The sequence below is a fragment of the Urtica dioica genome, chromosome 5 (assembly GCF_054948205.1).
Source record: "Urtica dioica subsp. dioica isolate 48M chromosome 5, U.dioica_male_clone48M_v1_H2, whole genome shotgun sequence".
Classification (NCBI taxonomy): domain Eukaryota; kingdom Viridiplantae; phylum Streptophyta; class Magnoliopsida; order Rosales; family Urticaceae; genus Urtica; species Urtica dioica.
The window spans coordinates 15395497-15467069 of NC_142760.1; the positions used below are offsets into that span (position 1 = coordinate 15395497).

Genomic DNA, 71573 nt, shown 5'->3' on the forward strand with positions numbered 1-71573 from the left:
TGAGTCAAGTCCCTACCACTTCTGCAGGCACTCGGGCGACGGGCTCGAAGTACAGCCTCATGAACCTCGCACACCACCTAGGAGGGCATTCTCGTAACAACAAGAGCCACCCCAGGCTCCGGCAGCCGACCCCGAAGCCGTTCTCCGCGAGGACACGGCTCGGAGGCTCGCCGAGCTCCTAGACCGCCCCGGCGTGGATAGCGCACTTATTACTGGCCTTCTCGGCTATGATGTCGGGGGTGGTCCCGATCATGGCAACTCTGACCCCGACTACAAGGGGGAGTTTAGGACTGACGAGGTGACCCCTAGCCTCGTACGCTCCCGGTCCGAAAGGACGAGGGATGCCACAGTCGGGCCAACCCCGCCGGCGCGCCTGTGCTTGCGCTCCTATTCTCGGGGGTTCGCCCCCTCGGGCTCAAGAGGTGGCCGGACACAGCCCCCCGCCGTGGAAAGAACTACCCACAGAGATGATGGGGCCGACAGTCGAGACGCCCGCCGAGCGACCCGACCTACGGTTGCCTCGCCCCGTCAAGCGCAGTGCGTGGAACTGAGGGAACGTTTGACGGCTCAGAGGAACTCCCGAGGCGAGGACATCCATCAAAGGCTCAACTCCCGGAGGGACGCGCTCCTTGCCACCACTCTGGGCAAACCTCAGGCCAACGTCGGGGACCAAGCGTCCAATGAACGTAAACAGGCGACTCTCGCGGCCCTGGTGGTCAACCCAGCCAATGCGCTTGACATGGTGACGATGATACAAAGCCTACAAAACCAGATCATCGAGATGAGGGAATCGGGAAGAAAGAGGCCGTACGGCGGGATCGAGGAATCTCCCTTCGCCGCTCAAATCCTTGCGTAGCCATGCGTGGGTAATTTTTGGCTACCGTCCATCCCTCCTTACGACGGACGGACGGACTCGAACTTCCACATCCAGCATTACGAGATATGGATGACAATGCAGGGACAATCAAACGCCACATTGTGCCAAGCTTTCAGCCTGACCCTCACCGGGTCGGGATTTGAGTGGTTCTGAAGCCTAAGGTCGGGGACCATCTCGTCCTTCCGGGCCTTGCGAGAGGCCTTCCTTGCTCGGTTTGCCACTCTGGTGGCGCACAAGAAATCAAAGACGTACCTCATGTCCATCCGAAAGGGGAGAGATGAGACCTTGAGGCAATACCTAGCTCGCTTCACCGAAGAGTCCCACAAGGTCAAAGGATTCGATGACAAGGGCGCCATCACGGCGATCACGGAGGGAGCTCACACAAGCGACTTCCTCAAGTCTATTGTTGGAAAGGTCCCGCGGGACATGGCGGAACTGATGGCGAGAGCCCGTACTTACATGGGGATCGAGGACTACCTCGATGGCCGAGACAGCCGAAAAGCTGGGGGACAGGGCGGTCGCCGTCACGACGATCAGGATGGGGATCGCCCCGACGATCACGACGATCACGATCAGGAATAAGGGAGACCAGGCCCCTAACGGTCACTCCCTCCCTGGGTCGAGACCCTCGCATGTTGACAGCTTCCGAAAATTTTTGGCATTCACCCTTTTCAACACTCCGCAAGAGCGGATCCTGGCTCTGCACCGCGACAAGCTAGGAAACCCCGCTCCTCTCACGAAGGATCCCGCGAAGCGGGATCGAAGTAAATTTTATGAATACCACCAAGACCACGAGCACCTGACGTCCGAATGCTATAAGCTCAAACGTCAGATTAAAGCCCTTATCCAAGATGGGAAGTTGAACGCCAGCGGTAAGAAAGAAAGGGTCAGACGACGGTACCCGTCACTGATCGGACGGCGAACGATGAACCAGAGAGCTCGCAAATGCACGTTGTGGGCTCGATCATGGGAGGGCCAGTGTTCGGGGACTCAAGCACGCAGAGAAAGAAGTACGTGCGGGAAGTCTCCCAAGGGAAAATAGCACACCATATCAACCACACATACGAGGCTCCACCTCCGACCCCATTCGAGTCCATGCTCTTCACCAACCAGGAGGCGGTGCGAGTGCTCCACCCGCGCAATGACGTGATAGTCGTCTCGGCCCCAGTCGCCAACAACCTTGTCCGAAGAATTCTGATTCAAATCAGCTCTGGACAGGATGAAGCTGACCGGGCTGAGACCGACCCCGATCTTAACCCCACTATTCATCTTCTCCGGGGAGAGGGTCATGACGGAGGGCACCATCGACCTCCCGGTTACCTTTGAAACGCCCGGGGGGATCGAGGTCACCCACATTATGTCCTTCCTGGCTGTGGATCAGCCGTCCGCGTACAACGTCATCATAGGTCGCCCGACTCTCAATTGGCTGAAGGCCATAACTTCCACCTACCATCTGATGATGAAATTGCCAACTGAGAAGGGAATCGCCATAATGTCGGGAGACCAATAAATGGCGAGAATGTGCTACATCCAAGGGGTGGATGGAAAGATGAAGGGAAAGATGGTGAGCACCGTCTTCCAACTCGCAGACAAATTCCCGTGCAAAATGGAGGAAGGAGACACCTTCGAGGAACTGGACCAAACGGAAGATGTCGAACGTCGGAAGGTGGAGACACCGGATGACCTCGTTCCCATTGTGCTGGACGATGCCACGCCTGACCAAGTAGTCAAGGTAGGCACCCAGCTCCCAACCGAGATCCAACTCTAACTTCCGCCTTCCTCCGCGAGTTCAAAGATGTCTTCACGTGGACACACGCCGACATGCCGGGGATCGACCCCGAGATAATGGTCCACCGCCTCAATGACGACAAAAGAGTGACCGAACGCGTCCAACAAAGACGAGCGTTCAGTGGGGAGAGATACCAAGCCATTGGTGAACAAGTTGACTAGCTTTTCGCCGCCAACTTCATCAGGGAGGCAGAACACCCCAAGTGGGTGTCCAATGTCGTCATGTCCAATGTCGTCATGGATCTGCATCGATTAGAAAGATCTCAACAAGGCCTGCCCGAAGGACAGCTTTCCTCTCCCAAGAATTGAGCAACTCGTGGATGCCACAACGGGCCATGAACTACTAAGCTTCATGGACGCCTACTCGGGGTACAATCAGATCCGCATGCATGAGAGGATCAAATCAAGACCACCTTCGTTACGAACCGCGGGCTCTAGTGCTACAAGGTCATGCCTTTTGGCCTTAAAAACAAGGGTGCGACGTACCAAAGGTTGGTAAATCGAATGTTCGCCAACCAGATTGGCATGACAATGGAGGTCAACGCGGATGACATGTTAGTCAAACGCCTCAAAGCCCACGACCATGTCAAAGACCTCAGGGAGATGTTAACAATCCTGCGGCGCTACAAAATGAAGCTCAATCCCAACAAGTGCGCTCTCGGGGTTGAGTCCGGAAAATTCCTTGGCTACATGGTATGCCGCTGCGGGATCGAAGCTAATCCCGAAAAAATCAAGGCGATATTGGAAATAAGGTCGCCGCAAAAGGTTAAAGAAGTGCAAAGTGTTGTCAATGGTGCCAACAAGAAGAGTTGTGATCTTTATTATGTACATTTGATGTAATAAAGTCTCACGAAGACTCTTGCTTGTAATTGATTATTCATTAATAAAAAGTTGAAACGTTCATTCATTCTTCCTTGTCTGTTTGAAGCTTTATGATAAAACATTAGACATTAGTCCATAAACAAACTTAACAACTTACGAAGAGACAAATGTAGATTTGCATGAACAAACTCTTCGTAGTTTGCTTAAAATAATATATTCGCAATCTAAGGGTCAAAGGACTATTGACCTGAGTACGATTGTTAGGAGAATCTATGACGTCTGGTTATGGGGCATTGAGAGTTGGAGACTCTACAGTTCTTCTAGGTATCTTCCGAAGGTTCTGAATTGACCAGTGCACTTCTAGAGACAAGATAAGAACAAACAATTTAACCTCTTATGTCTCGAAGTCACTACATATGAATTGCATCATGCTTACCTTAATCCTGAAATGAGACATGCCATTTCACAGCTTACGTATTCTCATTTGAGAAAGTCAGAGTTCAGACTCACTATGTGATTCTGAACAGGACCTATTGGTGAATTACTAATTTGTGAAGATGTTGTGAAGATATCGTGAGTAACTTTGTGAAGTTCTCATAGATATGGAATTCATGTACAAGATTGCTAAAATGCAATGTATATCACCTCATGCTTTTTTCCTTGGAGTGTGAATAAATGAACTGGCCAGTGTCCAAATTGTTAGAATCGATCTAGGGTTTAAGAAAAAGTTTAACGCATCGGTAAGCGGCGGAATTTTAAAAATTTTCTTTTTCAAGTAAAACGTTTTTACTAACCTAGACAAAGAGGAAGCACCTGTAAATAAAAGCAATATGAGCATAATAAATTTACTAACCTCTTTAGAAGCTTGAACGTTGATGAACCTTCGGAAGGTTGAAAATGTTCGTCTCCCTCGTTGCACGTCTCTCTTCCTTTCCTCACTAACTCGAGTAACCACGAATGTTTCTATCACTAAATCACTCAAGATAAAAAGGAATTAGTGTGTGGGCACTTTTAAACACTACGACTTAAGAACGAGTCCTGAAGTCGAAGAGCTAAACACTCGGTCAAATGAGGGCCTAGGTTCCAAAACAATAAAACGAAATTGAATAGAGAGAGAGAGAAGAGGATCGGCCTAGTTCTAGAGAGAGAGTCTCTCAAATCTCTTAAACTTGGATGAATGAAATGTGTGGAATGAGGCTCCTATTTATAGGAGAGGTCTTACCTTCAATAAGGTAGTTTCCTCTTCTATAGAATATCACATATTCATGAGCAAATATTGCCTCCTTCCCACTTAAGTCACACGGCCAAGGCAGCCTTCTAGAAGGCTTGGATTTGTTTCCTTTTTTGTTCCTTGCCTTGCCTTGACTCTACTTGGCCGAAATTCCTATTGCCTTGTATAGGAAAATTGTTTCCTCTTTTTCTTTTGGAAAGTATCTTGATACATTCATGCACAAAAATAATCTCCCTTTCTTTCTTAGGGTTGGGCGCCCAAGGCCTTCTAGAAAAAGCTTCTAGAAGCTTTTCCATTTGTTCATGACAACATGAAAAAGGTCCATTAAGAATTTTCAATAAAATTCTTATGAAATGAAATTAATCCACAAGGCCCAATAAAACTAATATTGGCCGAGTGATATTAAGACATCAAATGACCTTGTCAAAAAATTTATTGATATTCATTTCATCGTATGTCTCAAAAGACAAAAATACCCTTTTGACAATTTTCGTTCTTGTTTTGACTTAGCTTCTAGTTTAACTATTCCTACTCGATGTGATTCGTGACAGTGACCTCATGGATCCAAATGAACAAAGCTTGAGCTAAACACTTGGACTCAAAAGTTCACAAACCTTTTCCAAGTTTAGCTTAATGCCAACTGACTCCACTAAAGAGTTGACACTGAAAATCTCTCGGTTCAAATGAATTTATTTTCTACTCAAGAATTCAACCAAATTTTGATGAGCGGATCCACTGAATATTATCTATGTTTACCCTTCATGAATATCATCAGCTAGTCGGGATTTACGAAATTACCATTTTACCCTTCTAGCTGTTATTTCCTCAACTCCTTTGTTGCTTGTGAATAAGTTAGAAACAATGTATTGACGAGGAGCTAACAAGTCACATTGTTTCATCCAAAAGAGTCAGGACTCAATTTGGACACTGGCCAGTTCATTTATTCACAGTCCAAGGAACAAAGCATGAGGTGATATACATTGCATTTCAGCAATCTTGTACATGAATTCCATATCTATGAGAACTTCACAAAGTTACTCATGACATTCTCACAACTTAGTACTTCACCAATAGGCCCTGTTCGGAATCACATAGTGAGTCCGAACTCTGACTTTCTCAAATGAGAATACGTAAGCTGTGAAATGGCATGTCTCATTTCAGGATTAAGGTAAGCACGATGCAATTCATACGTAGTGACTTCGAGACATAAGAGGTTAAATGGTTTGTTCTTATCTTGTCTCTAGAAGTGCACTGGTCAATTCAGTACCTTCGGAAGATACCTAGAAGAACTATAGAGTCTCCAACTCTCAATGCCCTATAACCAGACATCATAGATTCTTCTAACAATCATACTGAGGTCAATAGTCATTTGACCCTTAGATTGCGAATGTATCGTTTTAAGCAAACTACGAAGAGTTTGTTCATGCAAATCTACATTTGTCTCTTCGTAAGTTGTTAAGTTTTATTATGGACTAAAGACTAATGTTTTATCATAAAGCTTCAAACAGACAAGGAAGAATGAATGAGCGTTTCAACTTTTTATTAATGAATAAGCAATTACAAGCAAGAGTCTTCGTGAGACTTTATTACATCAAATGTATAAAATAGAGACTACAACTCTTCTTGTGGGCACCATTGACAACAAACTCCCACTTGACTCAAAGAAGATGTGTGTAGTCCTTCATGCCTAATCCCTCTCGATGTTGGTCGAAGACCTTGTTTGCTAGGGCCTTTGTAAATGGATCTGCCAGGTTGTCCACCGTTGAGATCTTCTTCACTTCCACGTCTCCGCGCTGCACGATCTCTCGAATCAAATGGTATTTCCTCTCAATATGCTTAGAGCGCTTATGACTTTGAGGTTCCTTTGAGTTAGCGACAACCCCACTATTATCACAATAAAGGGTCATGGGTTCGTCGACGTTTGGAACAACTTCCAAATACTTAAGGAATTTTCTAAGCCATACAGCCTCTTTGGATGCTTCAAAAGCCGCCACATATTCTGCTTCCATTGTGGAGTCAGCAATGCAAGATTGCTTAATACTCCTCCACACAACAGCTCCACCATTAAGGATGAACACAGATCCCGAAGTGGATTTCCTGGAATCCTTATCAGCTTGAAAATCGGAGTCGGTATATCCCGTCATAGTCAGGTCAGTACCTGAGTATGTAAGCATCAAGTTCCTAGTTCTTCGAAGATACTTGAGAACATGCTTAACAGGGTTGGATTGGAAACGGCTAACTACGCCAACGGCGAAGCATATATCAGGTCTAGTGCAAAGCATAGCATACATGAGGCTTCCAACGGCAGAGGCGTAAGGAATTTTCCTCATGTCTTCAATCTCTTGTGCAGTCTTGGGAGACTGGTCCTTGGAGAGTGAGACTCCATGTCTAAAGGGTGTTTGGCCCTTCTTGGAGTCTTGCATCGAGAAGCGATCCATCACCTTATCAATATAAGATGCTTGAGAGCGCGACAGAGTCCGGTTCTTCCTATCTCGAAAGATTTGGATCCCCAGAATGTACGCGGCTTCTCCTAGATCCTTCATATCGAATTGCTTTGCTAACCAGACCTTAACCTCAGATAATTTACCCTCATCGTTACCTATGAGTAATATATCGTCGATATATAGTACCAGAAACACAACTTTACCTTTGTGCATTAACTTGTAAACGCACGGCCCATCTATTGACAGCTCAAATGGACTTAAGCAACTCACAAACCTTAGTCTCTTGACCTTCTTCCACGAAACCGTCTGGTTGAGCCATGTAAATGCCCTCGTCAAGATTGCCATTCAGGAAGGCTGTCTTGACATCCATTTGCCAGATCTCATAGTCGAGAGCTGCATCTATGGATAGAAGTATGCGGATGGATTTAAGCATCGCGACTGGCGAGAAGGTTTCTTCATAGTCAATCCCTTCTTGTTCGGTATAACCCTTCGCCACAAGTCGTGCTTTGAACGTCTCGACGTTCCCATCCTGACCCTTTTTCTTCTTGTATATCCACTTACACCCTACGGGTTTCACCCTTTCGGGAAGGTCTACAAGTTTCCAGACTTTGTTCACATACATCGAGTGCATTTCAACTTTCATGGCGTCAAGCCAAAGGTTTGATTCAGAACAAGCGATCGCTTGGCTATAGGAAACGGGATCATCCATGTCAGAGACGGCTACGAGAGAGTCTCCATAGGACATGTTCCTGTCAGGCTTTTGAGTAGCCCTCCCACTACGTCGAAGTATTATTTGACGAGATTCTGAAGAGTTCGGTTGTGTTTCAGTTGGGGTAAGAACAGTTCTTACAGATGAGGTAGAAGCTTCCTCACCCAACTTTTCTTCAAGCACAATTTTGCTTTTAAGTTTTGCATCCTTCATAAAGTCCTCCTCAAGGAAACGAGCATTCGTGCTAACGAAAGTCTTATCGTTCTCGGGACTATAGAATGTGAAACCTTTGGTTTCCTTTGGATATCCAACGAACAGACACAATTCTGACCTACTAGCCAACTTGCTAGTCTTTTGCCTTAGCACGTGTGCAGGGCAACCCCAAATTTTGATGCGGCCAAGATTTACTTTACGGCCAGTCCATCGCAGGAACTGTTTTGGACGGAAGTTGGTTCAGAATGTAAGCGGCTATTTCGAGGGCATATCCCCAAAAGGAAAGAGGAAGTGATGAGTAACTCATCATTGATCTAACCATTTCCATAAGAGTTCGGTTCCTTCCCTCTGACACTCCGTTTTGTTGAGGTGTGCCAGGTGCGGTAAGCTGAGAAGCGATACCTTCTTCTTTAAGAAAGTCATCAAACTCTCCAGACATATACTCACCACCTCGATCGGATCGAAGGGTTTTGATCACTTTGCCAGTTTGCTTTTCCACTAAAGCCCTAAAGACCTTAAATACGTTAAAGGTCTCGGATTTGTGTTTGAGAAAATAGACAAAACCATATCGCGAGTAATCATCGGTGAAGGTAACGAAGTATTCGTATCCCCCACGTGCCTGTTGGCTGAGTGGACCACATACATCAGAATGTATTAGTTCCAGCAACTCAGTGGCTCTTCGACCCTTATCGGAGAAAGGTCGCTTAGTAATTTTTCCTTCTACGTAGGATTCACAAGTAGGTAGTGAACCTATTGCAGAGGCTTGGAGTGGACCATCCCTCACAAGTCTCTTAATCCTATCTAGACTGAAATGACCAAGTCTTAAGTGCCATAGGTATGTTGATTTTGTTAGATCGGAGGATTCAGAAAGTTTGATCCTCTTCGGCTCCCTAATTAGATCATTATCTATTTCGGTGTCTAAGACGGAAGGTTGAGTGGGATAAATGTAAAAAAGAGCATTCTTCATACATGCATCAGTGACAAAAGAATTATCAGGAAATGAAATACGAATTCCATTCTTAATGAACTTTAAACAATAATCTTGCTCAAGAAGACGAGCAACGGATATTAAGTTCTTCCGAAAGGTAGGAACAAAATAAACATTATTCAAGTTTAAAGTGCGGTCTTCAAAAGACAGCGTCACGGATCCCATAGCCTTCGCAAACACCAGGCTCCCATCACCCCATTTGAAACAGAACTCGCCTTCCTCTAAGCTTTTGGTTTTCTTAAAACTAGTCAAGGAACATCAAATATGGTTAGTAGCAGTGGAGTCAATAATCCACGATGATACATTATCAGCTACTAAGTATGCTTCGGTAATTAGTACAATACTATGTTCCTTTGCTTTGAGATAGGTAGGACAATTCTTTTTCTCGGCCTTGTGAGGTCTCTTCTTAGTTCCAGAGGCGGAGGCTTTTTGCTCAGTAGCATGTGCCTCTCCTTGATTCCTCTTTCTCTTAGTGAGACATACAGCAGTGTGAAGTTCCTTCATAAGCTTGGTAACAGTGTACTCTAGCTTGTTCATGGAGTAATTCAGCTTGAAGGTATCAAAGGTTTCGGGGAGAGTTTCCAAGATCATGTCTATTTTAGTCTCCCCATCAATCTCAGATACAAGGATCTCCATTTCGTTTAGATAGCTAATGATCAACATCATATGATCTCTAACGGGAGTCCCAGCATTCATGTGACAGTTCATAAACTGTCGGACCACTTGTTGCCTAGCTTGACGTCCTTGCCCTCCAAACATCTCATGGAGATTGTAGAGCATATCGGTGGCAGTTTCGTAATCATGATGTTGTTGTTGCAACACATTGTTCATAGATGCCAAAATATAGCACCTCGCAATTTCATCGGATCGAAGCCAGGCCGCCAGGGCGTCTTTTTCCTCTTGTGTCGAATCTTCATTCGTTTGAGGACATGGGGTGGTGAGAACTCATTTGTGCTTGTCGACAGTAAGGACTATGTCGAGGTTACATTTCCAGTCGACGTAATTGTCGCCTTCGAGTTTATTCGAGGAAAGAATTGTTGAGAGAGGGTTGAGAGACATATTGCCTATAAAAGTTGAAACAAGTTTATGATTAGTCTTTGGTTTAGGATTTAAGTTTATTTAAGACTTGATAAAATTCAAAGGTGTTATAAACCAAACGATAATTTACTCCCTCAAGAGAAGGCCGCAAAAAATCTCCATTTATAAGTAAATGACACATCACTAATGCTTAGTCAAGATGTCAACACACCAATTTTGACTAGCCACCTTTTGAATTGGTTTGATCACTCACATCCTTTCGCAGAGCCTCAAGGGAGGATTACTAGGGATTGAGCCTAAGTGTGTAACCAACCACTTAGTCCAAAACGTCAACTTTGAAAAACAATCCCCCAAGGGGAGTCCTTGCCTTCATCGTATCACTCTCGGACGTAGCTCATTTAGCAATGATCGAAGCAAAAACGCCTTGGAGTACTCCCATTTAAGACAGGGTCGCAAGAGCAGCTCTTAGTCCCACGTTAATTGCTTCTTTCATTAGTGTTGAGGATCGTGGGTTACAAACAACAAATATAACCCTCCCACTTAATTTTTGGAGTTGGTACATCGACTCTTATATGTTCGGAAACGGATTTCCTAGTTAGAGAGCGACAGGGCAGACAACTAGAAGAAAATCCTAGATTTTCATGTTCAGAGCAGTGTTAGTGCATAAAGGCACCAGAGACATGCTCGGATCTTTTCTTATTTTCTATTTCGGGAAAGTGCATGAGGGAAGTGTGAACTTGAACTCACTCGAACAGTTTAAAGTTTGAGATTACACATCTTTTTATTTTTCGGCTTGTCTACAAGGAGACCTCCGACTCAAATTTTCAAGAGCATATAGATTTTGAACATATGTGATATAGATATAGTTTTGAAAAATTTTTGAAAACTTATTAGATTTGGATGACAAAATATTTTCATGTTTAAAAATGAAAACGGTTTTTCAAAATTCAAACTAGTTTTGTAAAAATTCAAATTCAATTAGACTTTCAAAAATCAAAACATTTTAATCTTACACATCATGTTTATAATCTTATGAAAAACATTTTTTCTCAAGAAAATTTTCTCATTAGAGTTCTATAACTCATGGTAGTGGGGCTGAAAATTCGGAATTCAAAAGAACTGGACTTTCGGAACAGCCGCGCACCTTGGAGTAAAATCGCCATAACTGGCGACTCCAATGTCTTTTCGACCCAAAACCGGTGGCATTGGAAAGAGCACAGAAAGACCTTTAATTTGATTCAAGAATCATTAAATTTTGATTTCGGAGCAAAGAGTTATGCCACTTTTACTGTGGGTTTTACCCTAGCTCAAACAAAAAGAAATAGTAAAAGTTCGATCTTTTACTGATTCTAATGTGTTATAATATCATCCCAAACTCATAGAAAATCAACATGATTTTTAATTTAAAGGCAAGAGCAATAAATTAAAGAAAAATCTAAGATAACAATTCTAACAATCAATAAATTAGTAAACTTTCGAAAACGATTTTCAAGCTCATAATTTTAAATACATGTACATGTTGTTACCGGTCGTTTTCGGGACATCGGAAATTCAAAAAACGATTCAAGGACGGCCGGGCTCCGCCGGCCTGAAGCCCAGCGGCTCCCGGCCCAATGGGCCCCAGCGCGCCCTAGCTTGCGCGCTCCAGCACACCCTAGCTCGCGCGCACCCTGCGCCCTGGCCGCCCCGGCCTGCGCGCGCTCTCGCGCCCCGGCCTCCCGGCCCGCGCGCGCTCCCGCGCCCCGGCCTCCTGGCCCGCGCGCATTCCCACGCCCCGGCCTCCTGGCCCGCGCGCATTCCCACGCCCCGGCCTCCCGGCCCGCACGCGCTCCCGCGCCCCAGCCTCCTGGCCCGCGCGCAGCGCCCTGGCCTCCCGGCCCGCGCGCGCACTCCCATGCGCCCCGGCATCCAGGCCCGCGCGCACTTCGACCGAGCATCCTAGCCACCTCGGCCGCCTCGGCCGAACACCTTTGCCACCTCGGCCGTATCGGCCGAGCCTCTTCGCCACCGCGGCCTCCTCGGCCGAGCATCATTGCCACCTCGGCAGGGCACGCCTACTGCCGGGCACGCCGCGCCCGACCATGTCCCACGCCCGGCGCGCCCCATGCCCGTCCGGGCGACATGTCCTGCGCGCCCCGCACCCTCCTGGGCATGAAGCCTCGCGCGCCCCGCTCCCGGCCACCCGGTGGGCCTCAAGGGGTCGGCCCAAGGCCTCCCTCCAACGCTATAAATACCCCCCCTTTTTGGGGAGAAAGAGAGATCGACAATCCGAATTTTACATAATTCCTTCTTGGAACATTTCTCTTCTCTTGAGAATTCTTTCGTGCTCTTGTGACATTCCAAGAGCGCGCAATCCTCCTCCCTCGGCTTAGAAAGTCAAGGACCCCCCTCCACGAGAGGGAGCGCGCTCCTCTTCTACGACCCGAGCCTCTGCAGTACATACTGCTCTCTTGCTTCTTGGCCCTTGAGCTAGAACTCCGAGCTACGAGGCAAGCGACCCCTCTAAAGCCTTCACTAGAAGCTATGAGCCCGGTCCCCCTCTAAAGCCTTGGATTCACAAAGCCTCTGAGCCCAAGATAGCCTCCCAATACACAAATTGAACTACCTTCTGACCTGATCCAGACTAAAGGGTACGTAGGCAGCCAACCTTTGGCATGGTCACACCACCCCAAAACACACCTCAGGGTTTGGAGGGTGCAGCTCGGTCTACGAGCTCCCGTTTTTGGCCCAGGCGTGATCACTTGGTCCGGCGTTGGATCGAACCGCCCGAGGTATTTAATCGTTGTTCATTTTCGTGCGACAACATTTTGGCGCTAGAAGGAGGGGACTTCCCGACTTACACAGCCCGAAATCCCTTCTACAGCTCGACCCCTTTCTTCTCGACTCGAGAAAGATATGAGTGGTCAACCACCTGATCGTTCTGAGGGCGTGAATAACCCCGAAAACACAACCGCGGTGAAGAAATACTTCCTGCGCTCCCGAGCGCAAGGCGACGAGGAGTCTCTCAACGACGAGAGCCACACTCCCTCGCCCCCTCCTCTTCAGGACAGTCGGGACGACCGCATCCTTGAAATGGAGGAGAAAATCCGCCAACTGAAGATAGCCAATGCAAGGTACCACCGCCAACTGGCGGGCAAGGCACCTGCACACGGCGCCCCCCACGGGGAATCTGAGGACCTCGTGGACGAGGGACATGATTATACCCCGACTATGAAGGCTTGGAAATTTCGGCGGATGTCGAGACTTCTCTCACCAAAGACGGGGAACTCCCTGTTGAGATCGAAGCCGGTCCGACGAAAACAAAAGCAATACCGGTCTCCTCTCAAGAAGAAACCTCCCGACGTTCAGCCCATGACCGACTCGGTCAAAGAGGCAATGTTAGGGAAGGTACTACGACTCGGCGAGTAAGGCGTGTGGCTCGAAGCTCACGCCCCCATACCGCCGGGCCGGATCTTAGAGATCGACTTACCGCCCAACGGAACAACCGTGGCGAAGACCTCCGAGAGAGGCTGAGCGCTCGTAAGGGTCACAACCCTACGGCCCCAATCAATGGGGACCCTCGCACGGCTCAAGGGTCGAACGAAAGGCGACATGTGACTCCTCCTGAACAAGGAGTGACCCCCAACACTGGCCTCGACGTCGCCACCATGATTCACAACCTTTGTAATGAGGTGCGTGACCTGCGTGAAGGCGGCTTGGCCGGTGATGCATACGGGGTCGTGGAAGAACATTCCTCTCCCTTCGCCGCCCAAATCCTTGCTGAGGTGTGCACGGGAAACTTCAAACTCCTGAATCTCCCTCCATACAATGGGAAATCTGATCCCACGTATCACATCCAACATTACGAAACTTGGATGACGATGCAAGGCGTCTCACCTGGGGCTCTATGCCAAGCTTTTAGTCTTACCCTCACCGGACCCGGTTTTGAGTGGTTTAAGAATTTAAGACCAAGAAGCATCCAATCATTCAAAGACCTGAAGGACATGTTCCTAGCATGATTTGCTACATCCATGGTCCAAAAGAAGACCAAGATGTACTTATGGTCGATCAGGCAAGAGAATAACGAGTCCTTGAGACAGTATCTCACCTGATTCACCGCAGAATCAAATAAGGTTGACCCGATAGGCCGGTCTGGGACTTGCACGTAGACGGCGCATCGAATGCCCGGGGGGCTGGCGCCGGTGTCGTACTCACAAACCCCGATAGGGAAAAATTGAGGTACGCTTTGCGATTCGAGTTCAAGGCCTCCAACAACGAGGCAGAGTACGAGGCTCTGATAGTTGGATTGGAGTTGGCGAACAAGCTAGAAATCCAGAACCTGCACATCCATTGCGACTCATAATTAATTGTGAACTAGGTGAAGGGCGACAACGCAGCCATGGAGCCGAGCATGATCGCGTATCTGTCCCAGACTCAGAAGAACCTGGAAGCGCTTTCTGTTGTCAATGGTGCCCACAAGAAGAGTTGTAGCCTTTATTTTGTACATTTGATGTAATAAAGTCTCACGAAGACTCTTACTTGTAATTGCTTATTCATTAATAAAAAGTTGAAACGTTCATTCATTCTTCCTTGTCTTTTTGAAGCTTTATGATAAAACATTAGTCTTTAGTCCATAAACAAACTTAACAACTTACGAAGAGACAAATGTAGATTTGCATGAATAAACTCTTCGTAGTTTGCTTAAAACGATATATTCACAATCTAAGGGTCAAAGGACTATTGACCTCAGTACGATTGTCAGGAGAATCTATGATGTCTGGTTACGGGGCATTAAGAGTTGTAGACTCTATAGCTCTTCTAGGTATCTTCCGAAGGTACTGAATTGACCAGTGCACTTCTAGAGACAAAATAATAACAAACCAATTAACCTCTTATTTCTCGAAGTCACTACGTACGAATTGCATCATGCTTACCTTAATCCTGAAATGAGACATGCCATTGCACAGCTTACGTATTATCATTTGAGAAAGTCAGAGTTCGGACTCACTATGTGATTCTGAACAGGGCCTATTGGTGAAGTACTAAGTTGTGAGAATGTCATGAGTAACTTTGTGAAGTTCTCATAGATATGGAATTCATGTACAAGATTGCTGAAATGCAATGTATATCACCTCATGCTTTATTCCTTGGAATGTGAATAAATGAACTGGCCAGTGTCCAAATTGAGTCCTGACTCTTTTGGATGAAACAATGTGACTTGTTAGCTCCTCGTCAATACATTGTTTCTAACTTATTCACAAGCGACAAAGGAGTTGAGGAAATAACAGCTAGAAGGGTAAAATGGTAATTTCGTAAATCCCGACTAGCTGATGATATTCATGAATGGTAAACATAGATAAGATTCAGTGGATCCACTTATCATAATTTGGTTGAATTCTTGAGTAGAAAATAAATTCATTTGAACCGAGAGATTTTCAGTGTCAACTCTTTAGTGGAGTTAGTTGACATTAAGCTAAACTTGGAAAAGGTTTGTGAACTTTTGAGTCCAAGTATATAGCTCTAGCTTTGTTCATTTGGATATATGAGGTCACTGTCACGAATCACATCGAGTAGGAATAGTAAAACTAGAAGCTAAGTCAAAACAAGAACGAGACAAATTTTACGAAAATTGTCAAAAGGGTATTTTTGTCTTTTGAGACATAGGATGAAATGAATGTCAATAAATTTTTTGACATGGTCATTTGATGACATGCATCACTCGGCCAATATTAATTTTATTGGGCCTTGTGGATTAATTTCATTTAATAAGAATTTTATTGAAAATTCTTAATGGGCCTTTTCATATTGTCATGAACAAATGAAGGAGCTTCTAGAAGCCCCTTCTAGAGGAATATGTGCGCCTACTACCCAAGGGAAAAGAGAGAATATTTTGTGCATAAATGTATCAAGATACTTGCCAAAAGAAAAAGAGGAAACAAATTTGCATAAGGATGCTTTAGGGTAATCGGCCAAGTGAGAGACAAGGCAAGGCCTTGAACAAAATTGGAAACAAATCAAGGCTTCTAGAAGCCTTGTTTGGCCGAGTTTCTCAAGTGGGAAAGAGGCAATATTTGCTCATGAATATGTGATATTCTATAGAAGAGGAAACTACCTTATTGAAGGTAAAGCCTCTCCTATAAATAGGAGCCTCATTTCCTCACAATTCATTCATCCAAGTTTAAGAGATTTGAGAGACTCTCTCTCTAGAACTTAGCCGAAGTCCTCTTCTCTCTCTCTCTAGTTTATTTTCGATTTTTTTCTTGTCTTGGCACCTAGGTCCTCACTCGACCTAGCGTTTAGCTCTGCGACTTCAAGACTTGTTCTTAAGTCGTAGTGTTTAAAAGTGCCCACTCACTGATTCCTTCTTTTCGAGTGATTTAGTGATAGAAACTATCGTGGTTGCTCGAGTTCCCGAGGAAAGAAAAGAGAGACGTGCTGCGAGGGGAGACGAACGTTGCCAACCTTCCAAAGGCTCATCAACGTTCAAGCATCAAAAGGTTAGTAACTTTTATAGCTCATATTAGTTTTTATTTACATGCATATGCTCTTGTCTAGGTTAGTAAAAACTAGTTTTACTTTAAAAGAAAATTTTTAAAATTCCGCCGCTTAACGAAGCGTTAAACTTTTTCTCAAACCCTAGATCGATTCCAACACATAATAGTTTTTATTTACATGTGCTTGCTCTTTGTCTAGGTTAGTAAAAACTGTTTTACTTGTAAAAGAAATTTTTTAAAATTCCGCCGCTTACCGAAGCGTTAAACTTTTTCTTAAACCCTAGATCAATTCCAACACTTTCATGGTTTGAGATAGTCCAAGTTCCCCGCGAGGCGAGCATTGAGGCCGATGCCCTGGCGCGCTTTGCGTCAGTGATAGACGGAGACGGAGAAGGCAATGTCCCGATAGAAGTATTGACCCGACCCTACGTCTCGAGAAGCGATGTAGGGGTGATTGGCGAAATGCCACCGCCCCTCATGGATTACGCCACTCGTGGAGTACCTTAAGCGAGGAGTCGTCCTTGAAAACAAGGAGGAAGCAAGAAAGCTGAAAAGCTTGGCGCCGAAGTACACGATGAGGGGGGACACCCTATTCAAGATAGGGTACTCGATGCCCCTCCTCTGATGCTTAACCGAGGTCGAAGCGAAAAAAGCGCTCCGTGAGGTGCACAAGGGGCTGTGTGGGAACCACGCCGCCAGACAGTCTCCGGCTCTGAAGTTGCTAAGGCTTGGATACTTTTGGGCAACCTTGAAAAAGGACTCCCACGAGTGGGCCAAAAGGTGTGACAAATGCTAAAAATTCGCCCACGTCCCGCACCAAGCACCGGCACCACTATGCCCGATCGTAGTGCCTCGACCCTTCGCGAAGTGGGGTATCGACCTCATCGGCGAGCTGCATACGGCCCCGCGACAATACAAGCACGCAATCGTAGCTATCGATTATTTCATGAAATGGGTGGAGGCAGAACCATTGGCAAAGATCACGGAGGCGAACACGACTAGTTTCATCTGGAAGAACATCGTCTGCCACTTTGGAATCCCAGCATCGATCGTGACTGACAATGGAAAGAATTCGACAACGCGCGTGTCCGCGACATATGCGAACAGTTGGGCATCAGCAAGACCTTCTCCTCCCCCCATCATCCTCAGGCCAACAGCCAAGTTGAAGCGGTCAACAAAAAGATCAAGGAGAACCTAAAGTAAAAGCTAGAAGAAAGAAAAGGGGCATGGGCCGAGGAGCTCCCCATGGTCTTGTGGGCATATCGGAAAATTGCACGGAACGCGACCGATGAAACCCCGTTCACGCTCGCATTCGGCATCAAGGCCGTGGCACCCGTCGAGACCAAACTCCCGACTTTCTACATCGAAGAGTTCGAAGAAACCGCCAACAACGTAGCAATGAGGCTCGAACTGGACCTCATAGACGAGAAGAGGGCAGACGCACTTACCCGCCTCGCCGCACAAAAGAGGAAGGTCGTAAAATATTACAACTCCAAGGTCAAGCTTCGAAAGTTCGCCGACGGATTACATTTCGCCTCAAAAGCTTTGTCATGCATTGTTATAATTTCTAGTATCCTCTACGAGTACACAAGAAACTCGGGGGGCTAACAGGTACACATCTTTCGTGCGACGCTCTCGCACGATTCCACGCCTCGCACACCGAAAGGTAGCGAGACGTCAACGAGTCGCATCCGCGCACCGGACCGCTGATCCTAAGGCAGCAGTCAAAACCCAAAACGCGACCAGTGTACCGATAGGTACCACGCTCGCTGGGAACTGCGCTTGCTTCGAGCCCGTCCCAGCATGTAACACCACGCCAACAGGTAGCGTACACGCTAGGAAAGAGGCACGCTAGCCATCCAGCTCGTGTGTCGAGAGGCAGCGAGTCACTAATGGATGTCAAAGGCTCGCACTCGTCTGACAAAACTGGTCTAGCCAGCGTCCACGGGAAACCTCGCCACTAAGTATGGCACTAAGCCGTGCAGACTGGTTACGCTAGACATAGTAAACCGAGGGTCGTAAGACACGCACTAGCCGGATTGTGCGAATCGATTATGCTAAGCATAGTAAATCGAGAAAATAAGACGCATAATAAACCGGAAAAGCTTTAATAAAAACAATCAATGTTGCGTAAACAACCCAACAAAAGGAAAAAGAATGTGACAAATATCCGAAAAGAAAGCAACAAAGAAGACAAGCGCTAAACAAGTGCGCGGAAAACCAAAACAAGACCAACTACTCATAACCAAATTCGACCTGCTCCTCATAAATCTCGGGCGGAGGGACGCCCGACCCGACGGTGGGCTCTCTGTCAGGCGGGCAGTTTATAGACTGAGCAGCCTCCGTGGGAACCTGGGGACAAGGGTCATCCGCTTGTGGCACGTCGTCCAAGGGGGGAAACATGCCTTCAAAGAAAGAGAAGATGGTTGCGTGAGATGCGTTCTCCTTTGCGGTCGCGTCACGAACCCGTACGGCCACCGCGTAACGAGCCTCCTCTAGGGCGATGTCCCAGTCATCCTCCAAATCCGCTTAGCTCGCACGGTGTCATCCTTCTCTTCATTAAAGGCTTGCATCTCCACCAGCAGGGAGTCCCATTCCCTCTTCAATAACGCTTGGAGTTTCGTCGTCTCCCCCAGAAAGGTGTCGGCCGACTATTCCGCCTTTTCCCGAGACGCATGCTCAACCGCTCGCAATGACCTCTCGGTGACCAGCTCCACGCCTAGACTAGACACCTCCTCGCGGGCCCGCTTCGACTCCTCCTCGAGTGCTTGAAACTCCTAGGCAGTTCAGACTCCCACCAAGGCGGCGGCATGGTCGGCCGCTGCGCTCTCCATGTCTGTCTTCATGATTTGCATCCACCGCAACAAGTCCCGAAGAATGCGGTCGCCTTGTCTTGACGTGCAAGCATCTGCAAAAGTGGGTGGCACATGCGCAATCGTGATAACTACGACGGCTATATACAAATCAAATAACCAATCGTACCTTCCGAGCGTCGCTGATCCCGTTCTGGAAGTATTCGATGTCGCTCGTCGTCAGGAGACCCTTGAAGTCTCTCAGAGGGGCTTCGAGGATTCCTTGGGAGCATTGGCCCCTCAGCTCTGCCGCTTCTGCTAGAAGCATCGAGTCCATGCCATCTTGTGTCGCCGATGTGTGAGCGCGCTTCTGACAGGAGGGCGAGCTGAGAGACACCGACGACGACGGTCGCTTATTCGAAGAGTTCGCCTCATTCCTCGTCCGCACAGGCGACCCCCCACGGTGAGCCTCAACTCGAGAATGGACCGCGGCCACGGCTTCGGCAGTGGGTTGCGCCCTGGGCACTCACGCACGCGAACAATCTCGAGCCATGGTACCTGTCATAAAAGGGCGTCAATCGGTTAGAACAAGATAATAAACGTAAGCGACAAAGTACTGCAATAGCACAAAAAATATATATAGTTAGTACCCCCCACATCGGGGAGAGGGGCAGGAGAACCCCCTGCCTTAGACTCGGGGCCCGCCACGGCCTCCGCGTTTGGGGTAGGGCATCAGGGAACGTCATCGCCGGGCACGAACGACCAGGTCGTCGCCATTAAGTCCGTGGACTCGAAGAGCAACCCTTGCCCCGTCGGATCTGGGACCGCCCTAATCACGGTTGCAAGCTCGCAGTGCTCAACATCACCAACGGCCGAGAAGTCGGCCACAAGACCAAACACGAGAGGCGCCGCCCCCAAGGCGGATTCAGACACCCATACCAAGGGTATCGGTGCTTTGAAGTCGGGAGCACTCCTCAAGCAAGACGAGTCCCCCTGGCGGTCGCTCAATCGAACCGCCGGCTCCCCGTGCACGCGCCCGACCCAGCAAGGTCTATCTCCCCCACGTCGGGATCGGTAGAGTCTCCCACGCGTCGGCCCGACACGTGGTCGCCCGGGCTCCCGTCTCCATGTAGGCCCAGCCCTTGGTCGCCCGGGCTCCCGTATCTCCCTATGCCCGCGTCCGGCCCAGAGGCGTGGCCCGGTCCCAGGGTGATCGGGTCTACCCCACTTAAGCCCGGCCCGAATGGCCCCTCGCCCTCCACGCGTCCGTCCATCCCTGGGTCGGCCGGGCACCCTTCCACGCGCGCGTCCAGCCCAAGGGCCCGGGCCAATTCTCGGCCGGCTGGGTTCCCTTCGTGCGGGCTCGGCCCACTCAGGCCTAGGGTTGGCTCGGGGGTCATGCAGGCTGCCGCCCCCTGGTCGGCGCTGCTTGCCCGGCCCGCCTCCTGCCCGGTGCCGGCGCCTCCCCACCGGCGCGGTCACGCCTAGGCCGCCTGCCTCGCTGGTGCGACCGGCAGGTGGCCAAACAGCCCCACCCGGTTGGGTAGGGTCCTCCCCGATGCCAGGATCGACCCAAACGGTGTCACCCTCATCCAACGCGCCTCCCCCAGCGTCGGTCTCGCCGGGTGCGGTCTCCTCCGGTGCGCGCGCTCCGCCCAGGCCGCCCGCCTCGCTAGCGAGACCGGCAGGTAGCCAAACAGCCCCACTCGGTCGGGTGGGGTCCTACCCGGCACCGGGATCAGCCCAGACCGCATCGCCCATGGCCGGCGCGTCCCCCCGGGCGCGGCCCCGCTCGAGCGGCGCGTCTCGCCCAGGTCTTCCCCGATGCCGGCGACGGCCCAGGCAGCGCCGCCCAGGGTTGGCGCACCTCCCCTGGCACCGATCTCGCCGGAGACGGCCTCACCCAGGCTGTGCGACCCGCAAGCGTCCCCCTGGTCGGTCCCACTTTTGCGCATGACGTCCCCGGCGTGTCTATAACCCAGGCTGGTCCCGCACCGGTCGATCCAGCCCTCCCCGGCGCTCGATGGGCCGGTGTCCTCCTGGTGGCGCGACCCGTCTCCCGAGCGCAGCCCCTTCCTCACCGGCCAACCATGCGTCAATCGAGGAGAAATCATCCCCGGCCATTCCTATCATACTTGTGTTCAAGGAGATAAAAACCGGGCCCAAAAATCTTCCAAGTCCACATGTTGATCCCGAGTAGAGGGAAGAGATCATCCTCAACGGCCCCACACGCCGACAGGTGGTTGGTGGGGTCCATGAGCGCATGCAACGAGACGAGAAGGTATGGAAAATAGAGCGACCAAAGAAAAAAATAGTAATTAAAAGCGATCGGGACATACCTCTTGACGACGGGTTACTCCGGTGGGCCGACGGTAGCGGAAAATCCTTGAGTTTACCATACGAGTTACACTCGGTGATAAACTCGGGGAGCTAATGTTACCGGTCCATCCCGACCCGGTAAGACGACAACGACTGCAATAGTGGCCTACCTTGGACCTCCCCTCGGCGCACGGCCGATGGCCGGCCCTGGGCCGTCACTTGGCCAATGGCCGGCCCAGGACCGTCACTCGGACGATGGCCGGCCCTAGGTCGTCACTCGGTCGGCCCTGGGCCGTCATTCGGTCGGCCCTGGGCCGTCATTCGGCTATTGGCAGGCCCAGGGCCGTCACTCGGCCAATGGCCAGCCCAGGGCCGTCACTCGACCGATGGTCGGCCCTGGGTCGTCACCCGGCCGGCCTTGGGCCGTCACTCTGCCATTGGCCAACCCAGGGCCGTCACTCGGCCAATGGCCGGCCCAAGGCCGTCACTCGGCCAATGGCCGACCCAGAGCCGTCACTCGGCCAAGGGGCCTTCAAAACGTCCCTTGGTTGCCTATAAATACAAGGGTCGACCCCTCGAGTCAGGTAATCCGAAATTGAGTACTGAAACGCTGCTGAACTCGTACCTCACTCGTTTCTCTCAAGTTCTGCCCTCTAGACACCTAATCCTCTACATCCCACCTCAATCCTCCTAATGTTGAGCGTCGGAGAGGGAAACAGAGGCATCCCCTATGTTTCCCCTTTGTAGTTCACGTGTTCTTTATCTCGTTTCAGGTGTTTGGACGAGGCAAGCGTCACCGACAGCTAAGGGATGACTTGGGATACCAAGTCCGACACGCTCGAACCCGAACGCGACCACTAGGTCCGGCCTTGGGTCGAACCGTTTGGGGCTCTAAATAGTTGTCCGAAAACGAGCGACAACAGTTTATACTATCATAAATAGTTATATGTAGCTTTTGTAAAATTCAATTTAAAATATCAAAATTAATATGTTATTAACATGTGGTTTTTATTTTATGTATTTTTTTTATGTGTGTATGATTTAATAAATTATCAAATTTGTAAAATAATATCACATCTATCTAATTTATAAGATTATATGTGTTTGCAAAATATTTAAAAGTTCGCGACATAATTAATTTACGGTTCCTTAAATCCCAAGAAAAAAAATTATTTTGTATACCTATAATATAATATTGCACGTATTCTAATATCTCTAAGAAAAAAAAACATAACAATTAAATAATAACAACTAAGTTAAGATTTCAAATTTTGTAACTATGTTTACAAAATTTATTTATGATATATACGGGGCATTGTCTATCATATAGTAATACACACATGGAATTTGAATAACAAAAAAATCAACATAGATACTCATATTTTTTAAAAAGTCTAACATGTTGAAATGACAATTTTATCATATTATTCTGTAGATATATTAATTAATTTTATTGTTTTCTTTTAAATAGTCATATAACAAAACATATATTTCGTCGTATTTAAAGTTAATAGACCTAATAATAATAGTAAGAAATTAGATTATCAATTTTGAGTTAAGCTTTACGTATTAATAAATAAATTAATAAAATCTTATTTCGTTTTTCTATTCTCTTCTTTTAAACCACATCAATAGAATTATTTCAATTAATATCTTTGTTTTATATATATGAATTAGATTAATAAATAAATAAATAAAATCTTATTTCGTTTTTCTATTCTCTTCTTTTAAACCACATCAATAGAATTATTTCAATTAATATCTTTGTTTTATATATATGAATTAGGGAGAATGAGCATAGTAGCCCAATCAGTACACCAATATTAGTAGAATAGCCCAAGTTTGAATAAATTAAAGGAATAGCCCAATTAATAATTGACTACCCAAATTACCCTCGCACTAAATTTACCCAACCCTAAACCTAAATTCGTTCGGTCCTTGTCCCTATCCATTTCACGCCACCACGTGACCAATCTCCGCCGATCCATTCCACGCCGCCGCGTCGTCGCCGATCGTCGTCTATCCAACCAGCGCATCTCTCTCGGCAACACGTAGAGCCCTTACGGTGGTACTCCAATTGCTGAAACTCTTCGCGAAGGTCAGATCGACAACAAGGTCAGATCGCGAAGGTCAATCTCATTTGCAAATTCATCGAGGTCAGTCTCACTTGAGTTTTGAAAAATATTACAATATAATCGGGGGATCGAGAGTCTCTCTGTTACGAGAAAGTTTCTCCGCTCGTATAGTCTCAATGCTTATTCTGTAATTAACTGTATATGTTAATAATAAACTGAATGCTTTGCTTAATGTAGGTTAATGAATACACTGAATAGGTTAATGAGTTATGAAATCGCTTTGCTTCTGTTGAGTTACGAAATTGCTTTGCTTCGGTTGAGTTATGGAATTGTTCGCATTAGGTTAATCAATTAACTGAATAGGTTAATGAATACACTGAATAGGTTAATGAGTTATGGAATTGCTTTGCTTCGGTTGAGTTATGGAATTGTTCGCATTAGGTTAATCAATTAACTGAATAGGTTAATGAATACACTGAATAGGTTAATGAGTTATGGAATTGCTTTGCTTCGGTTGAGTTATGGAATTGTTCGCATTAGGTTAATCAATTAACTGAATTGGTTAATGAATACACTTAATAGGTTAATGAGTTATGGAATTGCTTTGCTTCGGTTGAGTTATGGAATTGTTCGCATTAGGTTAATCAATTATCTGAATAGGTTAATGAATACACTGAATAGGTTAATGAGTTATGGAATTGCTTTGTTTAATGTAATGCTTGCATTAAGTTCATTAATTAACTGGATGAGTTAATCAATTAACGGAGTCATTGTGTTATGGATTTGATTTGCTTAATGTAGTGAACTGAATGCATGCATTAAGTTAATTAATTTAGTGAATGCTTATTAATTTATGAACTGATTTATTATTCATTAGGTATTCAACTGATGAATCTGGCTATAGCGTTTATGAATCTGCCTGCATAAATCTGAAGGAAAATGGGGGTAAGCAACTGATGTAGTAACCCAAAGAGTGTATTTTTTTATACATGAATATAGTGTACTCATGTATTTTATTATCATTTTGCAGTCCAAATATAAATGCAATTCAAGTAAATGGCTCGTTAATGCAATAATAAATACACACACAAAGTTGGAGCACTTTGATCAGATCATCTCGAAGCTTAATGAACTGCAGCGACAACTGTTTAGCAGGTCAGCCTTTGGCTCGTTGTTACCGCTCTATCATGCTGAAGCATTGCCAAGTAAAGTCACGAGATTCCCTTCAAGAATCATCAATCATCTAGTCCTGAGGCTATGTCAAGGCAGCAACGAAAATGAGCCCACCTTCAAAATCAATAGAAAAATGAGACGTTTTGGCATCAAAGATTATGCTCTCATGACAGGCTTAAACTGTCAAAAACCCACACAAGAGGAACTTGATTATCTTAAATCACGAAAGGTAATTAACCTAACTACATAACTCAATTTACAAGACATTAAGTTATGCATTGTATCTAGATAAATATTCTAATGTAGTATTTGTAATTGAAACAGGTGGTTGAGAATTCCGTCTTTTACAAGACATTCTTCGCCAACACACGACGAGTTACAAAGGCAGACCTTCTCCAAAAGTATAAAGAAGTTAAATCTGATGAGACCCCTGACGAATTGCTGATTATGCTTGCAAATGCTTGCATTATTGAGTTGATCCTATTTCCGAAACAGCCAAACATAGGAATCGACATGAGTCGTGTATGCATAGCAAGTGATGAGAAGCAAGTGAATGAGTTTCCGTGGGGATGGCTGAGTTACGAAGACCTTTGCAATTCAATTAATAGTGCATCAAACTCAATCCGAAACAATGTTAATGCGTACGGTTTGGAAGGGTTTTCGCACGCCTTGGTTGCATGGGCATACGATATTCTTCCATCACTTTTAGATCACGACTATGGACAAATCAGAAATGTTGATCACTTGCCACGAATACTGCGATGGAATTACGTCTACTATTCGAACAAAAATGTTGCCACACAGATGTACAATAATGTCTTTAACAACAAAGAGGTAATTCTTAATTTACTGATTTAGTTAATTAAATAACTTTCCATGCTTGATTAAATATATCAATCATCTATAAAAGTGACATTCATAACCTATACTGAACGTATTGAATGCTTGAATTAGGTATTTGCTCAAGTTATGTCTGTTATGTTAATTTATTTACAGATTGAAAATAGATTTAGGTTAATTAATTAACTGAATGTTGAATGTTGAATGTTGAATGTTGGGATTAGGAATTATGAATGGTTGACATTATTATGATGTTGGGCTGGCAGGTACATGTAGGTGTAATTAAATTGAGCGAAGAAGAGACAAACGCTTATTACATTATTGATCTTCTTAAAGAAAACGATAAAGATCAGTCTGATGCTGAAGAGGAGGAGGAGTCAGAGGAAATGGAAGCAGAGGAGGATGAGGAAGACGAGGCAGAGGCAGAGGAGGAAGAGGAAGATGAGGAGGAGGAAGAGGAGGCGAGGGAGGATAAGGAAGATTCAGATAAAGAAAAAGATGCCGGGGAAGCATGGGACAGTTCATCGCTGTTTCAAATTGTGAGCAAGATTGCGAAACAGCAAGCAGTGATGAAGAAAGAACAGTAAAAGATGAAGAAAGAGATGCAGGAAAATCACGAAATAGTGACTATGAAACTTGATGGAATCATTAAAGTAATGAAGATAGTTTACGGAAAAGGTGGAGTTGACCTACAAAACAACAGCGTCAACAGAACTGTAACAAATGAATCAAATCCCGAAGAGGTGAGAATCTTTGTTAAGTTCAAGTTATTGGTAAATTTATGAACTAAATACCTAAAAAATGATGTTTCTTACCAGGACGATGAAGAACGATCACAAGGTTATGAAGGACAAGGCACAGAGACGCATGCGGAAGAGGAAGGAAATGAGGTAGCTATACAAGTCAAAAATAGTTAATTTAACATAGAAATCAGTTAATTGAATATCTGCATCAATGTTTCTTTGAATAACAGAATAATCGTGAGACTTCTAATGAGAGACGCAGTGAAGAATCATCTGCTTTGAAGGAACAAGTTTCTCCGTCATCGAAGAGCAGAAGGGCTGCTGAGAATTACTCAAATGTGGTAAGAAATATAATGTAAATTAAATATTATTTACGTACTAAGTTAATTGATTCATGGCCTAAGTTAATTAAATTTACTAAAACATGTTAACTCGCCTTCTTTTACAGCAAGCTGAAATTGAGATGGATGATATTAACAATATCCCCGAAATTCAAATTGAAATTGCACCAGTCCCGGCGAATGAAAATGTAAGTAACAATAGTTTTACTTACATCTCAATGTAAGTTTATAAAGTTAATTAATTAACTGAAACATATTCTGACCTATGTTAATTAACTGTACATCTCAATGTCTAGTCGGCTGTCGATGCCAATTTGAATGATGTTGTCGATGTGTTTGGAAGTGATGATAGCACAAGTACAAAAAGTGAGGAACTTGGAGCAGCTTCAATGAAGCGGAAATTATGTGAGGTAAATATAGAATATAGGCATATTTTACATTATAAAAACACATGTTGTTGAGTTAGTTTAGCTTGATTTTTGAAGGACAATCAAGAGGGTGATAAAGAGAAAACCCCGACAAAAGCAGCGGAAGCAAACGACCAGCCAAAACCACAGCCACGTAGGTCTCCACGCCTATTGAGCTTGAATGAAGCCTTTGAAGAAAATGTACTAGGACAGAGAGGTCCTAGAAGACCCAAGCAACCAGCAGTGATGATACGAAGTCCTTACCGATGGATTTTGGATCAGCATTAGAGAAAAGTAAGGCTACAATTGAAGACATTGATTCACCGTCATTTAGTCTTAATCTTTCGCAGTTCGATGACAAAAGAGCGAAGAAGCCCAAGAATTCCAAAAAAAGTCTGGTGTATCAAAGAACGAAGAACAAAAAATAGACAGGTTGTATGGTTAATTAGAGTATTTTGGGATTTAGGTGTAAAAATTAGAAGGAAGGGCAGGTTTAGATAATGGTTGTAGTTGGATTTCATTTTGAAATTCCTTTTGTGGTGAAAAACAGATTAGTTTCATCAACTATATAGAGTAAATTAGTTATGATACATAATCAAATCTGATACTTTTAGTGTTACTTTGTCAATTGTTATAATCGATGTGATGAGCTAAATATGTGCGAAAGGGACGAACAAACACCAATCACTTTTTGCAACAAAAACACACAAGGGCTTATCAAAGTAAAAAGACTCCCAATAAGTCTGTTAATTAATTAACTTAACATAAGCAAACTGTAACACCAATCACTTTTTGCAACAAAAACACACAAGTGCTTATCAAAGTATAAAGACTCCCAATAAGTCTGTTAATTAATTAACTTAACATAAGCAAACTGTTAATTGATTGCACAATTCAAAAAGATAATTCAACAATCAATTAGCCTATAAAATCAAGCCATTGTCGTATAGAAAAGGTAACAAAAATATGTGAAAATTTCTAACATGAAAAATAGTTCAATAAAAGAATTAAGACAAAATTCCAAAATCTTGAAACTAAAACTCTAATGCTTCTTAAGACAGGATCTCTTGTTGTGTCCCATTGCTCCACAATTCGAGCAATTCATCTGCTCCGCAACAATCGAAGATGATGCATACCTCTTCATCTTTGGCCTTCCCGCCTTTGCTACCACAATGGGGGCTTTAATTTCCTTAAGCAACTCCGATGGAATATCCCAACTCGACATATCATCAATCGGGTACAAACTAGCAGAATAGGTGGCAATATAAAAATCTTTTGTATAATACTGTGAAATGAACGGCATCACTTGTAGCCTGTTTTTCCACATCTTAGCCATCGCGTGTGAGCACGGAAAATCGTTCATTTGCCAATTATTACACGTGCACGTTCGTTTGTTGATGTTGACAACTTCGTTCACTCCATTATCTTGAACTTGGAATTCATCAACATTAATAGGATTGACCTGCAATCAGACAGTAAATTTAATTAACTTAGTAAGTTAATTAAATTAACTCCTTCAGGAAAATACATTTCACGTATCAACTACAAATATTTTAGTAAAGACATAATAAAAGTCAACATCAATTATGTAAATAGTACATAATTAAATTAATCCATTGATAAGTAAATTAAAAGTATTTAGAGTTACTCACCAACATTGATCGTGCTTTTTCCTCATTTTCATGAGACATATTCAACGAGAGCCAAGTTGTCAATGACGAATTCATCGATTGGCCCGAGAGTAACCGATCAAAAAACCATCCCTGAAGAATGTTTCGATACTCAATTACTAACTGCAAAACCGGCAATCCCCTTGCCTCAAGCAACCGTGCATTCATCGATTCCGATATATTCGTTGTCATGATGTTGTAACGCTTTCCCGGGAAAAGTGCACACGACCATCGTAAGGGGTCAGCATCTTCTAGGTACTTTTTGATGCCGGGATCAATTCTTTCCAACAAAGTCATAAACTTTTCAAACTCTTGAGTTTTGTAAGCCTTTGCACATGTTTTGAAGAATGGCTCAATGGCGCCGTGATGGAACCTAGTCTTCAAATTGTTGCATAAATGCTGCATGCATATGGCATGTTTGGCTAATGGAAAGACATTTGAAACTGCCTTAGGAATGCTAATGTGACGATCGGATATGATTACCAAGTCGTCACGATCACCCATACACTCTTTGAGCTTAGAAAGAAACCACTCCCATGATTAATCGTTCTCCGAATTAACGATACCTAATCCAAGTGGGAATATGTGATTATCGCCATCCAAGGCAGAAGCAAGAAGCATTTGACCTCCAAATTTACTTTTAAGAAATGAGCCATCTATGGAAAAAACGGGAAGACAATACTTCCAGCCAGCTATGGATGCACCAAAAGAAATGAAGAAGTACAAAAACTCTCCGCTTGGTTTGATCTGTAAATCAGTAAATGTTCCTGTGTTGACAAAAAGTAAGTAAAATAATTACAATATCTCTGTAAAAGAGAAAACAGTTTCTGTTTAGCATTGTTGTTTCAGTTAATTAATTAACAAATGAAGAACAGTAGGTTAATTAATTTACTGAGCCAGAATGATGTCAAATGGTTTACCTGGATTCCTTTCCTTCATCATCTTTGCAACAAGAGGAAGCAAAGAATATGACTCCTCGGGACAACCTCTTATTTCTTTAAGAGCAAGTTGTCGAGATTTCCATGCCTTGTAATAAGAAATTTCGACTTTTCCCTTAACCAACATGGTTGAAATCACATCTTTCGGTGTAACATGACTAGCACTCCTATTCAACAACTCTGTTTTGATGCATTGACTGACCAAGGAAGAGGTAGCTTGAACATGACGATTAGAAAAGACTTCCATCCTATGATCCATAGAGTGCAGACTAGTGTACTTGCGTACAGTCCAAAAATGACAATTCTTGGAAGACACCGCGTTCATCATCCATGGGCAAGAAGGTGCACATCATATCAAATTGAAACGAGTACTTGAAGATCTAAGGACTTTGTACTCGAAATGATGTGTAATAGCATATAATTGCATGACCTTAATCATATACTCCTTAGACAAGAAAATATCATTTTCTTTGATATCAAATGACATAGAGAAGTTGTCAAAGTCGATATCATCAATGATCGAAACCTGTTTTCCGATATCAACGGTATTGTTGTCGCTGCTTTTCGGACAACGATTTAGGAGTCAAAGGCGGTTAGACCCAAGGCCGGACCAAGTGGCCTCGCCTTGACTCGAGCGTGTCGGACTTGGTATCCCAAGTCTTCCCTTAGCTGTCAATTAATGGTGTTTGAGCTCGCCGGCATACCTGAAAAAGATAGGAGAACCGTGAGCTAAGAAGGGAAAACATAGGGGGTGCCTCTGTTTACCTCTCCAACGCTAAACATTAGTGGGATTGAGGTGGATTATAGAGGTTTAGAGGTGGTGAGAGGCCAAAGATGAGCGAAACGAGTGAAGTACGAGTTCGACAACGTTTCGAGCCTCAAAATTGGATTACCTGGACCAGGGGAGGGGCCCTGGTATTTATAGGCGACCAAGGGGTGCTTTGGGCGTCCCCTTCGCCGAGGGCCGGCTCTGAGGCGGCCTTGGAGAGGAAGGACGGCTCTGAGGCGGCCTTGGAGAGGAAGGACGGCTCTGAGGCGGCCTTGGAGAGGAGGGACGGCTCTGAGGCGGCCTTGGAGGGGAGGGACGGCTCTGAGGCGGCCTTGGAGAGGGAGGACGGCTCTGAGGCGGCCTTGGAGAGGAAGGACGGCTCTGAGGCGGCCTTGGAGAGGAAGGACGACTCTGAGGCGGCCTTGGACGAGCGCCGGCTCTGAGGCGGCCTTGGACGAGCGCCGGCTCTGAGGCGACCTTGGACGAGCGCCGGCTCTGAGCCGGCCTTTGGACGAGCGCCGGCTCTGAGGCGGCCTTGGACGAGCGCCGGCTCTGAGCCGGCCTTGGACGAGCGCCGGCTCTGAGGCGGCCTTGGACGAGCGCCGGCTCTGAGGCGGCCTTGGACGAGCGCCGGCTCTGAGCCGGCCTTGGACGAGCGCCGGCTCTGAGGCGGCCTTGGACGAGCGCCGGCTCTGAGGCGGCCTTGGACGAGCGCCGGCTCTGAGCCGGCCTTGGACGAGCGCCGGCTCTGAGGCGGCCTTGGACGAGCGCCGGCTCTGAGGCGGCCTTGGATGAGCGCCGGCTCTGAGCCGGCCTTGGACGAGCGCCGGCTCTGAGTCGGCCTTGGACGAGCGCCGGTTCTGAGTCGGCCTTGGACGGGCGCCGGCTCTGAGCCGGCCTTGGACGGGCGCCGGCTCTGAGTCGGCCGCGGGCGGGTGAGTCTCAGGACGGCCGCCAGCGTGGCTACCGTCGATCTACCGGGCCGAGACGGACCGGTAACATTAGCCCCCTGAGTTTCGTGTCGAGCGTAGGTCGAGTGGAAACTCAAAAATCACGTCGACATGCGGACTTCAGACAACCACTCTCGATTTTCTGAGTACATCGTAGAGCGGCCTCGGCGCATTGCGAGGGGCGACTTTATTGTGTCGCGCTTGGTGTGAGCGGGTTTTCTGCGGACGCTGGCTAGACCAGTTACGTCCGGCGGACGCAGGCCTTTGAAACCCACTTGCAACTCGTTGCCTGTCGGCTCACGAGCTGGGCGGCGAGCGCAGTGCCACATTCGTGTGGCCAGGTTTCCCGTGGACGCTGGCTAGACCAGATACGCCCTGCGGACGCAAGCCTTTGAAACCCATTTGTAAATCGCTGCCTGTCGGCGCACGAGCTGGGCCACGAGCGTGATGCCACATCCGTGTGGCCAAGTTTCCCATGGACGTTGGCTAGACCAGATACGTCCTGCGGACGCAAGCCTTTGAAACCCATTTGTAACTCGCTGCCTGTCGGCTCACGAGCTGGACGGCGAGCGCGATGCCACATTTGTGTGGCCGGGTTTCCCGTGGACGCTGGCTAGACCAGGTACGTCCGGCGGACGCAAGCCTTTGAAACCCATTTGAAACTCGCTGCCTTTCGGCTCACGAGCTGGGCGGCGAGCGCGGTGCCACATTTGCGTGGCGATTTTCCCGTGGGCGCTGGCTAGACCAGGTACACCCGGCGGACGCAAGCCTTTGAAACCCATTTGAAACTCGCTGCCTTTCGGCTCACGAGCTGGGCGGCGAGCGCGGAGCCACATTTGCGTGGCGATTTTCCCGTGGACGCTGGCTAGACCAGATACGCCCGGCGGACGCAAGCCTTTGAAACCCATTTGAAACTTGCTGCCTTTTGGCTCACGAGCTGGGCGGCGAGCGCGGACTCGGGACTCAACTCGAGGACTCATGTAGAGCCTGCACGAGGAGTACCTGTCGTCTTGTGGACTCGGGACTCAACTCGAGGACTCATGTAGAGCCTGCACGATGAGTTACGTGAAGAATCGGCACGAGGAGTATCAGTCGACTCGTGGACTCGGGACTCAACTCGAGGACTCATGTAGAGCCTGCACGAGGAGTATCTGTCAACTTGTGGACTCGGGACTCAACTCGAAGACTCATGTAGAGCCTGCACGAGGAGTTACGTGAAGAGTCGGCACGAGGAGTTCTGTCGACTCGTAGACTCGAACTCGACTCGAGGAATGAACTCATCTCGAGGAGACACGTAGAGTCGGCACGAGGAGTGTCAGTCGACTTATGGACTCGGGACCCAACTCGAGGACTCATGTAGAGCCTGCACGAGGAGTTACTTGAAGAGTCGGCACGAGGAGTATCAGTCGACTCGTGGACTCGAACTCGACTCGAGGAATGAACTCATCTCGAGGAGACACGTAGAGTCGGCACGAGGAGTGTCAGTCGACTCGTGGACTCGGGACTCAACTCGAGGACTCATGTAGAGCCTGCACGAGGAGTTACGTGAAGAGTCGGCACAAGGAGTATCAGTCGACTCGTGGACTCGAACTTGACTCGGGGAATGAACTCATCTCGAGGAGATATGTAGAGTCGGCACGAGGAGTATCAGTCGACTCGTGGACTCGGGACTCAACTCGAGGACTCATGTAGAGCCTGCACGAGGAGTTATGTGAAGAGTCGGCACGAGGAGTATCAGTTGACTCGTGGACTCGAACTCGACTCGAGGAATGAACTCATCTCGAGGAGAGATGTAGAGTCGGCACGAGGAGTATCAGTCGACTCGTGGACTCGGGACTCAACTCGAGGACTCATGTGGAGCCTGCACGAGGAGTTACGTGAAGAGTCGGCACAAGGAGTTCCGTCGACTCGTGGACTCGAACTCGACTCGAGGAATGAACCATCTCGAGGAGACACGTAGAGTCGGCACGAGGAGTGTCACTCAACTCGTGGACTCGGGACTCAACTCGAGGACTCATGTAGAGCCTGCACGAGGAGTTACGTGAAGAGTCTCTCTTTGGGACCTTCGGCCTGACCATCGACCCCTTGAGACTTTACTATTATTATTATGGGTAATTTAGCAAAATAGCCAACTTAAACGTTGAGAATTGCTAAATAGCCAAGGTTTTGTAAATAGTAGGTAAATAGCCATTTTTATATATTTACAAACGTAAATATCAAGTAAATAGCCACTGCCATATTAAGCCACGTCATCATTTATGCCTATTTACTTAATATTTACCAAACCTTGGCTATTTAGCAATATCAAACGTTTAAGTTGGCTATTTTTCTAATTTTTTGTATTATTATTTGTTTTCTGTTTCAAGAGAGTTAGCCCAACACGTTTGGGCGATTTGACGAACCGAATCCAAAGACGTTTGGACGAAGTGATGAGGTCGCTCCAGCTCGACTAGACGAAGCGGCGAGCTCGACTAGACGAAATGGCGAGCTCAACTAGACGAAGTGACGAGCTCGACTGGACGACGTGGCGAGCTCGACTGGACGAAGTGACAAGCTCGACTGGACGAAGTGACGAGCTCGACTGGACGACGTGGCGAGCTCGAAAGTGACGAGCTCGACCAGGCGAGGTGACGAGCTCGACCAGGCTAGGTGACGAGCTCGACCAGGCGAGGTGACGAACTCGACCAGGCGAGGTGACGAGCTCGACTTGGCGAACTGACGAGCTCGACTAGGCGAAGTGACGAGCTCGACTAGGCGAAGTGACGAGCTCGACTTGGTAAAGTGACGAGCTCGACTAGGCGAAGTGACGAGCTCGACTAGGCGAAGTGACGAGCTCGACTTGGCGAAGTGACGAGCTCGACTAGGCGAAGTGACGAGCTCGACTAGGCGAAGTGACGAGCTCGACTTGGCAAACTGACGAGCTCGACTAGGTGAAGTGACGAGCTCGACTTGGCAAACTGACGAGCTCGACTAGGCGAAGTGACGAGCTCGATTTGGCGAACTGATGAGCTCGATTTGGCGAGCTGACGAGCTCGACTAGGCGAAGTGATGAGCTCGACTTGGCGAACTGACGAGCTCTATTTGGCGAGCTGATGAGCTTGACTAGGCGAAGTGACGAGCTCGACTTGGCGAAGTGACGAGCTCGACTAGGCGAAGTGAGGAGGTCGACCAGGCGAGGTGACGAGCTCGACTTGGCGAAGTGACGAGCTCGACTAGGCGAAGTGACGAGCTCGACTAGGCGAAGTGACGAGCTCGACTTGGCGAAGTGACGAGCTCGACTAGGCGAAGTGACGAGCTCGACTAGGCGAAGTGACGAGCTCGACTTGGCAAACTGACGAGCTCGACTAGGTGAAGTGACGAGCTCGACTTGGCAAACTGACGAGCTCGACTAGGCGAAGTGACGAGCTCGATTTGGCGAACTGATGAGCTCGATTTGGCGAGCTGACGAGCTCGACTAGGCGAAGTGATGAGCTCGACTTGGCGAACTGACGAGCTCGATTTGGCGAGCTGATGAGCTTGACTAGGCGAAGTGACGAGCTCGACTTGGCGAAGTGACGAGCTCGACTAGGCGAAGTGAGGAGGTCGACCAGGCGAGGTGACGAGCTCGACTTGGCGAAGTGACGAGCTCGACTAGGCGAAGTGACGAGCTCGACTAGGCGAAGTGACGAGCTCGACTTGGCGAAGTGACGAGCTCGACTAGGCGAAGTGACGAGCTCGACTAGGCGAAGTGACGAGCTCGACTTGGCAAACTGACGAGCTCGACTAGGTGAAGTGACGAGCTCGACTTGGCAAAGTGACGAGCTCGACTAGGCGAAGTGATGAGCTCGACTTGGCGAACTGACGAGCTCGATTTGGCGAGCTGATGAGCTTGACTAGGCGAAGTGACGAGCTCGACTTGGCGAAGTGACGAGCTCGACTAGGCGAAGTGACGAGCTCGACCAGGCGAGGTGACGAGCTCGACTTGGCGAACTGACGAGCTCGACTAGGCGAATTGACGAGCTCGACTAGGCGAACTGACGTGCTCGACTTGGCGAACTGACGAGCTTGAAATCCCAACAATCCGTTACTCAACTCGAGGACTCATGTAGAGCCTGCACGAGGAGTTACGTGAAAAGTCTTTCTTTGGGACCTCTGGCCTAACCACCAGCCCCTCGAGACTTTATTATCATTATTTTTTTTTTCTGAGTTGTTGTTGAGTTGTTTTTGATTGAGCATTGATCCCTGTTAGCCCCCCGAGTTTCTTGCGTTTGTGAGACGAAGGCCAAGAAACTCTCGTGTTGGAGGTATACAATAGTGTGCGTTACATTTTGTCACGTGTGGAATAACTCTTTATTGCAATAAGGGGGTCGTTACACTTTGTCATGGCACTTGGCCTTCTTTGAAAAAAGGAAATTACATTTTCAAAATAAAGTGGTCACGCAGCCGATCGAGTTCGGGCGTGAGTTTAATGGCGGAAGCCGTGATAGCCGTCACGGCGAATGGTGGGAGCTTGTCTCTCTTTGGGACCTCCGTCCTAACCATCGGCCCCTTGAGATGCCTCATTCCCCCTGACGAGTCGGGCGCTCGGTCGGGGTTGTCACCTTGCTGACAGATGCGATGAATTCCTTGAGATCCCCACCTCGAATCAGGAAATCAATTTGCTTCCTAAGTTGGTAGCATTCAGTTGTTGCGTGTCCGTGATCTTGGTGATAGTCGCACTCTTGCTTCTATCCCGCGTCGCGGGGTCCGTCTTCAGCGGGGCCGGGCATCCTAGCTTTTCCTTGTGTAAGCTCAGGATCCGGTCGGGCGTTGTGTTGAGAGGGACGAAGGATTGCTTCGGGGTCGGAAAGGGAAGGTCATTAGGGACTCGACCCCTTCTACGTCTCTTCCTTCGCGAGTCGGGACCGACGGCTGATGCGGCGAGTGTGGTGGCGCGTTTCTTGTTGGGTGCACAGCTAGCAGTGTCAGGTGGTTGGCGTCCCAAGATGACCTCGCTCGCGATCTCGCGTCGGGCGTCGAGTTTATCTCTCAAGTTGAACTCGTGAACCTCTCTTTGAGAACTGAGGTGGTCCCTCAAGTCTCCGGAGGCCGTCCCTATCACCCTTGTTAAGGGTGTGTCATTCTCGACGTTGTCAACTTCACGAGGGTTTTGGACGCAGATGGTGAGCTTGGAGCGTCCCTTTCGGGACCTCGAGACTGAGCGTCCTCGGGTATTGCGCGAGCTTTGACGCCTTGACGTGGTCGCCCGAGGGTGTCCCCTCGAGGGCGCGTGCGCGTGCCCATCAGAAAGTTGACGTCTCGACGCGGTCGCCCGAGGGTGTCCCCTTGAAAGCGTGCGCGTGCGTCCACTTTCGTGAACAGCGTGGTCGAGGTTGGTCTCGTGGTTGACGCCGTCGACGTTGTTGGAGTCGAGGAGGTCGGCGATGAGCGCGCCGGTGACGCCGGGGCGGTCTAGGAGTTCGGCGAGCCTTCGAGCCGTGTCCTCTCGGACTGCGGCCTCGGGGTCATTCGCCGGGTCTCGGGGCTGGCTCTCGTTATCACGAGGTTGCCCTCCAAGACGACGCGCGGGGCTTCGGGGGCCGTACCTCGAGCTAGTCGCTCGGGCGCCCATGGAGGTGGCGGGGACATGACCCATCTCTCGAGAGTCGTAGAAGTGAGAAGAGGAGTGGTAGAGGGGATGTGTCGCCAAGGTCGAGATCCCCTCCTTCTAGCGCCAAAATGTTGTCGCTGTTTTTCGGACAACGATTTAGGAGTCAAAGGCGGTTAGACCCAAGGCCGGACCAAGTGGCCTCGCCTTGACTCGAGCGTGTCGGACTTGGTATCCCAAGTCTTCCCTTAGCTGTGAATGGTGTTTGAGCTCGCCGGCATACCTGAAAATGATAGGAGAACCGTGAGATAAGAAGGGAAAACAGAGGGGGTGCCTCTGTTTACCTCTCCGACGCTCAACATTAGTGGGATTGAGGTGGATTATAGAGGTTTAGAGGTGGTGAGAGGCCAAAGATGAGCGAAACGAGTGAAGTACGAGTTCGACAGCGTTTCGGGCCTCAAAATTGGATTACCTGGACCAGGGGAGGGGCCCTGGTATTTATAGGCGACCAAGGGGTGCTTTGGGCATCCCCTTGGCCGAGGGCCGGCTCTGAGGCGGCCTTGGAGAGGAAGGACGGCTCTGAGGCGGCCTTGGACGAGCGCCGGCTCTGAGCCGGCCTTGGACGAGCGCCGACTCTGAGCCGGCCTTGGACGAGCGCCGGCTCTGAGCCTACCTTGGACGAGCACCGGCTCTGAGGCGGCCTTGGACGAGCGGCGGCTCCGAGTCGGCCTTGGACTGGCGCCGGCTCTGAGCCGGCCTTGGACGGGCGCCGTCTTTGAGTCGGCCGTGGGCGGGGGAGTCTCTGGACGGCCGCCAGCGTGGCTGCCGTCGATCTACCGGGCCAAGACGGACAGGTAACAGGTATCAATTGAAGATCCACTGCTGGAAGAATCGTAAAGAATTAACCCAGCCGCGTTTTCTAAGCAAAAATTGGAACAAAAACAGTTATACAACTACAAAGAAACCTATATGGTTTTAGTTAATCAAATTTACTCAAACGATTAATTAAATTAAATGAAAACCTTGTAATTCATCGGATGCACTTCGAGAATGAGATTGTGATGCCATTAACGTTAGTGTACTGAAAAATATGAACACTGAAGATTTAATAATCATAAATATACAAACAAATACTAAACGAACAAAAGACACAAATAAGAAATCAGTAAATTAAATTAACTCATCCGGTTAATTAATAAACGTATCGTCCCTAAAATAAAATAAAAGCTTGATTTGTCTAAGAACGATGATAAATCAACAATAGGATTGACAGAACACACCGAAATTGAATAAACGAAACATCAATAGAGAATTTTTTGTAATTGATGAATCAAATACAAAACCACAAAAAAAAAAAACAGCAACTTACCAGAAAATTCAAAGAAGATCGTTCGTTATGCAATGACGATGATGATGATGATCGCAAAAGCTTGTTTGATTGTGAAAATCTCGGAGACAAAAGCCTGTTTGATCGCAAACCACAAAAAGCAAAAAACAAAAATTCAGAGAACACCAAGCTTGTTTGAGCGTGAACGATCTTGCGATGATGATAAGAATTAGGAAATTCAGAGAAGATCGTTCGTTACCAGGACAAACGATCTTGCGATGATGATGATGATCGTAAAAGCTGGTTTGATGGTTGGATTCTGGACAGAGAACGCCCAGCTTGTTTGTTTGAGCGTGAATTTGTTTGTTTGAGCTTGTTTGAGCGAATGTATATAGTGAAGGGTATAATTGTCAGCTGAGAAAAAATGGGCTATTTCCTTAATTAAATAAAACTTTGGCTATTCCCCTAATAAGAAGTGTAAGGTGGGCTAGTGACAACAAAATTCACTATGAATTTTATCATCCATTATACAATTTTTAATAAATCTATTTCAATAATCAATATTGTACTCATATCTTCTAATCCCTACTCCAGTTCAAGTATCATATATGTTTAGATAATTTCTATGGCTGCAAAGGATAACAAAAATATTATTAACAATTGCTTACAATTCCCTCGTTAAAACTGACGCAAGCAACTTGTGTGACACTTTAACTTTCAAATGGTTATATTTGGCGTCACAGCTCAAAAGTACCACTCTCTAGTCTCTAGAACTTTCACATAACAAATAATAATAATAATAATAATAAGGGGAAATTGTGGCAACAATACTCACTGTTTGATCAAAATATTATTTATATACTCAAAGTTTTTTTTCTTTGGCAAAAATACCACATGTTACGTTATAGTGGGTCTGTTACTATTCGGACCGTTAAGTTCAAACAGAAATTTTAACAGCAAAGTATTTACGTGTAACTGAATTTGAAACTTTGAGTATTTTTGCTAAAGAAAAAAAAGAATGAGTATATAGATATTGTTTTGTCCAAGTATTTTTGCTACCATTTTCCCTAATAATAATAAAAGAAAACGGAAAAAAAAGCCCACTTGGCAAGCGTAGAACCACCATCTAAGTTCTACCCAACCTCTTCCCGATGTGCATTCTAGTGGCTTAGCTTCTTCCTCATTCAAAGTTCAAAGCCACACAACAAAAGTGTCATAAATACACAAATTGAGTAAAACTCAAGATATATATACTTCTCTTCACCACTTCACTCCTCATCTTCCTCTCACCAAATCACAATTATTTCTCTTTTCTGGGCTTTTGAGCTATTTTCAAGATTTCTTTTTTTGTAATTCATAATTTTAAAAATGGCTGGGACAGGAGTTTTTGAAGAAATTTTGGATGGAGATGTGTACAAGTATTATGTGAATGGAGAGTGGAGGAAATGTGCTTCAGGCAAAAGTGTCTCCATAATCAACCCAACCACTAGAAAGACTCAGTACAAGGTTCAAGGTAATTTTTTGCTTAGTTGAACCATGCATTGCTGTTACAAAGTAAGTATTTAATTGTTATTTGTCTAATTTATTTGCAAGTTTAGTTCAGTGACTATTTCTTTTTCACGTTATTATAATAGCATGTTCTCAAGAGGAGGTGAACCAGGTGATGGAAATAGCAAAAGCAGCACAGAAATCATGGGCTAAGACTCCTCTGTGGAAGAGAGCAGAGTTGCTGCATAAAGCTGCTTCTATTCTCAAGCAACACAAAGCTCCCATTGCTGAGTGTCTTGTTAAAGAAATTGCTAAACCTGCCAAAGACTCAGTCATTGAGGTATTTCATCTATATGTCTTCTTGTGTAAAATAATATCATGTTTCCCTAAAAAAAATAATAAAAAAAATAAAGTCTGGGTTTATTATGTTGTGAACTTTCTTTGGTGTTTTTTTTTCATTTTTTTTTAATTTTAATTCACGAATACTAATTATTATTTTGGTATATTATGTTTGGGTATTTTTAGGTTAGATGTTGGAAATATGAAATTGTTTGGGCTGTGTTATATATCAATTAGGTTAGAAGTTCAATTTTAAATGCGAGACTAAGCCCTCGGCTAACTGAGGATTTTGCATAAGTTAATTGAATTTTATCTTAAAACCAATTGGTGTTAAGTAGAGAGGTCCAACTAATACATGAAGACATATTTATCACACAATCAATGTGTGACTTTTCCATTTCAATACTTTCTCTCACGCGTACCGTGACCAGACCGAATGACAATCACTTCGTTCGTGTGGGCCGGGTCAAATTCAAGTTGTGTAAATGTACAAGACTCTGACACCATGTTGAATTCCATCTTAAAACCTATTGGTGTCAAGTGAAGAGGTCCAATTAATATATAAACACATGTTCATTCACACACACAACCAATGACTTTTCCACTTAAATAAGTTGAGCATAATAATATTTATCGTTTTTATTAGATCAATCAGCAGAATGCTAAACTTACTTTTCTGGGCCAGTTTGGAATTGGATGAGTGTAAAAAATTTGGCCAAACCTTCAAAATTTCTAGCAATGACGAAATAAATCAAAACGCTTACTGCCAGAGAGAGTGGAGAGATCTAGTCCTTTAATTTAATTAGAACTATCATGTAATATTTCTATTTTCACGAACAAAACTCTGTAATTTCAGTTTCAATTCAATATAGTTCATTTTTTATTTTATAAGTTTAGAAAGTTATGCTCATGTAGTTTCTATTTAATGTGCGTGTGATCACGTGAATGCCAATTTTTAAATTTTTGAAAGTTAATAATTTTTTTTCTTGGAATTTTATGAAGGTTGTGAGGTCTGGAGATCTGGTGTCTTACACTGCAGAGGAAGGAGTCAGAATTCTCGGAGAAGGGAAATTTTTGGTTTCTGATAGTTTCCCAGGAAATGAAAGGACAAAGTACTGTCTCACTTCAAAGGTATTTATCTAAAATCAGTATCCATTCTTTATTTCTATACTTCCATTAAAGTTTCTTTTGTTCATAATCTTTCCTTTATTGAATATAACTGTATATGAATATGTACAAACATCAAAACATGCAAAATTAGTTTGGTTTAGTGACGCAATCATGAAACAGATTGGTTGGTTATTCGAATAAATAAAATAGTAACAAAAAAAAAAAGAAAGAAAAAAATTTCTTATTGGCATTTATCCGTGTCTATTATCTATAACCATATACTGCTGAGATAAGAAAATATAAAATACTAGTGTTTTCTTGTCAATTCTATGGTGGTCAAGTCAACGGTTAGTTATTTTAATGACTTTCTTAACTCTTATTAACATAAGTTACAATTTTTTTATATTAGAATTTTTGGTACAGTAAAAATAAAAATAAAAGGTTTTTTATATTGTAGGTAAGCAACTAGGAATAAATAATTGCAAACCAACACAACAACATCTTTAAGAATTACTAGTTTCCGAAGTAAATAAATAATGTATAATAAATTTTGTGGAACAGATTCCTCTCGGGGTGGTTTTAGCGATCCCGCCATTTAATTATCCGGTAAATCTCGCCGTCTCGAAAATCGCCCCTGCATTGATTGCCGGGAATTCCCTCGTCCTCAAGCCTCCGACTCAGGTGTTTCCATATTTATAATTACACAACACTATTACAACTAAATTATAATGTAATATCAAGACACATTAATAATACAATAAATTCAAAATAAATAGCTAATTTCGTCATATGTTGCGCATCTTTATTTTTTTTTTTTTTCAGGGAGCAGTTTCTTGTCTCCACATGGTTCACTGCTTCCACTTGGCCGGGTTTCCAAAAGGCCTAATCAGCTGTGTCACGGGCAAAGGCTCCGAGATCGGCGACTTTCTTACAATGCACCCCGGAGTGAATTGCATAAGGTGAATTAAAATACATGCTTTTTCAAATAATTATTTTACTATGAATTTTATTTATGAGTTGGTAGTTATTCGCAAGCCATTATTTCTTGTCTTATATAAGTCCCGGGTTGTCCAAATCAGCTTCACCGGAGGTGACACGGGAATCGCAATTTCGAAGAAGTCGGGGATGGTTCCTCTGCAGATGGAGTTGGGAGGCAAAGATGCGTGCATTGTGCTCGAGGACGCCGACCTAGATTTGGTCGCCGCTAACATCATTAAAGGAGGCCTCTCTTACAGGTAATTCATAAGATACTGTTTTAAAAGAAATTTAGTATAATAGGTATACTTGGGGTACTTTTATTTTAATTACAAAAATAGGTACAATTAGCGATTTAGGAAATATTTGTATAGTAAATTATAAAGGTGTGGGTTAAAGTAACTTTTAGGTTACTCTTAAGAAATAGACACAAATATTAAAAATGAATAAATGTCAATTTTTTTTTTTTTTTTTTTTTTTTTATAAACTTTATAAGCAGTTTTTTTATTAACCACGATTAATTTAAAATAGTATGAGAAGTAGGTCTTAACTGGTGTCAAAATAATCATCTTATCAGGACTTTGCGTCGGTACCAACTTTATTAAAATAGTGGTCTAGATCACGAGTTATATATCTTTTAGGACTCGGCGAGGAGGGATAATAGACATTGATTGAATTTTACATATATGTGATTATTAACTTTAGTATCATTGCGAATTAGACTTGCATCCAAATTACTCAATTTTTTCAGTTTAATTAAAAAAACAATTATGCAATCTTGGCTAAAGTTCATGTTTAGAAAGGTAAGACAGTTATAGCTAAATTGAAAATTTTGGTTCATCACAGTTGTCCTTAACCGAAGATGACCCGGTTCAACTTTATCAATGCGTTAATTTTTTAGCCGAAATTTCTGGCCCCGGTTAATGAATGACTTGAAAAATCCTTAACTCAAAATTTTAAGTGATAAAACGCATGTAAAAGATTAATGGGTTGTTTGGTAACGTTTTTATTTTTTGTTTTTTGTTTTTAAAAATAAAAAAGTGACCGTTAGGCAAAAAAACGTGTTTGATAAAGTCATTTTTGTTTTTTGTTTTAAAAAATTGGGGAGAGAATAAAACAAAAACTGGAGAATAAAAAAAACTTGTTTTCAAAATTTTTAAAAACAAAAACTCGATCGTCTCTTTATTTTCTTAAACGAAAACAAAAACAGACCTTGGTCGCCGATCCGCAGAACTTCACCGCCACGTGGACCGGTCCTTCGGTCTGTTCCTACACCGGAGTCTTCTGCGCTCCGTCGCCGTGGAACCCTAAACTCCGAGTGGTCGCCGGAATCGATCTGAACCACGGCGACATCGCCGGCTACCTCCCGTCGGAGCTCGGCCTCCTCACCGACCTCTCTCTCTTTCACGTCAACTCGAACCGCTTCTGCGGCGTCGTTCCGGAGTCTTTCCGGCGACTGAAGCACCTCCACGAGCTGGATCTCTCGAACAACCGATTCACCGGCGGATTTCCGTCGCTGGTGCTGTTCCTCCCTCGCCTGAAGTTCCTCGACCTCCGATTCAACGAGTTCGAAGGTCCGGTGCCTCCGAAGCTCTTCGACCGCCAGATGGACGCGATCTTCCTGAACGGCAACCGGTTCCGCCTCGGAATTCCGGCGAATCTCGGAAACTCGCCGGTCTCCGTGCTCATCCTGGCGAACAACGATCTCGGCGGCCGTCTTCCCCGGAGCATCGGGAAAATGATTACCAAACATGTTTTTATTTTTTATTTTTAAAAATAAAAAACAAAAACACGACTACCAAACATGTTTTTATTCTTTAAAAATTAGAAAACAAAACAAAACATAATTTGTATTTTTAAAAACAAAAAACAAAAATGTTACCAAAGAGGCCCTAAATTTATGCTATGCTACATCATTCAGCTAGGCTAATTTATAATATATGTGATCACGTACTATTTCTGTTTGAAATCATAATCAGAAATGCCAATAAACGAGTAATAGTTATTATACCCATTCAAATTTAATGTATAAAACACGTTGATCAATTAGAGTTTCAATTTGATTTAAAAAAAAAAAAAAAAAAGCGGTCAGAGATGCACAGCGGTGAAGGTCATCCTGGCGATGGAATCGGTGGCGGACGCCCTCGTGGAGAAAGTCAACGCCCGGGTGGCAAAACTGACGGTGGGCCCACCGGAGGAGGACTGCGACATCACTCCAGTGGTGTCGGAGTCGTCTGCGAACTTCATCGAGGGACTCGTGAGCGACGCCAAAGAGAAAGGAGCCACATTTTGCCAGCCTTACAAGAGAGAAGGCAACCTCGTATGGCCCGTGTTATTGGACCATGTCAGGCCCGATATGAGGATAGCCTGGGAAGAGCCTTTTGGGCCCGTCTTGCCTCTCATTCGTATCAACTCCGCCGAAGAAGGGATTCACCACTGCAATGCTAGCAATTTCGGACTCCAGGTACAATCACTTTGTCATATTCTTCTCGACTATAGTTTTATGCTTGCAAAATATTTCGTATAATTTGAGAAGTTGGTCACTTGACTCCTATTATCTCAAACAGGGTTGTGTCTTTACAAAAGACATAAACAAGGCGATCTTGATCGGCGACGCAATGGAAACGGGGACGGTCCAGATTAACTCTGCGCCGGCTCGTGGGCCCGATCATTTTCCTTTTCAGGTAAGCTCTCAATGAACTCCAAGAATTTATATATACACGGTCATTTTCCCTTAGTAATAAATTACACTTTTTTCTAGTTTTTTTTTTTTCTCTATCTAAAAATTTACAAATTAACCCCCTTGAACCTTTTTTTTTCTACATATTAACGTCGTTAATTTACATCATTGGGTCCGTCCATATATATATATATTATAATCAAATTTTAACCGACTCTATTGCTACTTTCTCTATTTTTTTATGTCAAGTGTTTTATTTGTTTATATATGTGTTAGCGAATTAAAGAGAAAATAATGAAAAAAATTAAATGAAAAACGCAGGGTATAAAAGACAGTGGAATTGGATCACAAGGAATCACGAATAGCATTAACATGATGACCAAAGTGAAGACGACCGTGATAAACTTGCCAAGCCCTTCTTACACCATGGGATAGTTGCTATGAGTCTATGGATAGTCACCAGCACTTGGTAATGATGTAGTAGATAACATTAGTGCAATGTGGATGAACAATTTAGTGATCGCGTTTTATATTATTGTGGTTCTAGTGAATAATGGGAATGCCCTTGACAAATCAATCCACCAACGCCGTACTATCTCAACATTGAATTTAGATTTTTATTTTTAGTTGGCTTGGCATAATTTCTATGTTCTTTTTAAGAACTAAGTTGTGAAATTCTGTTTAGAGTAAAAGGCAAGATATCGTACACAATGTAGCAGCAATATGTCCGACAACTTGCTTTAACATAGATAATGGATAATTAACAAAACAGTGCGTAAAAATAAAGACACACAATATGATAACAGAGTTCGATGTAACATCACCTACGTCTGGGGGTTCACAGCCAGTGGAAATGATTTCACTATCAAGTAGTCACTAGTACAAACAAGGATTTATATGAACAATACATATACCAATGCCCTAGAAACTGTTACTACAACTGATTACCAAAAATGGGACTCCCCATGAATTTGAGATCCCTCTCAATTCCACTCTTCAAGAACGTCCTGTTGCTTGGTCAACTTCAATCTCAACATACGTGAAGACTTCAATCACACAATCACAAAACCCAATCCCACAGACACTCAGACTTTTGAAGTAGTGTTTGGAGAATTACACCGCTCTTATCAAAACAAATAGTCTCCCATTCTGCCAGTCGTGCACGTCTAGGAAACCTAAGTATTTTGATAAAGCGTCAAGAACTGCTAAAGAGGTAGCACTCGGCTTTTATGGCAGTCATACAAGTCTGGAAGTCAATCTAGGGTTTCCTTACCCATAAACGCGTGAAGATCATCAAAGAAAGTCTTCAGCGATAAGATTTGGCAATATAGGAAACTTACCAAAATTACAGTCTATATATGCACAAAGAGAAAGATTAAGCCAACACATAACGTAACAACAAACTCCCCCTTTGGCTATTTTTTAGGCAAACACTTCCAGAGCAGTTCTCGGTCAGATAAAGTCTCAGTCAAAATAAATGACATGATAGACTACCTCTTCCCCTGATTGCCTCAAAAACAAAGCAAAGGCAAGGATAAACCAAAACAAGGGAAGGCAAATATTTGAAAAATAAGCACACGAGAACTGAAGCAAACAACACCTAATCACCACAATCAACATAGCATACCGAAGAGGAGAGCAGAGGCTGATCACAAAGAGAAGCCAAAGAGTGTATCAACTAGAGCATAAACAACTAAAGGTGACCAAATATTCAAATAGTACAGACTAAATAAAGAGAGACTCTAGAGAGTAAGAGTTTTGGCAGAACCTTTATCATCGTCATCTTCATCTTCCTCTTCACCACTATCAGGCACATCTTCTTCCTCGTCATCGTCTTCATCTTCATTCTCTTCATCTTCTTGAGCAGGCTAAGCAGTCTGTGCCGGCTGTGTTGGAATTGGTCTAGGGTTTAGAAAAGATTTAACGCTTCTAGCAAGCGGCAGAAAATAAAAATTTTCTTTTAAACAAGTAAAACGATTTTACTAACCTAGACAAAGAGCAATAACATGTTATTATTAAATTAAAGCTATTAAAGAGCATTACTCGTTTACTAACCTTTATCGAAGCTTGATCGTTGAGAAGCTTTTGTAAAGGTTGAATCGCTCGTCTCCCCACTAAGCTCGTATTTCTTCGTTCTTCGGGAACTCGAGTAACCACGAAAGTTTCTATCACATAAATCACTCGAGGTAAGAAGGAATTAGTGTCTGGGCACTTTTAAACACAACGACTCAATAACAAGTCTTAGAGTCGAAGAGCTAAAATAAACACTAGGTCAAATGTGGACCTAGGTGCCAAAACAAAAACGAAAAGAGCTAGAGAGAGAGAGAGAGTTGGGCGGCCACAATGTCTAGAGAGAGAAACAATGAGAATGAGCGCCCTATTTATAGGAGAGGAATTACCTTCAACAGGGTAGTTTCCTTTTCTATAGAATATCACATATCCATGAGCAAAATTTGCCCTCCTTCTCTTTAAGTCACACGGCCATCATGGCTTCTAGAAGCCTTGGATTTGTTTCCTCTTTTGCTTCATCTCTTGCTTTGGCCGAAATCCCTCTTGCCTTCTAGAGGAAATTGGTTTCCTCTTTTTCTTTTGGCAAGTATCTTCATACATCAATGCACAAAATAATCTCTCTTTTTCTCTCTTTTTTGGGCGGCCAAGGGGCTTCTAGAAGGAGCTTCTCGATGTTTCTTCATTTGTTCATGACAACATAAGAAAAACCCATTAAGAATTTTCAAGTAAAATTCCATGAAATGAAATTAACCCTCAAGGCCCAAAAATCTCATCATGGCCGAGCGATATTTGTCATCATATGACAATGTCAAAAAATTTATTGACATTCATTTCATCCTATGTCCAAAAAGACAAAAATGCCCTTTAGACAATTTTCGTAAAACTTGTCTCGTTCTTGTTTTGACTTAGCTTCTAGTTTAACTAATCCTACTCGATATGACTTGTGACAGTGACCTCATGGATCCAAATGAACAAAGCTTGAGCTAACACACTTGAACTCAAAAGTTCACAAACCTTTTCCAAGTTTAGCTTAATGTCAACTGACTCCAGTAAAGAGTTGACACTTAGAATCTCTCGGTTCAAATGAATTTATTTTCTACTCAAGAATTCAACTTAATTGTGATGAGTGGATCCACTAAATATTATCTATGTTTACCCTTCATGAATATCATCAGCTAGTCGGGATTTACAAAATTACCATTTTACCCTTTTAACTTTTATTTCCTCAACTCCTTTCTAGCTTGTGAGTAAGTTAGAAACAATGTATTGACGTTGAGCTAACAAGTCAAATTGATTCATCCAAAAGACTCATCACTCAATTTGGACAGTGGCCAGTTCATTTATTCACATTCCAAGGAACAAAGAATGAGGTGATATACATTGCATTTCAGCAATCTTGTACATGAATTCCATATCTATGAGATCTTCACAAAGTTACTCATGACAACTTTATATCTTAGTACTTCACCAATAGGTCAAGTTCAGAATCACATAGTGAATCCAAACTCTGATTTTCTCAAATAAGAATACGTAAGCTATGAAATGATGTGTCTCATTTCAGGATTGAGGTAAGCATGATGCAATTCATACATACTGACTTTGAGACATAAGAGGTTAAATGGTTTGTTCTTATTCTGTCTCTAGAAGTGCACTGGTCAATTCAATACCTTCAGAAGATACTGTTGTCGCTGTTTTTCGGACAACTATTTAGGAGCCAAAGACGGTTAGACCCAAGGGCGGACCAAGTGGTCTCGTCTTGACTCGAGCGTGTCGGACCCGGTATCCCGAGTCGTCCCTTAGCTGTGGATGTCCCTTGAGTTCGTTAGAGTACCTGAAAAGGAGTAGAGAACACGTGAACTACCAAGGGGAAACAGGGGGGGTGCCCCTGTTTACCTCTCCGACGCTCAACATTAGTGAGATTGAGGTGGAGTATAGAGGTTTTAGGGGTGTTTAGAGGCCAAAGCTTGAGAGAAACGAGCGAGGTACGAGTTCGACAGCGTTTCAGTACTCAAGAATGGATTACCTCGACTAGGGGAGCGGCCCCTGTATTTATAGGCAGCCAAGGGGTGGTTTGAAGACCCCTTGGCCGAGTGAGCAAGGTTGGGCCGGCCTTGGAGGAGGGCCGGCCTTGGAGTGCCGGCCTTGGAGAGCCGGCCATGGAGGAGGGCCGGCCTTGGAGGGCCGGCCATGGAGAGCCGGCCATGGAGGAGGGCCGGCCTTGGAGAGCCGGCCATGGAGTGCCGGCTGTTGTTGGCCCGTCTAGGGCCAACGGGATCAAGGTCATCACTTCGACACACATGGCTGGTACGAGATCTTTGGCGGCGAAACCCCGACTCAACCAGGGGCCGGCCCAAACCAATGGCCAAGTCAAAACCCAGCCACGGGCCGAGTCAACGGCTCACCCGGCCATTGGCTGGGTCAAATGGCTCACTCGGCCATTGGACAGTTCACTCGGCCAATGGCCGAGTGAACCCCTCAGCCACCAAGGCAGTTCACTCGGCCATTGGCCGAGTGAACCTTCCAGCAGTTCACTCGGCCAATGGCCGAGTGAACCCCTCAGCCACCAAGGCAGTTCACTCGGCCATTGGCCGAGTGAACCTTCCAGCAGTTCACTCGGCCAATGGCCGAGTGAACCCCTCAGCCACCAAGGCAGTTCACTCGGCCATTGGCCGAGTGAACCTTCCAGCAGTTCACTCGACCAATGGCCGAGTGAACCTTCCAGTCGCCGAGACAGTTCACTCGGCCATTGGCCGAGTGAACCTTCCAGCAGTTCACTCGGCCAACGGCCGAGTGAACCTCCCTGCTGCCTCAGCAGTTCACTCGGCCATTGGCCGAGTGAACCTTCCAGCAGTTCACTCGGCCAATGGCCGAGTGAACCTCAGCCGGCCCAATGCCTTCACTCGGCCAATGGCCGAGTGAACCTCACCACCATGTTCACTCGACCATTGGCCGACCCAGCCTCCTCCAAGGCCGACCCAAGCATCCTCACTCGGCCAAGGGGTCTTCAAACCACCCCTTGGCTGCCTATAAATACCAAGGCACCCCCCTTGGTCCAGGTAATCCATTCTTGAGCACTGAAACGCTGCCGAACTCGTACCTCGCTCGTTTCTCTCAAGCTTTGGCCTCTAAACACCCCTAAAACCCCTATACTCCACCTCAATCACACTAATGTTGAGCGTCGGAGAGGTAAACAGGGGCACCCCCCCCTGTTTCCCCTTTGTAGTTCACGTGTTCTCTACTCCTTTTCAGGTACTCTGACGAACTCGAGGGACATCCACAGCTAAGGGACGACTCGGGACACCGGGTCCGACACGCTCGAGTCAAGACGAGACCACTTGGTCCGGCCTTGGGTCTAACCGTCTTTGGCTCCTAAATAGTTGTCCGAAAAACAGCGACAACATTTTGGCGCTAGAAGGAGGGGATCTCTCGACCTTGGCAACACATCCCCTCTACCAGTCTACTTCTCACTTCTACGACTCTCGAGAGATGAGTCGTAGCCCCGCCACCTCCGTGGGCGCCCGAGCGACTAGCTCGAGGCACGACCTCAAAAGCTCCGCGTACCGTCTCGAAGGGCAACCTCGTGATAACGAGAGCCAGCCCCGAGACCCGGCGAATGACCCCGAGGCCGCAGTCCGAGAGGACACGGCTCGGAGGCTCGCCGAGCTCCTAGACCGCCCCGGCGTCACCGGCGCACTCATCGCCGACCTCCTCGACTCCAACAACGTCGACGACGTCAACCTCGAGACCGACCTCGACCACCTTGCTCACGAAAGGGGACGCACGCGCACACTTCCAAGGGGACACCCTCGGGCGGCCGCGCCGAGACGTCAACTTTCTTATGAGCACGCGCACGCGCCATCGAGGGAACACCCTCGGGCGACCACGTCAAGGCGTCAAAACTCGCGCAATACCCGAGGACGCTCGGTCTCGAGGTCCCGAAAGGGACGATCCAAGCTCACCGTCCGCGTCCAAAACCCTTGTGAAGGTGACAACGTCGATGGTCTCGGCCCCCGCCAAAGGCGTCGCCCGAATGACGCGCCCTTAACAAGGGTGATAGGGACGGCCTCCGGAGACTTGAGAGACCGCCTCAACTCTCAAAGAGAGAATCACGAGTTCGACTTGAGAGAAAAACTCGACGCTCAGCGTGAGACCGCGATCGTCTTGGGGCAGCAACCACCCAACACTGATCAAGCACCCAACCAAAAGCGCGCGGCCACGCTTGTGATGCCGGCCGTTGGTCCCGAGTCACGAAGGAAACGGCGCCGGAAGGGTCAAGTCCCTAATGACCACCCTTCTCCAGCCCCAAAGCGATCCTTCGTCTCGCTCAACACAACGCCCGACCGAATCCTGAGCTTACGCCACGATGAGCTGGGAAGCCCCGCTCCACTCACAAAGGACCCCGCAAAGCGAGATCGAAGCAGATTCTGTGAATACCACAAAGATCACGGGCACGTGACGATCGAATGCAAGCAGCTCAAGAAGCGAATTGATTCCCTAATTTGAGTTGGGAATCTCAGGGAATTCGTTGCGTCTACTAGCAAGCCATGATGGTCGCGACTTCGACATTCACGCCCGAACTCGATCGGCTTCGTGATCACTTTCATTTCAAAAATGTAATTTCCTTTTTTCAAAGAAGGCCAAGTGCCATGGCAAACTGTAGTGACCCCCTTATGGCAATAAAGAGTTATTTCACACACGAAAAAATGTAACGCATACTATTGTATACCTCTAACGCGAGAGTTTCTCAACCTTTGTCTCACAAACGCAAGAAACTCGGGGGGCTAACAGGGACCAACGCTCAATCAAAACGCTCAATCAAAAAAACAATTCAACAACAACTCAAAAAATAAAAATAAGAGAGACTCTTCACATGTCTCCTCGAGATGAATTCGTTCCTCGAGTCGAGCTACGAGTCCGCGAGTCGACCGATACTCCTCGCGCCCACTCTTCACAAAACTCCTCGTGCAAGCTCTACGTGAGTCCTCGAGTCGAGTTCGAGTCCACGAGTCGACCAATACTCCTCGTGCCCACTCTTCGCATCTCTCCTCGAGATGAATTCGTTCCTCGAGTCGAGCTACGAGTCCGCGAGTCGACCGATACTCCTCGCGACAACTCTTCACGAAACTCCTCGTGCAGACTCTACAAGAGCCCTCGAGTTGAGTCCCAAGTCCACAAGTCAACTAACTATTCCTCGTGCAGGCTCTACATGAGCCCTCGAGTTGAGTCTTGAGACCGCGCTCGCCGCCCAGCTCGTCGGCCGAAAGGCAACGAGTTACAAATGGGTTCAAGGCTTGCGTCCGCCAGGGCGTATCTGGTCAAGCCAGCGCCCACGGGAAACCTCGCCACACAAATGTGGCATCGCGCTCGCCGCCCAGCTCGTCGGCCGAAAGGCAACGAGTTACAAATGGGTTCAAGGCTTGCGTCCGCCAGGGCGTATCTGGTCAAGCTAGCGCCCACGGGAAACCTCGCCACACAAATGTGGCATCGCGCTCGCCGCCCAGCTCGTCGGCCGAAAGGCAACGAGTTACAAATGGGTTCAAGGCTTGCGTCCGCCAGGGCGTATCTGGTCAAGCCAGCGTCCACGGGAAACCTCGCCACACAAATGTGGCATCGCGCTCGCCGCCCAGCTCGTCGGCCGACAGGCAACGAGTTACAAATGGGTTCAAGGTCTGCGTCCAGAATAAAGACGCGCAAATCGATTATGCCTTCGTTGGCAAGTCGAGAAAAGTAAGACGCGCACAAAACAAACAAAGACGTGCAAATCGATTATGCCTTCGTTGGCAAGTCGAGAAAAGTAAGACACGCACAAAACAAGAAAGACGTGCTAATCGATTATGCCTTCGTTGGCAAATCGAGAAAAGTAAGACGCGCACAATACAAAAAAGACGCGCAAATCGATTATGCCTTCGTTGGCAAGTCGAGAACATAAGACGCGCACCAAACAACAAAGACGTGCTAATCGATTATGCCTTCGTTGGCAAATCGAGAACATAAGACGCGCACCATACGACGAAGACGTGCTAATCGATTATGCCTTCGTTGGCAAATCGAGAACATAAGACGCGCACCATACGACGAAGACGTGCTAATCGATTATGCCTTCATTGGCAAATCGAGAACATAAGACGCGCACCAAACAACAAAGACGTGCTAATCGATTATGCCTTCGTTGGCAAATCGAGAACATAAGACGCGCACCATACGACGAAGACGTGCTAATCGATTATGCCTTCGTTGGCAAATCGAGAACATAAGACGCGCACCATACAACAAAGACGTGCTAATCGATTATGCCTTCGTTGGCAAATCGAGAACATAAGACGCGCACCAAACAACAAAGACGTGCTAATCGATTATGCCTTCGTTGGCAAATCGAGAACATAAGACGCGCACCATACGACGAAGACGTGCTAATCGATTATGCCTTCGTTGGCAAATCGAGAACATAAGACGCGCACCATACGACGAAGACGTGCTAATCGATTATGCCTTCGTTGGCAAAGCGAGAACATAAGACGCGCACCATACGACGAAGACGTGCTAATCGATTATGCCTTCGTTGGCAAATCGAGAAAAGTAAGACGCGCACCAAACAACAAAGACGTGCTAATCGATTATGCCTTCGTTGGCAAATCGAGAACATAAGACGCGCACCATACGAAAAAGACGTGCAAATCGATTATGCCTTCGTTGGCGAGTCGAGAAAAGTAAGACGCGCACCACACAAAGAAGACGTGCAAATCGATTATGCCCTCATTGGCAAGTCGAGAAAACAAGACGCGCACAACACAATAAAGCCGTGCTAACCGATCACGCCCTCATTGGTAGATCGAGAAAATGAGCCACGCACAATCAACCCGAAACAAAAAGTCGTCCCTCGCGATGCACAAAGGCCGTCCCTCGCGACGCGCGAAGGCCGTTCCTCACGGCACGGACCCGAGAGCGTTCATCCCGCATCCGTATAAAGGCGTAAATTTTGAGTTTCCACTCGACCTACGCTCGACCGGAAACTCGGGGGGCTAATGTTGTTGGCCCGTCTAGGGCCAACGGGATCAAGGTCATCACTTCGACACACATGGCTGGTACGAGATCTTTGGCGGCGAAACCCCGACTCAACCAGGGGCCGGCCCAAACCAATGGCCAAGTCAAAACCCAGCCACGGGCCGAGTCAACGGCTCACCCGGCCATTGGCTGGGTCAAATGGCTCACTCGGCCATTGGACAGTTCACTCGGCCAATGGCCGAGTGAACCCCTCAGCCACCAAGGCAGTTCACTCGGCCATTGGCCGAGTGAACCTTCCAGCAGTTCACTCGGCCAATGGCCGAGTGAACCCCTCAGCCACCAAGGCAGTTCACTCGGCCATTGGCCGAGTGAACCTTCCAGCAGTTCACTCGGCCAATGGCCGAGTGAACCCCTCAGCCACCAAGGCAGTTCACTTGGCCATTGGCCGAGTGAACCTTCCAGCAGTTCACTCGACCAATGGCCGAGTGAACCTTCCAGCCGCCGAGACAGTTCACTCGGCCATTGGCCGAGTGAACCTTCCAGCAGTTCACTCGGCCGACGGCCGAGTGAACCTCCCTGCTGCCTCAGCAGTTCACTCGGCCATTGGCCGAGTGAACCTTCCAGCAGTTCACTCGGCCAATGGCCGAGTGAACCTCAGCCGGCCCAATGCCTTCACTCGGCCAATGGCCGAGTGAACCTCACCACCATGTTCACTCGACCATTGGCCGACCCAGCCTCCTCCAAGGCCGACCCAAGCATTCTCACTCGGCCAAGGGGTCTTCAAACCACCCCTTGGCTGCCTATAAATACCAAGGCACCCCCCTTGGTCCAGGTAATCCATTCTTGAGCACTGAAACGCTGCCGAACTCGTACCTCGCTCGTTTCTCTCAAGCTTTGGCCTCTAAACACCCCTAAAACCCCTATACTCCACCTCAATCACACTAATGTTGAGCGTCGGAGAGGTAAACAGGGGCACCCCCCCCTGTTTCCCCTTTGTAGTTCACGTGTTCTCTACTCCTTTTCAGGTACTCTGACGAACTCGAGGGACATCCACAGCTAAGGGACGACTCGGGACACCGGGTCCGACACGCTCGAGTCAAGACGAGACCACTTGGTCCGGCCTTGGGTCTAACCGTCTTTGGCTCCTAAATAGTTGTCCGAAAAACAGCGACAACACCGGCCTTCGAGGGCCGGCCATGGAGAGCCGGCCATGGAGAGCCGGCCATGGAGGAGGGCCGGCCTTGGAGTGCCGGCCTTGGAGGAGGGCCGGCCTTGGAGTGCCGGCGTTGGAGGAGGGCCGGCCTTGGAGCGCCGGCCTTGGAGGAGGGCCGGCCTTGGAGCGCCGGCCTTGGAGGAGGGCCGGCCTTGGAGTGCCGGCCTTGGAGGAGGGCCGGCCTTGGAGCGCCGGCCTTGGAGGAGGGCCGGCCCTGGAGTGCCGGCCTTGGAGGAGGGCCGGCCTTGGACGTGGGTCGCCCGGCCATGGGCCGGCTGAGCATATGGCCGGTCATTGGACGGCTGAGCATATGGCCGGTCATTGGCCGGCTGAGCATCTGGCCGGCCACTGGCCGACTGTCCTTTGGGCCGGCGATAGGCCGGTCAAGCATACGGCCAGCCGCTGGCCGGCTAACCCTTGGCCCGGCCATTGGTTTGGGCCGGCCAAAGGCCGAGGCAAGGTTTCGCCGCCCGAGGCCTTGCACCGGTCGCGTGGGTCGAAGTGACGCTTTAGTCCCCGTCGGTCCGAGACGGACCGACAACATTAGCCCCCCGAGTTTCTGGTCGAGCATAGGTCGAGCGGAAACTCAGCGCTTGCGTTGATGTGTGGACCCAGGACAAACACTCTCGGGTTTGCGTCATGAGGAATGGCCTTCGCGCGTCGCGAGGGACGGCCTTTGGGCGTCGCGAGGGACGACTTATTGTTTCGGGTTGATCGTGCGCGGCTTATTTTCTCGATCTACCAGTGATGGCGTGATCGATTAGCACAACTTTATTGTGTTGTGCGCGTCTTGTTTTCTCGACTTGCCAATGAAGGCACAATCGATTTGCACGTCTTTTTTGTATTGTGCGCGTCTTATTTTCTCGACTTGCCAACGAAGGCACAATCGATTTGCACGTCTTTTTTGTATTGTGCGCGTCTTGTTTTCTCGACTTGCCAACGAAGGCATAATCGATTTGCACGTCTTCGTTGTGTTGTGCGCGTCTTATTTTCTCGACCTGCCAACGAAGGCATAATCGATTTGCACGTCTTTTTTGTATTGTGCGCGTCTTATGTTCTCGATTTGCCGCCGAAGGCATAATCGATTTGCACGTCTTTGTTGTATTGTGCGCGTCTTGTTTTCTCGACCTGCCAACGAAGGCATAATCGATTTGCACGTCTTTTTTGTATTGTGCGCGTCTTGTTTTCTCGACTTGCCAACGAAGGCATAATCGATTTGCACGTCTTCGTTGTGTTGTGTGCGTCTTATTTTCTCGACCTGCCAACGAAGGCATAATCGATTTGCACGTCTTTGTTGTATTGTGCGCGTCTTGTTTTCTCGATTTGCCACCGAAGGCATAATCGATTTGCACGTCTTTGTCATGTTGTGCGCGTCTTATTTTCTCGATTTGCCACCGAAGGCATAATCGATTTGCACGTCTTTTCTGTATTGTGCGCATCTTATGTTCTCGATTTGCCACCGAAGGCATAATTGATTTGCACGTCTTTGTTGTATTTTTTTTTTACCTTTTTTTTTGTTGAGCGAGCGAACTCTAGTTTCGTCGAGCATTGTTCTTCGTTGAGCATTGTTTCCCATCAGCCCCCTGAGTTTCTCGTGTACTCGTAGAGGAGACTAGAAATTATAATGCATCAAGATAAAGACTTCGAGGTGAAATGTGATACAATTATCATGCAAAAATAGTAAAAAATTACATCCCTGGGCCATTGGCCTTATTGAAATTCGAGATTGTCTTAAAACCAGAAATAAAATGACATAATAAGAAATGGGGACGAGCTTCCGCTGCAGTGCCAGCTTCTGTAGCTTGACCGAGCTAGAGGATGGCGCTCACCATCTTTTCCTTCCCTTTCCCGTCCACGCCTTGGATTTAGCACATCCTCGCCATCGACTGGTCTCCCAACATGATGGCAATCCCCTTTTCAGTCGGGAACTTCATCATCAGGTGATAGGTGGACGTTATGGCCTTCAGCCGGTTGAGAGTCGGGCGGCCGGTGATGATGTTGTATGCTGAGGGCTGGTCCACAACTAGGAAGGATACGATGCGAGTGACCTCGAGCCCCCCCGGAGTCCCGAAGGTGACCGGGAGGTCGATAGTGCCCTCCGTCATAACCCTCTCCCCGAAGAAGCCGAAGAGTGGGGTCGAGATTGGGGTCGGTTTCAGTCCGGTCAGCTTCATCCTGTCCAACGCTGATTTGAAGACGATGTCGGCCGAGCTGCCATTATCAATCAGGATTCTTCGGACTAGATTGTTGGCGACCGGGGCCGAGACGACTATTGCGTCATTGTGCGGGTGGAGAACTCGTGTCGCCTCTTGGCCGGTGAAGAACATGGACTCGAACGGGGCCGGAGGGGGAGCCTCGTACGTATGGTTGATGTAGTGCGCAACTTTTCCTCGGGAAACCTCGCGCACGTACTTCTTCCTTTGCGTGGATGAGTCCCCAAACTCTGGGCCACCCATGATCGAGCCCACGACATGCAGCTGTGAGCTCTCCGGTTCTTCAATCGCTGCCTGGTCCGTGACAGTCACCGTCGCTGGACCCTTCCTTCCTTGCCGTGGACGGCCTTCGTGCACCGCGGCCGTCCCGACCGTTCTCAGGACATACTCTTTTAATTTCCCGTCTTGAATCAGGGCCTCGATCTGACGCCTGAGGTGATAGCACTCGGACGTCAGATGCCCGTGATCCTGGTGGTACTCACAGAACTTGTTTCGATCCCTCTTCGCGGGATCCTTCGCAAGAGGAGCCGGACTTCCTAGCTTGTCGCGGTGCAGAGCTAGGATCCGCTCTTGCGGAGTGTTCAGTGGGGTGTACGTTGATAACGCTCGGAAGCTATCAACGTGCGACGATCTTGGACCAGAGAGGGGGCGACCATTGGGGGCCCAGGCTCCCCTGCTCCTCTTCCTCTGAGGGTCGGGACGATCTTCGTCTTGTTCGTCGCGGTGGCGACTACTTTGTCCTCCCGACTTTTGGCCATCTCGGCCATCGAGATAGTCCTCGATTCCCATATGTGTGCGGGCTCTCGTCATCAGCTCCGCCATGTCTCGCGGGACTTGCTCGACAATGGACTTGAGGAAGTCGCTCGTGCGAACTCCCTCGGTGATCGCTGTGATGGAGTCCTTGTCGTCGAAGCCCTCGACTTTGTGAGACTCCTCGGTGAAGCGAGCGAGGTATTGTCTCAATGTCTCATCTCTCCCTTGTCGAATGGAGAGGAGGTGGGTCTTCGACTTCTTTTGTGCCACAAGCGTGGCAAAGCGAGCGAGGAAAGCCTCTCGCAAGGCCCGGAAGGACGGGATGCTTCCAGGCCTCAAACTCCGGAACCACTTAAAGCCCGACCCTGTGAGGGTTAGGCTGAAGGCTTGACAGAGGGTCGCATCCGACTGTCCTTGCATTTTCATCCACGTCTCGTAGTGTTGGATGTGGAAGTTCGGGTCAGTCCGTCCATCATAGGGAGGGATGGACGGCAATTTGAAGTTCCCCATGCAAGGCTGCGCGAGGATTTGTGCGGCAAAGGGAGAGTATGACTCCTCGATCCCTCCATATGATCTTTGCCTCCCCGATTCCCTCATCTCGATGATTTGGTTTTGGAGGCTCTGGATCATTGTGACCATATCAAGCCCGTTGGAAGGGCCGATTGTCGGGGCCACGGGGGTCACCGGTTGGCGTTCGTTGGACGCTTGGTCCACGACATTGGCCTGAGGTCGGCCAAGAGTTGCGGCGGGGAGCGCGTCCCTTCGAGAATTTAGCCTTTGGCGGAGATCCTCCCCTCGGGAGTTTCTCTGCGCCGTCAAGCGCTCTCTAAGGTCCACGCTTGGTGCGTGACGAGGCGAGGTCGCCCTTGGTCGGGTCGTCCGGCGAGCGCTTCGGCTATCGGCTCCGTCGTCGACCAGAGTCGCTCTCTCCTCGGCGAGGGGCCGTGTCCGGCCACCTCTTGAAACCGAGGGGGCGAGTGCCCGGGACTGTGACCGTGCCTGTTGTCGCGCCGGGTACAAAGGATCGGCCAACGCACCATTGGCCCTCTCGGGTCGTGCTTGAGCGAGGCTAGGGGTGGCCTCGTTGGTCCTCGACTCCTCCACGTATTCGGGGTCGGAGTAATCCTGAGCAGATCGATCCTCAACGTCGTAGCCGAGGAGATCGGCGATGAGGGAGCCGTCAACGCCGGGACGGTCAAGGAGCTCCGCGAGCCGCCGGGCCGTGTCCTCTCGGAGCTCGGCCTCGAGGTCGTTCACCGGGTCTTGGGGCTGGCTCTCGCTATCGCGAGGTTGCCCTTCAAGACGGTGTACGAGGAGTCGGAGACCGTACCTCGAGCTCGTCGCTCGAGTACCCGCGGAGGTAGTGGGTAGGTGACTCATCTCTCGAGAGTCGTAGGTGTAGTGATAGAGGAATGGAAGGGAGAGCGTCGAGGTCCCCTCCTTCTAGCGCCAAAACGTTGTCGCTGTTTTTCGGACAACTATTTAGGAGCCAAAGACGGTTAGACCCAAGGCCGGACCAAGTGGTCTCGTCTTGACTCGAGCGTGTCGGACCCAGTATCCCGAGTCGTCCCTTAGCTGTGGATGTCCCTTGAGTTCGTTAGAGTACCTGAAAAGGAGTAGAGAACACGTGAACTACCAAGGGGAAACAGGGGGGGTGCCCCTGTTTACCTCTCCGACGCTCAACATTAGTGAGATTGAGGTGGAGTATAGAGGTTTTAGGGGTGTTTAGAGGCCAAAGCTTGAGAGAAACGAGCGAGGTACGAGTTCGACAGCGTTTCAGTACTCAAGAATGGATTACCTCGACTAGGGGAGCGGCCCCTGTATTTATAGGCAGCCAAGGGGTGGTTTGAAGACCCCTTGGCCGAGTGAGCAAGGTTGGGCCGGCCTTGGAGGAGGGCCGGCCTTGGAGTGCCGGCCTTGGAGAGCCGGCCATGGAGGAGGGCCGGACTTGGAGGGCCAGCCATGGAGAGCCGGCCATGGAGGAGGGCCGGCCTTGGAGAGTTGGCCATGGAGTGCCGGCCTTGGAGGGCCGGCCTTGGAGGGCCGGACATGGAGAGCCGGCCATGGAGAGCCGGCCATGGAGAGCCGGCCATGGAGGGCCGGCCATGGAGGAGGGCCGGCCTTGGAGTGCCGGCGTTGGAGGAGGGCCGGCCTTGGAGTGCCGGCGTTGGAGGAGGGCCGGCCTTGGAGCGCCGGCCTTGGAGGAGGGCCGGCCTTGGAGTGCCGGCCTTGGAGGAGGGCCGGCCTTGGAGCGCCGGCCTTGGAGGAGGGCCGGCCTTCCTTGGAGGAGGGCCGGCCTTGGAGCGCCGGCCTTGGAGGAGGGCCGGCCCTGGAGTGCCGGCCTTGGAGGAGGGCCGGCCTTGGACGTGGGTCGGCCGGCCATGGGCCGGCTGAGCATATGGCCGGTCATTGGCCGGCTGAGCATATGGCCGGTCATTGGCCGGCTGAGCATCTGGCCGGCCACTGGCCGACTATCCTTTGGGCCGGCGATAGGCCGGTCAAGCATACGGCCAGCCGCTGGCCGGCTAACCCTTGGCCCGGCCATCGGTTTGGGCCGGCCAAAGGCCGAGGCAAGGTTTCGCCGCCCGAGGCCTTGCACCGGTCGCGTGGGTCGAAGTGACGCTTTAGTCCCCGTCGGTCCGAGACGGACCGACAACAGATACCTAGAAGAACTATAGAGTGTCCAACTCTCAATGTCCCATAACCAGACATCATAGATTATCCTAACAATCGTACTGATATCAATAGTCCTTTGATCCTTAGATTACGGATATATTGTTTTAAGAAAACCATGAAGAGCTTGTTCATGCAAATCTACATTTGTCTCTTTATATGTTGTTAGGTTTGTTTAAGGACTAAAGACTATAGATTATCCTAAAACTTCAAACAGACAAGGAAGAATGAATGAACGTTTCAACTTTTATTAATGATTTGGAAATTACAAGCAAGAGTCTTCGTGAGACTATATTACATCAAATGTACATAAATAGACTCTACTACTCTTCTTGTGGGCACCATTGACAACAAACTCCCACTTGACTCAAAGAAGATGTGAGTAGTCCTTCATGCCTAATCCCTACCAATGCTGGTCGAAGACCTTGTTCGCTACGGCCTTGGGGAATGGATCTGCCACGTTGTTCACCGTTGAGATCTTCTTCACCACCACGTCTCCACACTGAACGATCTCTCGAATCAAATGGTATTTCCTCTCAATATGTTTAGAGCACTTATGGCTTCGTAGTTCCTTTGAGTTAGCGGCAGCCCCACTAGTATCACAATAAAGGGTCATGGGCTCGTCGACGTTTGGAACGACTTCCAAATACGTAAGGTGCTTGAGAGAGAGCGATAAAGTCCAGTTTTTTCTATCTCGAAAGATTTGGATCTCCAGAATGTATGCGGCTTCTCCTAGATCCTTCATATCAAATTGCTTTGCGAGCCAGATCTTAACCTCATATAATTTACACACACCATTACCTATGAGTAATATAACATAGACATATAGTACCAGAAACACAACTTTGCCTTCGTCTATTAACCTGTAATCACACGGCTCATCTATTGACTGCAGTAACTGAAGCTCTTCACAGTTTCATCGAATCTAATATTCCATGACCTAGATGCTTGCTATAATCCGTAAATGGACTTAAGCAACTCACAAACCTTAGTCTCTTGACCTTCTTCTATGAAACCGTCTGGTTGAGCCATATAAATGCGCTCGGCAAGATTTCCATTCAGGAAGGCAGTCTTGACATCCATTTTCCAGATCTCATAGTCGAGAGATGCAGCTATGGATAAAAGTATGCAGATAGATTTAAGCATCACGATGGGTGAGAAGGTTTCTTCATAGTCAATCCCTTCTTTTAGGGTGTAACCCTTAGCCACAAGTCGTGCTTTGAACGTCTCGACGTTCCCATCTGGACCCATTTTCTTCTTGTATATCTACTTACACCCTACGGGTTTAATCCCTTCAGGAAGGTCTACAAGTTTTCAGACTTTGTTGACATACATCGAGTGCATTTCAACTTTCATGGTATCAAGCCAAAGGTTTGATTCAGAACAAGTCATCGCTTGGCTATAGGAAATAGGATCATCCATGTTTGAGACGGCTACGAGAGTGTCTCCATAAGACATGTACCCGTCATGCTTTCGAGAAGCCCTCCCACTACGTCGAAGTACTACTTGACGAGGTTCTGATGAGTTAGGTTGTGTTTCAGTTGGGGTAATAACAGTTCTTACATATGAGGTAGAAGCTTCCTCACCCAACTTTTTTTCAAGCACAATTTTGCTTCTACCTTTTACATCTTTCATAAACTCCTCCTCACGTAAACGAGCATTCGAGCTAATGAAAGTCTTGTCGTCCTCGGGACTATAGAATGTGAAACCTTTGGTTTCATTTGGATATCCAACGAACAGACACAATTCTGACCTACTAGCCAACTTACTAGTCTTTTGCCTCAGCATGTGTGCAGGGCAACCCCAAATTTTGATGCGGCCAAGATTTACTTTACGACCAATCCATTGTTCATAAGGAGTACAAGGAACCGTTTTAGAAAAAACTTGATTCTGAATGTAAGCGGTTATTTCGAGGGCATATCCCCAAAAGGAAAGAGGGAGTGATGAGTAACTGATCATTGATCTAACCATCTCCATTAGAGTTCGGTTCCTTCTCTCTGACACTCCGTTTTGTTTAGGTGTGCCAGGTGCTGTAAGCTTAGAAGTGATACCTTCTTCTTTAAGAAAGTCATCGAACTCTCCAGACGTATACTCACCACCTCGATCGGATCAAAGGGTTTTGATCTGTTTGCTAGTTTGCTTTTCCACTAAAGCCCGGAAGACCTTAAATACGTTAAAGGTCTCGGATTTGTGTTTTCGCAAATAGCAAAAACCGTATCGAGTAATCATCGGTCAAGGTAACGAAGTATTTGTATCCTCCCCGTGCCTTTGTACTGAGCGGACCACATATATCAGAATGTACAAGCTCCAACAACTCAGTGGTCTTCGACCCTTAGCAGTGAAAGGTCGCTTAGTCATTTTCCTTCTATATAAGATTCACAAGTAGGTAGTGAACCTATTGCAGAGGCTTAGATCGGAGGATTAAGAAAGTTTGATCCTCTTTGGCTTCCTAACTAGATAATTATCTATTTTAGTGTCTAAAAGAGAAGCTTGCATGGGATAAATGTAGAAAAGAGCATTCTTCATACATGCATCAGTGACAAAAGAATTTGAAAAAGAAATACGAATTCCATTCTTTATAAACTTTGAACAATAATCTTGCTCTAAAAGATGAGCAACATATATTAAGTTTTTCCTAAAGGAAGGAACATAATAAAAATTATTCAAATTTAAACTGCGGTCTTCAAAAGACAGCGTCACGGATCCCACAGCCTTCGCAGACACCAAGCTCCCATCACCCCACTTGAAGCAGAAGTCGCCTTTCTCTAAGCTTTTACTTTTCCTAAAACCAGTCAAGGAGCAGCAAATATGGTTAGTAGCAGCGGAGTCAAGAATCCACGATGATACATTATCATCTACTAAACAAGCTTCGGTAATAAGTACAATATCTTTTTCCTTAGTCTTGAGGTAGGCAAGACAGTTCCTACGCCAGTGACCAGGTTCATTGCAGTGGTGGCACTTGTCGTTAGACTTGTCCACCTTTGGAACCTTTGGCGTCTTGTTCTTCTTTTGAACCTTAGATTGGTTCTTCTTCTCGGCCTTGCGAGGTCTCTTCTTCGATCCAGAGGTGGAGGCAGTAGCATGTACCTCTCATTGAGTCCTGTTTTTCTTAGTGAGACCCTCAGCAGTGTGAAGTTCCTTCATAAGCTTGGTAACAGTGTACTCTAGCTTGTTCATGGAGTAGTTCAACTTGAAGGTATCAAAAGACTCGGGGAGTGTTTCCAAGATCATATCTATTTTGGTCTCTACATCAATCTCAGATCCAAGGATCTCCATTTCGTTTAGATAACTAATGACCAGCATCATATGATCTCTAACGGGAGTTTCAGCCTTCATACGACAGTTCGTAAACTGTCGGACCGCTTCTTGCCTTGCTTGACGTCCTTGCCCTCCAAACATCTCATGGAGATTGTAGAGCATGTCGGCGGCAGTCTCGATGGCACGATGTTGTTGTTGCAACACATTGTTCATTGATGCTAAGAAATAGCACCTCGCAATCTCATCGGATCGAAGCCAGGCCGCCAGGGCGTCCTTTTCCTCTTTTTTCGAATCATCATTCATATTATGTAGTTATTAGGAGATTATTACGTAGTTATTAGAGAATATTTTGTTACCAATTACGTTATTATTTTTGTGTATAAATACCCGTAACTATGAATGACAAACTCACAACCTTCATTCTCTAATTCTCTCTGATTACATGGTATCAGAGCCTTCTCAAAATTCGTAGCCTCACAAACTCAGAGCCTTCTAAATTTCAAAGAAAATTCAAAATTTCTTTACCCAATTTCTAAGGTTTCAAAACCCATTTCAAAATCCCTTGTTCTCAATTGTTTTTACTCTCACCACCTACTTATAAACATCCCAAACACAATTTTGACCAACTCTGTGCCAAAACCTGTCCATTCCGCCGAGCCACACGCCGCCGTCGTCGCTGCCGCAAAAAAAAAAAAAACTCTTCGACGTTACGTCTAGCTGCTCACTCTTCTAGAACGACATGGCTGAGAAAAAAGCTCTTGGTGTACCGGAGATCATGTCCATCCTCTCGAAGATCACCGACCACAAGTTGAGTGGTTCTAATTACCTTGATTGGAGCAAAACCATCCGGTTATTTCTCCGGAGTATCGACAAAGATGATCATCTAACTAATACAGCTCCAAGTGACGAGTCAAAGCAAGCATGGCTTCGGGAAGATGCTCGTCTTTTCCTTCAAATCCGTAACTCCATTGGTAGTGAGGTAATTGGTCTTGTTAATCACTGCGAGTTCATCAAAGAATTAATGGACTATTTGGATTTCCTCTATTCTGGAAAAGGGAATCTCTCTCGCATGTTCGATGTATGCAAAGCCTTCTACAGGGCTGAAAAACAGCACCAATCTCTCACCACCTATTTTATGGAGTTCAAGAAGATCTACGAAGAGCTCAACATATTGCTGCCCTTCAGTGCCGACATGAAAGTTCAATAAGAGCAGCGAGAGAAAATGGCCATTATGAGTTTTCTTGCGGGACTGCCTTCGACCTTTGACACTGCAATGTCTCAGATCATCTTTGGTTCTGACATTTCCTCTCTCCAAGAGGTGTTCAGCCGCGTTCTTCGCAATGAGGAAACCCCGTCTAATCCTGTCAGTGGAGCTCTACTATCCCGAAACACGCATAGCTCAAGCCGCCCCGCTTATTACAAACCTGGAGCCCCAAGGAATTCAGATTCTCGTCCAACAGACACTGTCGCAGTCACTTGTAACTACTGCAAGAAACCAGGTCATACAATCCAAGAGTGCCGAAAGCTTCAGTACAAGAATCAAAAGAACCCTGCTGCTCTGTTGGAATTGATCTAGGGTTTAATAAAAAGTTTAACGCTTCGGTAAGCGGCGGAATTTTAAAAAATTTCTTTCTAAGTAAAACAGTTTTTACTAACCTAGACAAAGAGCAAGCACATGTAAATAAAAACTAATATGAGCATTAAAGATTACTAACCTTTCTTGAAGCTTGAACATTGAGAAGCTTTTGGAAAGTTGCAACGTTCGTCTCCCTCGCAGGACGTCTCTCTTTCTTCCTCGGCAACTCGAGCAACCACGAAAGTTTCTATCACTAAATCACTCGAGAGGAAAGGAATTAGTGAGTGGGCACTTTTAAACACTACGACTTCAGAACGAGTCTCGAAGTCGGAGAGCTAAACACTAGGTCAAATGAGGACCTAGGTGCCAAAACAATAAAGACGAAATTGAATAGAGAGAGAGAGAGAGGATCGGCCAAGCCAGAGAGAGAAGCTCTCAAATCTCTAGAACTTGAGATGAATGAAATGTGTGGAATGAGGCTCATATTTATAGGAGAGGTCATACCTTCAATAAGGTAGTTTCCTATTCTATAGAATATCACATATTCATGAGCAAATATTGCCCATTAACCTCTTATTCCACACGGCCAAGGCAACCTTCTAGAAGGCTTGGATTTGTTTCCTTTTTTGTTCCTTGCCTTGCCTTTTTGTCTACTTGGCCGATTCCCTTAGTACATGTGTGGGAAATTTGTTTCCTCTTTTTTCTTTTGGCAAGCATCATGACACATTTATGCACAAAATATTCTCTCTTTCTTTAGGTATGTTGGGCGCCTATTTCAATCTAGAAGGGGCTTCTAGAAGCTCCTTCATTTGTTCATGACAACATGAAAAAGGCCATTAAGAATTTTCAATAAAATTCTTATGAAATGAAATTAATCCACAAGGCCCAATAAGACTAATATTGGCCGAGTGACATTAAGTCATAAAATGACCTTGTCAAAAAATTTATTGACATTCATTTCATCCAATGTCTCAAAAGACAAAAATACCCTTTTGACAATTTTCGTTCTTGTTTTGACTTAGCTTCCAGTTTAACTATTCCTACTCGATGTGATTCGTGATAGTGACCTCATGGATCCAAATGAACAAAGCTTGAGCTAAATACTTGGACTCAAAAGTTCACAAACCTTTTCCAAGTTTAGCTTAATGTCATCAACTGACTCCACTAAAGAGTTGACACAAATCTCTCGGTTCAAATGAATTTATTTTCTACTCAAGAACTCAACCTAATTGTAATGAGTGGATCCATAGAATATTATCAGTGTTTACCCTTCATGAATATCATCAGCTAGTCGGGATTTACAAAATTACCATTTTACCCTTCTAGCTGTTATTTCCTCAACTCCTTTGTCGCTTGTGAATAAGTTAGAAACAATGTATTGACGAGGAGCTAACAAGTCACATTGTTTCATTCAAAAGAGTCAGGACTCAATTTGGACACTGGCCAGTTCATTTATTCATATTCCAAGGAACAAAGTGTTGTCGCACGAAAATGAACAACTATTTAAAACCTCGGGCGGTTCGATCCAAGGCCGGACCAAGTGATCGCACCCGGGCCAAGAGTGTGAACTCGATAGTCTCGAGCTAGGGTTTTCTCCGATCAACCCACCTCTCGAGAGAGGTAGGGGGTGAGGAGGAGGAGTGACCGTGCCTTGGTTGTCGGCTGCCTACGTACCCGTGCGTGGGATCAGGTCAGAACGTAGTTCAAGCGTGAAAGACGCAGTATGAGGCGTAGAACCTTGGTGGAGAGGCATGCTCGACGAAGGAGACGGGGCGCGAGGAGTCCTCGACAGCGTCTCAGAACCTCGGAGATCGCGTACGCGTCCAGCGTGTTAGACGCGCGAGGGGAACTCTAGTCTAGAACCCTAGGGGCGTGCTTGAGCACCGGAGAACGTTCGGTCAGAGGGAGCGACGTCCGGGAAGTCCCCGTGAGTGCTTTGGAACCTCTGAGAACAGGGGAGAGAGAAGAGAGACTGCTTCAGGCCAAATATGGCATCCAGAGAAGTAGAGAAGAGTAAGAAATCGAGCGTGTCGATAGGAGATGAAGAGAATTTATTGGATGGCTTTCCCCTCAATGGGAGGGGGTTTATATAGGCGTTTCAGGGTCTTAGAAGGGTCCTTTGGCGTCCATGTGGGACTAGGAAGGTGTTGTCAATGGTGCCCACAAGAAGAGTTGTAGTCTTTATTTCGTACATTTGATGTAATAAAGTCTCATGAAGACTCTAGCTTGTAATTGCCTATCTATTCATTAATAAAGTTGAAACGTTCATTCAATCTTCCTTGTCTGAAGCTTTATGATAAAACCTTAGTCTTTTAGTTCATAAACAAACTTAACAACTTACGAAGAGACAAATGTAGATTTGCATGAACAAACTCTTCGTAGTTTGCTTAAAACGATATATTCGCAATCTTAGGGTCAAAGGACTATTGACCTCAGTATGATTGTTAGAAGAATCTATGATGTCTGGTTATGAGGCATTGAGAGTTGGAGACTCTATAGTTCTTCTAGGTATCTTCCGAAGGTACTGAATTGACCAGTGCACTTCTAGAGACAATATAAGAACAAACCATTTAACCTCTTATGTCTCGAAGTCACTATGTATGAATTGCATCATGCTTACCTTAATCCTGAAATGAGACATGCCATTTCACACCTTAGTATTCTTATTTGAGAAAGTCAAAGTTCGGACTCACTATGTGATTCCGAACAAGGCCTATTGGTGAAGTACTAAGTTGTGAGTCTGTCATGAGTAACTTTGTGAAGTTCTCATAGATATGGAATTCATGTACAAGATTGCTGAAATGCAATGTATGTCACCTCATGCTTTGTTCCTTGGAGTGTGAATAAATGAACTGGCCAGTGTCCAAATTGAGTCCTGACTCTTTTGGATGAAACAATGTGACTTGTTAGCTCCTCGTCAATACATTGTTTCTAACTTATTCACAAGCGACAAAGGAGTTGAGGAAATAACAGCTAGAAGGGTAAAATGGTAATTTAGTAAATCCCGACTAGCTGATGACATTCATGAAGGGTAAACATAGATAATATTCAGTGGATCCGCTCATCATAATTAGGTCGAATTCTTGAGTAGAAAATAAATTCATTTGAACCGAGAGATTTTCAGTGTCAGCTCTTTAGTGGAGTCAGTTGGCATTAAGCTAAACTTGGAAAAGGTTTGTGAACTTTTGAGTCCAAGTGTTTAGCTCAAGCTTTGTTCATTTGGGTCCATGAGGTCACTGTCATGAATCACATCGATAGGAATAGTTAAACTGGAAGCTAAGTCAAAACAAGAACGAAAATTGTCGAAAGGGTATTTTTGTCTTTTGAGACATAAGGATGAAATGGATGTCAATAAATTTTGACAAGTTCATTTGATGACTTAATGTCACTCGGCCATAATATGATTAATTGGGCCTTGTGAATTAATTTCATTTCATAAGAATTTTATTGAAAATTCTTAATGGGCCTTTCTCATGTTGTCATGAACAAATGAAGAAGCTTCTAGAAGCTCCTTCTAGAGAGACTTGGGCGCCTACCCTAATAGAGAAATAGGAGAGTTTATTTTGTGCATAAATGTATTTAGATAGTTGCCAAAAGAAAAAGAGGAAACAAATTTTGCATATGGGATGCATAAAGAATCGGCCATGTTGAGAGAAAAGGCAAGCCTTGAACAAAATAGGAAACAAATCAAGGCTTCTAGAAGCCCTAGCTTGGCCGAGTGTCTCAAAGGGAAAGAGAGGAATTTGGCTCATGAATATGTGATATTCTATAGAAGAGGAAACTACCTTATTGAAGGTGAGACCTCTCCTATAAATAGGAGCCTCATTTCCTCACATTTCATTCATCCAAGTTTAAGAGATTTGAGAGACTCTCTCTCTAGAACTTTGGCCGAAAATCCTCTCTCTCTCTCTCTAGTTTATTTTCGATTATTTCTTGTCTTGGGACCTAGGTCCTCACTCGACCTAGTGTTTAGCTCTGCGACTTCGAGACTCGTTCTTAAGTCGTAGTGTTTAAAAGTGCCCACTCACTGATTCCTTCTTTTCGAGTGATTTAGTGATAGAAACTTTCGTGGTTCCTCGAGGTGCCAAGGAAAGGAAGAGAGACGTGCTGCGAGGGGAGACGAGCGTTGCAAACTTTCCAAAAGCTTCTACAAGGTTCAAGCTTCAAGAAAGGTTAGTGAACTTCATAACTCATATTGGTTTTTAATTACATGTACTTGCTCTTTGTCTAGGTTAGTAAAAACTGTTTTTACTTGAAAAGAAATTTTTTAAAATTCCGCCGCTTCCCGAAGCGTTTAATCTTTTTCTTAAACCCTAGATCAATTCCAACAAATGGTATCAGAGCTATGGTCAAAGATTAGCATGTACATGTTTTTAAAATTATGAGCTTGAAAATCGTTTTCGAAAGTTTACTAATTTTGTGACAAGTTAGAATTGTAATCTTAGATTTTTTTTAATTTAATGCTCTTGTCTTTAAATTAAAAAGCATATTGATTTTCTATGAGTTTGGGATGTTTTTAAAACACATTAGAATCAGTTCTAAAAGTTTTTAATTTTTTATATTGAAAAACGTGTTTTAAAGGTTTGAGAAATTTCGAGTAAAATTTTGTGACTAGTTTTGATATCTTGCTAGTTTCTTATTTTTACTTGAATCGTTTTATGCATGTTGTTATTTCTTTTATTCTATGTTATTACCTTGCTAATAAAACACATATAAAAGCTTTAAAAAACATCTTAAAACGTTCCGTTACACTTGATTTTTTTTCGCACCTAAAAAGGACCAAAGTTTTAATTTATTTCTTTTTCTTTGAGCTGGAGTAAACCCGCATTAAAAGTGGCATAAATCTCTGCTCCGAAATCAAAATTTAATGATTCTTGAATCAAATTAAAGCTCTGTCTGTCCTCTGTCCAATGCCACCGGTTTCGGCTGAAAAGGACATCGGAGCCGCCAGATATGGCGATTTTACTCCGAGGTGCGCGGCTGTCTGAAACTCCAGTTTTTTAGAAATCCGGATTTTCAAACCCCACTACCATGAGTTATAGAACTCTAATGAGAAAACTTTCTTGAGAAAAAATGTTTTTCATATGATTATAAACATGATGTGTAAGATTAAAATGTTTTGATTTTTGAAAGTTTAATTGAAATTGAATTTTTTACAAAACTAGTTTGAATTTTGAAAAACCGTTTTCACTTTCAAACTTGAAAATATTTTGTCATCCAAATCAAATAAGTTTTCAAAATGTTTTCAAAACTATATCTATATCACATATGTTCAAAATCTATATGCTCTTGAAATTTTGAGTGGGAGGTCTCCTTGTAGACAAGCCGAAAAATAAAAAGATGTGTAATCTCAAACTTTCAAGTGTTCGAGTGAGTTGAAGTTCACACTTCCCTCACGCACTTTCCCGAAATAGAAAATAGGAAAAGATCGAGTATGTACCTTGTGCCTTTATGCACTAATACTGCTCTGAACATGTCGATCTAGGATTCTCTTCTAGTTGTCCGCTATGTCGCTCTCTAACTAGGAAATTTGTTTCCGAACTTATAAGAGTCGATGAACCAACTCCAAAAACTAAGTGGGAGGGTTATATTCGTTGTTTGTAACCCGCGATCCCCAACACTAGTGAAAGATGCAATAACGTGGGACTAAGAGCCGCTCTTGCGACCCTCACTTAAATATGAGTACTCCAAGGCGTTATTGCTTCGATCATTGCTCAATGAGCTACGTCCGAGAGTGATGCAATGATGGCAAGGCCTCCCCTTGGGGGATTGTTTTTCAAAGCTGATCTT

General features: G+C 46.3%; 3 protein-coding genes and 1 pseudogene across 3 annotated transcripts; 3 read left to right on the plus strand and 1 right to left on the minus strand.

Moving 5' to 3' along the window:
* The first annotated feature begins 25075 nt into the window (after window positions 1-25075).
* LOC149397563 (uncharacterized) lies at window positions 25076-26672 on the plus strand. The gene is made up of 4 exons (XM_089614261.1): window positions 25076-25171; window positions 25267-25776; window positions 26049-26525; window positions 26601-26672. Exons 1-3 carry the CDS (start codon window positions 25076-25078, stop codon window positions 26367-26369), a joined length of 927 nt encoding a protein of 308 aa, XP_089470387.1. The 3' UTR covers window positions 26370-26525; window positions 26601-26672.
* Window positions 26673-28315: 1643 nt separating this feature from the next.
* LOC149397564 (uncharacterized) lies at window positions 28316-29447 on the minus strand. Its single transcript, XM_089614262.1, has 2 exons — window positions 28926-29447; window positions 28316-28735 (listed from the first exon to the last, which is right to left on the minus strand). Exons 1-2 carry the CDS (start codon window positions 29445-29447, stop codon window positions 28316-28318), a joined length of 942 nt encoding a protein of 313 aa, XP_089470388.1.
* Window positions 29448-39617: 10170 nt separating this feature from the next.
* Window positions 39618-45747, plus strand: ALDH11A3 (aldehyde dehydrogenase 11A3). The gene is made up of 9 exons (XM_089614990.1): window positions 39618-40006; window positions 40128-40321; window positions 41323-41451; window positions 41992-42111; window positions 42253-42389; window positions 42510-42665; window positions 44491-44869; window positions 44973-45089; window positions 45407-45747. The coding sequence occupies exons 1-9, from the start codon at window positions 39862-39864 to the stop codon at window positions 45518-45520; spliced, it is 1491 nt and encodes a 496-aa protein (XP_089471116.1). The 5' UTR covers window positions 39618-39861; the 3' UTR covers window positions 45521-45747.
* On the plus strand, window positions 43505-44483 carry LOC149397566 (leucine-rich repeat extensin-like protein 1 pseudogene; annotated as a pseudogene).
* Window positions 45748-71573: the final 25826 nt, after the last annotated feature.

Excerpts from the sequence above, each read along its gene's own strand:
- LOC149397563 (XM_089614261.1), top strand. The coding sequence starts at position 25,076 with ATGAGACGTTTTGGCATCAAAGATTATGCTCTCATGACAGGCTTAAAC. Across the intron at positions 25,172-25,266 it reads ATTATCTTAAATCACGAAAG|GTGGTTGAGAATTCCGTCTT; the intron begins GTAATTAACCTA and ends TAATTGAAACAG. Across the intron at positions 25,777-26,048 it reads ATGTCTTTAACAACAAAGAG|GTACATGTAGGTGTAATTAA; the intron begins GTAATTCTTAAT and ends TTGGGCTGGCAG.
- LOC149397564 (XM_089614262.1), bottom strand. The coding sequence starts at position 29,447 with ATGGGTGATCGTGACGACTTGGTAATCATATCCGATCGTCACATTAGC. Across the intron at positions 28,736-28,925 it reads AAAAAGCACGATCAATGTTG|GTCAATCCTATTAATGTTGA; the intron begins GTGAGTAACTCT and ends GTCTGATTGCAG.
- ALDH11A3 (XM_089614990.1), top strand. The coding sequence starts at position 39,862 with ATGGCTGGGACAGGAGTTTTTGAAGAAATTTTGGATGGAGATGTGTAC. Across the intron at positions 40,322-41,322 it reads CCAAAGACTCAGTCATTGAG|GTTGTGAGGTCTGGAGATCT; the intron begins GTATTTCATCTA and ends AATTTTATGAAG. Across the intron at positions 41,452-41,991 it reads AGTACTGTCTCACTTCAAAG|ATTCCTCTCGGGGTGGTTTT; the intron begins GTATTTATCTAA and ends TTTGTGGAACAG.